The following is a 70,558-nucleotide window of genomic DNA, read 5'->3' on the forward strand; positions in this document are numbered from 1 at the left end:
AGGTGCCAGAAAGAGAGAACTTGAAATCAGGGCAGCCAGTGGGAGCTGAAGTTCTATGGCTAAGGAGCATTCTGAGTCACAGTGGGCTCCTGGGGTATTAGGGGCTGTGGGAGGTGATCCAGGTCACTGGACCCATGTACAATATTCACAGGGGACTGGAAGTCAAGAGAGGCTGTCTGTCTCAGCCACCACCTGCAGATGAGAAACACTCCACCCTCTTGCCTGTGGGAAATGGTCGTACTGTTTGCCATCTTCTAAGAAATGTCAGAACCCCAGGCCTGTGTTCATGCAGATGTGAGGTCTTACTTCACACTGAGGCCAAACAAAGAAATTAACAGGAATAGTGGTCCAGCAGGAGTGTCAGGCCTCAGCAGAGACAAATTTAAAACCACTTTGGAGGGACAACTGCACAAACCAGAGCAAACCCCCGTGGAAAAGGAGCTCAAGAGTCATAAGTTACAAACCACACAAGGAAACAAGCCAGAAAGAGGAAGTAGCATTGGGAACAACAAGTGGGAAAATGTACATGCCATGACCCAGATGGGACAGATTATCCTCAACATTTATTAGTAAAAGATCACAAAAGATCACCTAGTAAAAGGCAAAGCTTTCAGCTGAAGCAAGTTAACTGGATTGTGGACCCATGGACCGTGCATCATGCCGGTGCTGCAAAGGAGCTCAACAAACTGTTATTTTATAGATGCAGAAACAGAGATTTAGAGAGGGGAAGTGACTTATCTAAGGTCACCAGCAGGCTAGTTGGCAGATGAAGAACGGAATCCAAATCTCCAGAATTCTAGCCCTGTGCTACTTTTACTGCCCCATGGTGTCCTAATTTCCCAGTCAGATATGAAAAACCTAGCTTCAAGAGAGGACCAGGAGGAAACAGAGACAGAAAGACATTCTTGAGACTTTCCTAAGACTCTAAGTCCAGAACCAAGGCCCTCGGTCTCGGTAGCCAAGCTCAGATTTGGTTCTGTAACACTAGAAATTTTAAATAAAACCCCTCCTATTTTCTTTTGCATTATGCTGACCTGTTTCTCTTTCCTGCTCTTCCTCTACCTTCCTTAGTCCCTGTCCTGACTGTCAGCATGAAGGAATTGTCATCAGAATTAGGGCAGGTCAGTTCTGGTAGTTTCTTCTTCCTACTCAACTTCTACCCCACCCTCTAGACAGGCCCTGCTTGCCACTGTGCAAGAGGATCACGGAGAGGGAAGAGGGAGGAGGGGAGGGGTGAGATCTGGTACCTTTAAGCCAGCCTCATTAGCTGCAGGTACTGGGCAGGGATGGGAATGAAGGTGAGTATGGAAGTGGATATGGATTCAGTCCTTCAGGGCCAGAGCTTTCAACACTGGTTCAGACATAAATAAGGCAAAAGCTCTTGGCATGTAGGAGTACTGCTTCTGGGCTTTTATAAGTCATTTGTTACTTAAAACACTAGGCTTACACAATCCCTGATTCACCCAGGATACAATTATAGATCAGAAAATTAAATTATTTTATAATAAGAAATAACAAAGACACAGTGTCAGAGTAAGTGCTCAGAAATATTGGTGTATATTGGAAGGGGAGGTGAACCATGAGAGACTATGGACTCTGAAAAACAATCTGAGGGTTTTGAAGGGGCGGGGGGTGGGAGGTTGGGGGAACCAGGTGGTGGGTATTGGAGAGGGCACGGATTGCATGGAGCACTGGGTGTGGTGCAAAAACAATGAATGCTGTTACGTTGAAAAATAAAAAAAATAAAAAAAATTTTTAAAAAAGCTCACCTCATACGTTTAACTATTTAAAAAAAAAGAAAAAGAAATATTGGTGTAGAGTAAGTCTCAGAGTAAGTGCTCAGAAATATTGGTGTAGATTGAAATAAAAATCCTATAATGTTGCTTCGAATTGAATATTCATTTCCAACCATTCATGGCCTGACTTTCCAGAGATGTGTTTGAGAATCGTTGTCAGCTTTGTCTGCTCTATTAATTTATTTACTTGTTCAATAGTAACAAATGATGCTAGGTACCAGATACTGCACTAGACCCTGTAATACAAAAATGAAGTGAAAGGACACGGTCTCTTCCCATAAGGAGCTCACAATTTACTGGAAGAGAAGACAATGACAATGAAGAGAAGACAAATGACTACATTTGTCAAACAAGAAGGTCATTAAAATATACTGTGACAAATGCAAGAGATGTTATAGAGCACGTAAGAGGGACATTATAATATTAACTAATGTTCCACATTAATTAATGTTTCATTGGGAAATACAACCCCAGGACAGCAAAGGTAAAGGCATAAGGGAGCTAAGGCAGGGACAAAGACAAAGCAAACTAAGTGGGTATATTACTGAGCTGATCACAGCTTAAGGAAAGATACAGTTGTGTAGTATCTTTGCACAAATCACATGAAGCAACCAGTCCTCCAAATGGTCCATTGGAAGGAAGACCAAATTATTTGCCAGATCCCACCTATCTCTTGTCTCTAATTCAATAATGTTTACTGGCACATGGAATTAGGTTCTCTGTACTTCAAGACTGCATTATCCAGTTCCTCTGGCCAACTACCAGAGAAGCCATATCCCATATGGCCCAGTGCTATAGCTGAGTTCAATATGAGGAAGGAGCCAAAGTCTCTTTGGGTCCAGTAGTGTTTATGGTCTCCAGATACAACATAAGATGTCAAAAGACCACTATTCAGTTTGGGTTTGCCTCCATAACACCCACTAATAAATACGTGGTCAAAATCTACTTACATGTTCACATTCTTCATTTCTCCCTGCTCTAATCCCTGGTAAATGCCATTCTACTTTCAGTCTCTATGAATTTGCTTATTCTAGGAACCCCATATAAGTGGAATCAGTCCTTTTTTTGGTCTGTCTAGTCCCAATTTTGACAAATGTCGGAATGCTGGCATAAATGTGGATTCTTGTCTTCAACCTCAAACATAAATTGGATTCTCCTCCTAAATGGAATGTCTTGCCCTGTTTGTGCCATAACCTCGGGCCCTGGAGGTCTCTGCCGTTGACTTTTCTGGTATCTCATTAATAGAATTCTAAGATTGCAAGGTTCTTACTACATTTGTCCTTTTAGTCAGCTATTTTTTCCAACAAATATTTATTGACTACCTACTACGTGTCAGATGCTTTTTTACAGAAGACTTATATTCATGTGGATAGGCTGTGAAAATATTGAAATATATTCTTCTTTTAGGTTAACAGGTACTTTTCCCAGCCTACCAAGTACCCTATCTGCTCTGATCTCTGCCTTAGAAACCCTGAAATTCTTCATGACCCACCAATAAAGGAATAATTGGGTCAACAAGAGGCCTCTAGGACCCTCAGACTATGGTCCTCACCCATTCTGATTAGTCATTAAATAAGATAGACTTAATCATACTCCCCCAGGACTTCCAGGATGGTGGGCATGTAAGCCAACCACCTTCTCTTGCTTGGATGTGATATAGAACATCGTTGTCAAGGTGGCCATAGCCCCAAAGTCTGATCTCAGCCCCCAGAAAGTTCAAAATGACAATTTGAGTTCAGTTGAAGAAAATGCTTTCTAAGAATCAGAATTATCTGCAGACAATAGGTAGATGTCCTGGAGGTATCCAAGCCGAGGTTGGATTATATTGAATTGTTGACACTGTATTGGAGGTGGCTCAAGCCTTGGCTGGGAGAGCACATCTGCTCCAATTATGGGATTCTATAATTTTATGATTCTAAATTGGTCATCAGTGAATTACAGACCACAGCCAAAATCCAGCCCCACCCCACCCCATTTTGGTAAATAAAGATTTATTGGAACACAGCATACCCATTCATTTATGTATCATCTACTTTTAAATTACAAGGGCAGAATTGAGTAGTTACCACAGAGATCATCTGGTTGCAAAGCCTGAATTTTTTTACTCACCAGCCATCTACAGCAAAAACTTGTCAGCCCCATTCTAAAAGACTCCTAGGATGAATTCTTTGATAAAGCAACCAATTACTTCTAATTTACCTCTGTCATTAACCAGATGGCATGGCTACTAGATTGTTTTCCTTAAAGAGATGCCTGTCTTTGTTTAGGACATTAGTAAAAAAAATATTCAGATGATCCCTCAGAGTCAATACGGCTTCTCATGCTGTCAAATGGACAACCAGAGGAAAGTCGAGCTCTAGGGTGCTATAACATGACTTTTCTCCCATTTCCATTGTGAGGGGACTGAAGTACAGGGTCAACCTGAACACACCAGCAAGCTCAGCAAAGCTGAAGGCAGATACACACTGAATTCCTACCCGGGTCATATGGAGCTTTTTACATGGATGATTTACAACTTCACCTGTTACATAGAGGTAGATGCTACTACTTCTGTTTCCCAGTTGAGGTGACAGAGGTTTAGGGAGGTTCCAGAACTTGCCCAAAGTCCCATATGGAGCCCGGATGTTGCCTACATTTCAATTCTGAAAACTCTATTTCACATTCATGTTTATTAGTCCAGACTTGAGATATTTTTGAGTAACTATACTAAGCAGAACAAAATCTAGAGACTGAATAGACCGACAACCCAGCCCATGCTCTTTTTTTTTTTTTTTAGATTTTATTTATTTATTTGACAGACAGAGATCACAAGTAGGCAGAGAGGCAGGCAGAGAGAGAGAGAGGAAGCAGGCTCCCTGCTGAGCAGAGAGCCCTATGCGGGGCTCCATCCCAGGACCCTGGGATAATGACCTGAGCCGAAGGCAGAGGCTTTAACCCACTGAACCACCCAGGCTCCCCAACCAGCCCATGCTCTTAATGTCACATTTAGATCACCAAAATAATAGAGACAATAGGAATATCTCTTTTTTTAAAAGATTTATTTATTTGAGAGAGAGAAAGAACGAGTGAGCAAGAGAGTGCACAAATTTGGAGAGGGGCAGAAGGAGAGGGAGAGGGAGAATCTCAAGTAGACTTCCCACTGTGCAAGGAGCCCGATGCTGGTCTCAATCCAACAAACCTGAGATCATGACCCCAGCCAAAAGCAAAAGCTGAAAGCTCAACCCCCTGAACCACCCGGACACTCCTAAGACAATAGGAATATTTCAGTGGAGGACCCAAAGCTCCCAACTCCACATAATTTTGGAAGAACCACCTTACCTAATTTGCTTGTTTTACCTTAACCTATTCGTGATCACTTCCAGTAGAAAGAAAACTCCCATCTGGAGATCCTGTGGTTAAAGAGGAAAAGATTGAATGTTAGACTATTTTTTTTTTACCCAATAATGAAACAAATAGAGAAATATGAAATCTGCCAGCAGTTGACCCAGGGAGGTCAAAGGCTACTCAGTTATTTCTTTTGTTCAGCTATTTCTCAAAGAGGAAGTTACATGACAGAAAAGATGTGGGGACTGGGAATCAAGGGCATAGAGGAATCCCACTGTATTTCCAGTCCTGTTGTGTATAAATCTCTTCATGTGAAGCTGCTTTTAGCTAAAGGATGATACAAGAATATTAGACTTCATATTAGACGGATTCCATTAGGAATCCTGAAGGCAGATGGGGAGGGGGAGTGGGTTGGCCCTAATTGCTCTGTCTCCGAAAAGCTTAGATTGGAGAGGAGATGGAAAGGGAAGGGAGCTCTGAGGGCTCACTCAGTCACCCAGACTCTTAAAAGAACATTAAATTTGGTATTGGCTACTCCAAATATGGCACCTACAATGGGTGCCCAACAAATAATAGATGCTCAGTAAGTATTTATTTAGGGAGGTTGGGGGGATGGGGTAACTGGGTGATGGGCATTCAGGAGGGCACGTGACATGATGAGCACTGAGCAATATACACAACTGATGAATTACTGAACTCTACTTCTGAAATTAATGATGTGCTGTATGTTGGCTAAGTGAATTTAAATTTAAAAAGTAAGTATTTATTTAATAAGTAGATGAGACAGGCTTCCATTAGAATGTCCTAGAGAACTGTGCTGAGAAGGGTATGGAGGCAGCCTCAGAGCTCAATGGGAATGAATGGTATGACTGATGGGTGATGTCTGCCGTGACATGGAATAAGGAAGCACAGCCTGAAGATGGAGTAGGTGTTTATTTCTTCTTTAGTGCAGTGGAAATGTCATCCTACATCACAGACTTGTGTCCCTCAAACCTACATATGGAAATGGCAAAGAGAAACAAAGAGCAGAAAAGGAATAGTTGATGAGGAGAAAAAGCATTAGCAAAATTGGGAGGAAGAAGGGAGGGAAAAGTATTAACCAAGAAAAGAAGAAAAATGGCGTAGCCTGCCAAATCCTGACCTAGCTTTCAGCGGGAATTTCAGAGGCATTTCACCTGGGCATTCTGTTTTTCAAGATTAAAGGGACTCAAGGAACCACAGTGTTCTTATTTTGGGGGTCAGAATGCACAGTTGGGGCTCCTGGGTGGCTCACTCGTTAACCATCTGCCTTCAGTTCAGGTCATCTCTGCTCAGTGGGAAGCCTGGTTCTCCCTCTCCCACTCCCCCTGCTTGTGTTCCCTCTCTCACTGTCTCTCTTTCTCTGTGTTAAACAAACAAACAAACAAAGAAATCTTGAAAAAAAAAAAAAAAAAAAGAATGCAAACAGACCTGATGGGAAAAGCAGTCTCAGAGGGAAGGGCTTAACAAAGCAGCTCTCAAAACAACGGGTTAGCAATCGACTCTTCAGAGAAGAAAATGTTGTCATTTTGTTAACTGATATGTCCTGCATTTTCAAGAACCAAGTTTATTCCAGAGTCTTTAAAAGACTTTTTTCCTCAACCCATTTTGTGACCATTTGACTGGTTTCCTGGATCCCTGCTAAAAATAAGAACAGGATTCGTTCCCCGCAAACACAGCCAGGGTTTCCTACCCATGTCAGATCACAGGTGAAAGGCAGAAGTTGGAAACAGCTGGACCTGCTCCAAGCCCACACAGAACCGAACCTCAGGCATGAATCGTGGTTTGGCTCAGAAGGTTGCACGTGCTCAAACTGAGAAAGAAAGCAGACGCGGGACTTCCCTCTGGCCTCTTTCTGGAGGAAGTGAAATCACACTTCAGCACTGAGGCAAACGTTTGCAGAAAAGTGGCCTTTTTCTTTCAGAGACCCAAGTTCAGTTTTCAGGCCCTTTAGAGTAGCCATCTGGAGAGTTTCTGCGATTGCATATGCCTTTCAGCACAAGAAAAAGCAGAGGAAGTTGCCGCTGAGCAGAGTAAAGCAAGAAAGAAATGAGTGACCCCACTTCCTCACCCCGACCACCATGAGCCGTGATTTCTGCTGGTGGCACGCAAATTGAAGTTTGGAATTCCCATCTGTTTACACTTCTCTTTTCATTGTTTCTCCATGAATAGAAAATAGAACTTCCTTGAACACGGCGATCACAGGCTTTAGATCATTTCAGGTACATGGAAATTCCAAAAATAATTTTTTTCTTTTGTGTTTAAAATTTTCATGCCTTATTTTCCTGAGTACAAAAGTGATGACTATTCCATACCCATCCCTGTGTTTGCTACTTAGTAGAGTCTCACTAAAAATGTGTCAGATGAGTAAAGATATGCTCCTTGTTGAACCCTCAAAAAATATAGGAAAGTAAGAGGGAAAAATGTACGTCATCTATAAAACCTACCGGCGTATATCATTGCTGTCAGTGAGTCAGTGTATGTCTCTCCAGTAGCTTATATGCACGTAGCAGGGGTCACACTGGATGCCTATCATGCTTTTATCACTTAACCTTATGGCACAAGAATGTCTTATGTCACTAACATTTTTTGAAAATATAGTTAGGATGGCTATAAAATATTTCGTCAATAGATGCAATATAATTTCACTCCTGTTGGATCTGTTAGCTATTTTCCACTTTTTGCTGTGGTAGAAATGAAGAAGCCTGTCCAAAAAACAGGACAACTGCATGCGTTCAGAGATAGAGCAGCACCGGCATAGAGAATTATTTATATCCGCCTTGCTTGGACTCTCATTGCGGAAGAGCAAGAATGCACCAGGATCTATTAACAGGTAAACGAAAAGTAATAAATTGTCAGCAAGTCTCCAAAACGGGGTAAGTGTGCCAGTTTTCTCACGATGACGAACTCACCTTGTGGCGGTCTGACAAGGGGTATGGGGGCATTTTAATAGACTTACTGGACGTTCTCGAGGGCATTCACCTCTAATGTTTCTAGTGTTGGAATCACTCTACTGAGCTACAAATTTATAAGTAACTCATTTGTTAATTACCCAGGACATCCCCTGCACAGGCTTGCTTCTCTGACCAAATATGAACAGCAGACACTGGCTCATATATTAATCCCCCCCTCCCCAGATATAAGGAAATTCCTCCAAGCATGATAACCTAGGCATGAATAGGCCCAGAACATCACCAAGGTTTGAATAATAACTAGTGGAGTTCAACCTGTGAACCTGGACAACTGCATCAGGGGCAACATGCCACCATTCAAGTCCCTGAGACCTTTGCCCCAGGTTGCACACAGGTGATAGTGTTGCGGTACCTGTAAACTGAAACACGACGTTCTCAGCCTCAGCTCTGCCTCTGGTTTGTGGTAAGATCTGGGGGGCCATGCGGGTACCACTGGGAGCTTCATTAACTCTTTTGGATTCTTTGTTTACCACTGAATGGACTAAGACGCACCTTAATGGTCTGAAAGAAGTGATGGAGCTGGGCTTGGGTTAATCCTGGCACTAGGTCAGTGGGTCTGGAAACACGTTTCCAAACTACGGGGTCTAATAGACACGTTACATACATGTATATACATATATACATCATAATACACACAGCATAGGCACATGGAAGGAAATTCATGAAATTATGTTCTCCTAATGATAGAACAAATGAGTTGTTGCTTCAAAACCAGTGAGTAATAAAAAGGCACTTTTTTTTTTATGCACCTAGACTGAGTACATAAACTTAGCAGCAGAACAAAAAATAAAGCTGTAACAACAGGTACCAACTTAGCAAATGTACACACACACACACACACACACACACACACCAGAGGATGTGTGTGTACATTCTTACACAAATATTCCTTGGCTACTGTCTGCTTTTTTTTTTTTTTAGGATTTTATTTATTTATTTGACAGACAGAGATCACAAGCAGGCAGAGAGGCAGGCAGAGAGAGAGGGGGAAGCAGTCTCCCTGCTGAGCAGAGAGCCTGATGCGGGGCTCGATCCCAGGACCCTGGAATCATGACCTGAGCCACCTGAGCTGAAGACAGAGGCTTTAACACACTGAGCCATCCAGGCCCTCCTGCTTTTGATCAAAATCTAAATCAGAGTGTGGATTTTTCTCTTTGCTTAAACATTTCTGCCTGAAAGGAAACAACACAATGTGGGGCCAATGCTTTCAGTCTGAGCACTGAGGACAGTACACACCGAAGTTTCCAGAGTGCAGCAGAACCGAGTCTACTTCAGCCCCCGCAGCTCTGCCTCACATAACAGCACCTCCAAAGCCTGCACTGTGAGGCTCATAACAGGGAAAGTCCACAGGACTTGTGTCCAAGATTGTCATTCCTTTCTTGTGTGTTAACTGCCTTCACCCTCAGCTGAATGGGAGCCCCAGGACTTGGCTTTGACCTACAGCGAGCCCAGGGAAGGTGGAGGCCCGGAGTCTCAGCAATGGCGATGTCGACGTTCACTATTTACAGTAAAAGGAAACCAGTGCTGGAGTCCTAGGAGAGAGCCGTCAAGGAAAATTTGAAACATCAGAGCAAAAAATGAAACCAAAACTTTCTTTCAAAGCCGGAAATCTGCTGTGAAGTCAGCCATGAGACGTGTGGTGGCACTTTTTCTGAGAGCCCACTGCTGGGGCAGAGTCACCAGCCTGCGGCTGGGGGGCAGAGAGGGGCCGTTAGGGCAGTTAACTGTTAAGGATACAGGGCTGCCTTTGCATACCTAGCACAACATGATTTTTTTAAAGTCCTGATGGGCCTTTGTATTCCAACCAACTCTCGTTTCCCTATTTTGTAATTAGACTAGCCTGAAGAGGAACTGGTGGCTTTGGGAGAACTGTTGTATGTGTTCATTTCCGCAGCTGCCTTCTTTCCCATCTGCTCAGTTTGTACCAAGCTCGCTGGCTGCTGCCTAGGGCTGGTGTGTGGTGGGACTGTCTGAGCCATGAACGGCCTCACGGGTGCTGTCCTCTTCTGGGCAGTGGTAGCCTGGGCTGAAACGAACGAGCCTTTAGGAGAGACGAATGAGGCTGGATTTCAAAAATGCAAGAACGCCTTGAAACTACCTGTTCTAGAAGCCTTACCCGGAGGGGGCTGGGATAACCTGCGGAATGTGGACATGGGACGGGTAATGGACCTGACTTACAGGAGTTGCAGGACCACGGAAGATGGACAGTACATCATCCCCGATGAAATCATCAGCATCGCCCAGAAACAAAGCAACCTAGAGATGAACTCTGAAATCCTGGAGTCCTGGGTGAATTACCAGAGCAGCACCTCCTTCTCCATCAACTCAGAGCTCTCCCTCTATTCCAAGGTCAATGGCAAATTCTCCTCTGGTTTCCAGAAGATGAAGACCCTTCAAGTAAAAGACCAAGCTGTGACTACCCGGGTTCAGGTGAGAAACCTGATCTACACAGTCAAGATCAACTCAGCTTCAGAGCTAAGCTGGAGGTTTAAGAAGGAGCTGATGGACATCTCTGAGCGCCTGGAGAACAACCAGACGCGGATGGCAACCTACCTCGCAGAACTGCTGGTCCTCAACTATGGCACGCATGTCATCACCAGCGTGGATGCCGGTGCTGCTCTCATCCAGGAGGACCACATCCGAGCCTCATTCCTACAGGACAGCGAGAGCAGCCACACCGCCGTGACTGCCTCTGCTGGGATTGCCTTCATGAACGTCGTGAACTATAAATTTGAGGAGAATTACACCTCGCAGAGCACCCTCACCAAGAGCTACCTCTCGAACCGCACCAACTCCAGGGTGCAAAGCATTGGAGGGGTTCCCTTTTACCCGGGCATCACCCTCCAGGCCTGGCAACAGGGCATCTCCAACCACCTGGTGGCCATAGACCGCGCTGGCCTGCCTCTGCATTTCTTCATCAACCCCGACATGCTGCCCGAGTTGCCGGGGCCCTTGGTCAAGAAGCTGTCCAGGACAGTGGAGGCCGCCATGAGGCGCTATTACACGTTCAACACCTACCCTGGATGCACCAATGCCAATTCGCCCAACTTCAACTTCCAGGCCAACACGGATGACGGCTCCTGTGATGGGAAAATGACCAATTTCTCCTTCGGAGGAGTTTATCAGGAATGCACCCAGCTCTCCGGGAAGGAGGTTGTCCAACTCTGCCAAAACCTGGAGCAGAAGAATCCCCTCACTGGTGATTTCTCCTGCCCCTCTGGCTACTCCCCAGTCCAGCTGCTCTCCCAGATCCACGAGGACGGCTACAACCACCTAGAATGTCGGCGGAAATGCACCCTCCTCGTCTTCTGCAAGACGGTGTGCGAAGACGTGTTCCGGGTGGCAAGGGCTGAATTCAGGGCTTTTTGGTGCGTGGCGAGCGGCCAAATACCAGAAAACTCAGGACTGCTTTTTGGGGGCCTCTTCAGTGGTAAGAGCATAAACCCTTTGACAAACGCACAGTCCTGCCCGGCTGGCTATCTTCCACTGCGGCTCTTTGAAAGCCTCAAGGTATGTGCCTCCCTGGACTATGAGATGGGATACAGGTTTTCAGTCCCCTTTGGTGGCTTCTTTAGCTGTGCAGTCGGGAACCCTTTGGTAAATTCTGCCGCATTCGAAGATTTGGGGACACCTTCGCTAAAAAAGTGTCCCGGGGGCTTCAGCCAACACCTGGCCATCATCAGTGATGGATGCCAAGTGTCCTACTGCATCAAGTCTGGGCTCTTCACAGGAGGGGCTCTTCCCCCTGCCAGGCTCCCCCCTTACACCCAGCCACCCCTCATGAGTCAAGCTGCCACCAACACCGTCCTAGTGACTAATAGTGAGACGGCCAGCTCCTGGATTAAAGACTCCCAGACCCACCAGTGGAGGCTGGGGGAGCCGTTAGAGCTACGCAGGGCCATGAAGGTCATCCGTGGGGATGGCAGTGGTCTGTCGGGAGGGGCAGCAGCTGGGGTCACAGTGGGGGTCACCACTGTCCTGGCAGCCGCCATCGCCCTGGCTGTCTATGGCACCCGGAAGTACAAGAAGAGGGGCTACCAGCTGTTGGAGGATGAGAGGCAAAGTTTGGCTGCGGGCACTGCAGACACTGGAGGTGCCCCTGACCAAGAACAGGAGCGGAGTCCCGCCTGAATCTCTCCCCCGGAAACGTCTCTCCCGTCTCTGCATGCTTGCCTTTCATCTGTCTCCACTTCTGCCTTCCTGAGGACTGGCGTGGCAGGTGCAGGAAAAAGTAGGTATAACTTTGTGACTTCCTTAGGGCTCCTGGCCACAAAATGAACAGAGCTGCGTGGACAGGGTTGGGGAGGGTAGGACAGCCAACGTGCCTTTTAAGCCAAGGTCATCCTGGGGGCTAAAACGTGAAGGGGGTGTCTTTTCTCTGTGTGCATCACTGTTTATCTTCACCTGACTACAACCCTGAGAAAAGAGAGCGGGGAGCATGCAGACCTTTGGGTTTGGGGACCCTGCATTTAATCTGAGATCGGTTTCCAATTCACGAGCTGTAAGAATTTCTGTTTTGTTTTTTAAATATCTCTCTGGATTTCATGGTCCTGGGGGCTGAAATGTCCCCCATAAGATATGGGAAGTCCCGCACGGGCACTGATTTTCAGCCTTGAGGGTTCTGTACCGATGCATGGGGTCCTCCGAAGCTTATCTGAACAGCAAGATGTTGCCTCTACTAAGTCTATGTCTTCTAGCTTTCCAACCATGATTCAGACTCACTCAGATTGGGCCACTCTTGGACTTGAGACTAGTGCCATAAGGTCCTCAAAAATATTTTAACTTAACAATCTTCTATTAGGAGGTTAAGGGAGAAGGGACGGTTTCGAGACAAGGCATGAGGAAAGAAAGGATGAGAACTGGACAAGATCCTGGCACTCAGGGGTAACTGAAATCCTTACCCTTAACCACCTGCCTGGCTTATGGAGCGGCAGATTGGGATAGAACAAGCATTACAATTTCCTGGTCTCTGTTTCCAGAGTACTACCCCTTCTTCGTCCATGAAGGACCCCTCCCCTTCCCGTCCTCACATCACTGTACACACCCCCAAACACACGTGTGCACCCCCAAACATACACGTACACCCCAAACACATGTGTGCGCACACACACTCCTTCCCCCCACCCAGCACATTCCAGCAAGAAGTTTGCATTTTTCTAGGGGCGGGAGACAAGGGAAAATGCAAGAAGTCAAAGTAAGCCCACACCAAAGTATTATTTCCTCCCTAAAACCAAAACAGAATAGAAACTACCAATTATATATCTTACCTTTGTTTTCTTCCCCCCCCCCAGCAGAAAAGGGGTTGTCATGATCAAATCCATGTTTTTAAATTAAATGAAACAAAAAAGGCATCTAACACCATTCGTGACACATTTATTTCAGTTCCGGCAGACCTCCTTCAGGCATCCAGCAGGATGTATGACTGTTTCCTGGCATTTGGGGCTTTGTCCAATTTTATTTTTTTTTTTTTTCTATTTTTGGAGGGAGGGAAGATTTGCCTGATTTTAATACCAGGCTCATCGAATTGTAACGATTAGGGTGAGTTTATTAATATTTGTCCATGACATTAAAAAAAAATTTTTTTTTTTTTAGGGACGCCTGGGTGGCTCAGTTGGTTAAGCAGCTGCCTTCGGCTTGGGTCATGATCCCAGTGTCCTGGGATCGAGTCCCGCATCGGGCTCCTTGCTCAGCAGGGAGCCTGCTTCTCCCTCTGCCTCTGCCTGCCATTCTGTCTGCCTGTGCTTGCTCTCTCTCCCTCTCTCTCTCTGACAAATAAATAAATTTTAAAAAAAATTTTTTTTTATCGACTAATCTCTACTCCCAATATGGGGCTTGAACTCACAAACCCTGAGATCAAGTGCCACATGCTCTATGGTCTGAGCTAGCCAGGCACCCCTTCTCTACAACATTTTTAATTAGTTAAATATCCCTTCACTGAATCAGATGCCACAAATGAGTTAATTTTTGTGAAGGATAATCTGCCCTCGCCTTGTTAACATTCACAATCACGAGTTTCGGCTTACATAAATCCTTCTGAGGAGCCTGTAGCATCCCAGCCTGTGGGAAGATGGGAAGGAGACTACTCATTTGTCTCCCTGGGAGTGTGAGCCCTCCTCTCCCGGCTGCCCAGCCACCAACACTGATTTCGGCAACCTCTGCTCTGAATCCTGCCACTTAAACATTAAAATATTCTCCTAAACCTCTGGGTGTTTTGTGGGTGAGTTTCAGCTGAACTAACCACTTTTCTGCAAATTCCCCAAGAATTCCTTGAAGACGACTGAGTCGGAGAGACAAAGTGCAGCTAACGGCTCTCAGACTTTTAATGCACTAACTGCCCTTTGAAATAGAAGTTCTTCCCAAACTTGTATTTCTAACAAAATTACGCATAAATATGCATTAAAATGTGTACTGAAGGATCACGCTGTCCAATTGCTCACCTACAGGAAATGAGAACATGGGGGTTTGCAGTTTTCAGCCATCACATCATTTTGCAAAGTCAGAACCCAGGGCGGGAAGTTCCCGGGCTCTGCTGTCCTGACCGGGGAGTTCAGGCTGGGCTATGTGGAAAGATGAACCCCACCTTCCGCGAAAACACTCTCTAGATTCTCAGAAATCGACACATTTGGGTGAAAAGGGCAGGTTTGTATTTGCATTTCGTGTTGGTGTTAGTATGGTGATGATTAATACTAAACATTTACTTGAGAAACAAGAGCTTGCAAACTATTGAAACATCCGCTACATTGTAGTCAGGTGGAGAGAACTGTAAGAAGCAAACATCCTCGTGTTTTAAGGCGGTCTTTTCCGCATAGACTCATTTAAATTTCCCCTGCCGTGCGGTCTAGTTCTTGAGAGGAACTAGAAGTCAAACCAGGTCCCCTGGTCAAATGTGTGGTTGCAAAAGATTTGGGAGAAAAAAAAGAGAAGGACTCCCCCCCCCATTCTGGTCTTGTGGTTGCTTACAGATTAGGGAAGGTGCCCCACATGCCCCATATTTAGGTGCCCTGATCTGCACAAAGCAGAAGGTTAACAGCCATTTGTGGTTTGTTCACTTGCATTTATTGTTCTGCACATACACCTCATGAGCACCAGGTGGCGATGTCCTCTCACAGAGCAACACCAAGGACTTCAAAACACCAGTTACGAAGATTTAGGTTAGGACATTCACCTTCCCTCTCCCAGAAAACCCCCCACTCAATTGCCAGTGACCACAGACAAGAAAAGGGGACAAGGCCCTTTCTTGTACCACACGGGGCCTGTCCCCTACCCTCTCATGCACACAACAGTGCAATACCAGGACGAGTACTTTTGACCAAGTGTAAAACCACAGAGAAGTCCAAGTTTTACAAAAAAGGTGGGGGAAAGGGTATGAAACACAAAGGCACACACAACCACATATACACAAGTAACCTTTAAGGGATGGGCATCTGACAGAGTTTGTCTGCAATCCCATTTGTCATCCCTGCAGACTCAGGAGGGGACAAAGTAGGCTGCTGGTGCATGAAAGGAAAGGCATGGGATTCCCCTCATGGGCCAGGAGACACAGCAGGAACAGCCATGATGGGAAAACATCCTGTGTCGGAGGGGTGGGTGCTCAGGACCCCTGCTGGCAGGGTTCTCACTGAGCCCGAGACTGTGCCTTTCCGGGCCGGCACAGAGAAAGGGCAAAGGGACACCCCGTCCACGCCTTGCCTGGCACAGTGTTAGAAAGGAGAGTCAAGACCCCTTCTGCCTAGAAAGCCCCCAAGAGGAGCAGCATGAGGGTGAGATCATGCCCACAGAGCACCCCAGGGAGGAAGAGAACCAGGGCGCAGACATCGTCAGCATCCTAAGGGGCAAGTCTTGAAGGTACAAAGACTTATCTTGAAAGAGGAATTGCCCCTGGCACCCTACCTGCCTGGTCCATTCTCAGAGTCCTCTCCCTTCTTCATTCAGCTGTCCCCTTCCCACCTGTCCCTTCTTCTGCCTACTGCAGGGAAACCAGCCTCTCCCGGCTGCCCTTTGCCAGTGGTCAGGGTGTATTTTCTTCCTCTCCCCACCTACTCCACAGCTGTGTATTTCTACCCACTGACCCTCAACCCCTTTCCTCAGCCCCGTGGGTGAGAAGCTCGGCAGACCCCTGACCCGGGTCTCCCGCTGAAGGCGGGGATGGGACTAGGTCTCCAGTGAGGCTCTTCCACCATCTCTGGTACACCGTAGCCTGGCAAAGGTCAGGGGGTGGGTGTGATATTAAACACCGCAGCAAGGTCCCTTCCACTGAGTTCAGATGTTTCCTCCCGACTGTGGTAGGAAACTGTGCCCTGTGGAGCCATGAACTCAGGCCCTATGTCCTGGTCCACTGGTAAGATAAGATGGCAGGTGGCCGACAGGAGAAATCGGACCGAGGGTGTCGGAAACAGTTCCTCCTGTCAGAGCTCCCTCTGCTGGAGCCAGTTAGCATCCTGATAGCCATCTGGAGAATGAAGAAAGGCTCAGCGCCAGCATGTCCCAAGGAACTGGGTGACTCTCAGGTGAATCCACTGGTCCCATCAATGTGAAAACGGCTGCGGGCGAACAGCAAGCAGCTACGGAGCCAGTTCGCAGGAAAGCCTGGCTTCGGGTTCTAACTTAAGTACCATTTCTGAAGGTTCTTTTGTTTCATTTTTCTAGCATCAAAAACCTTCCAAATATTATGAAATATATATGGATATATATACGTCAAACCCCCAAAACATGAGGTATATAAATTCAAATTAGTATCCAGAGGAACTTCCCCCAAACACATAGTTCAAAGAACCCACTTTCTAAGGGAGATTTGGGTTTCCCTTCTTGATCCCCCTTCTCTCCTCCCTGACCCCCAATTCATTCCTTAAGAGAAGTGGAAAGCAAGAGGAATGCTGGAGAGGGTATAGACAAGAGTCTTGGGACACAACCCAAACGCAGGTTGGACTGGACCACGATGTGGTCCCAGCCCTGTTAGGAATGAGCTGAAAAGTCTCCCTCCATGCTCCAGCTCAATCTGTGATAGATGAGGGGTTCCAGCACCACCTCGGGGCTCTGATTAGCAAATGTGCATGGAGACAAATCAAAGCCCTCATAGAAACAAGACTGGGTGAATTGGTTAGATCCGATCTTGAAAGAGATATTAAAAGGGGTCAATCCAGCCCTCACCTTACACGTCTCCCCAAGCACAGTTCCCTGGGGCATCTGGTAAGATGCATGATCGTTACCATCTGGGTCTAAGTTTACTATGGGATGGGTTGCAAAGGGTGAGGAAGGTTAAGGAACCACAGCCTGATTGTTTGACCCCATCAGAACTGGAGTTTGACAGTTTGCAAAAAGGATGGGAGAACAGGATGGTACTGTCCACCAACCTGGCCCAGTGGTGCACACACGCACACACACAGATATGCACATACACAGATGGCACAGAGCCTAACATGGGCTCTACTCACAGTGACTTGATGAAACTCATGGAATCTTTGAGCTGGTCTGGGATGAGTTGGGAAGAAGGCTATGGGCTCCTCTCCCTGAGGACAGTTCAGATGCTAAGTGGGATGCAGACTCTGGTCTGATCAGAGAGGGGCTGGAAACATCAAGGGATGCCACCCCAGAGAGGAATCCCAGAGTCCATCCATCCACACAAGAAAACCAGATGCCTCTTTGGACAGGTCAAAAACGTGAGGAGGGAGGGCTCAGAGAAGCCAGGGACTATGATGAGAGCTGAATGTGCTCCCAGAAACCTTTGCTTCCCTGACCCTCATGGCGGGAAGTGCTTCCTTGCTGTACAACGAGGCATTGATTTCTGATGTCACAGCAGTTTAGCGGTTCACCCCTTTCCCCCCAATCTTGCACAGTGAGAGCTCCTCGCCTCCAGAGGAGGAGAGAAAAGCAGAAACTCCGCTCTCAAAGGAGAGTGGAAGCAGCAAGAAGCCAGCTAAGGTACTGAACCTCAGGCTTCACAAGGCCAGGGTATGGAGTGCCCTTGCACTGTCCATACCCTAAGTGTGCTGACCATGCCCCCTGCTTAGGGGGGTGGGGGGTTCTTGCCTACCCAGCACCGAAAACTCCATGGGGACAGACCAAGGACAGCCCTCATCCCATGTTTCCTTTGTGGTGGATGAGGGTTATGAATGACGTCACCTTACTCAATCTCCCTCCCCCACTGTGGCCAGGAGGGATGGGGGATGGGGACAGGACAGAAGGGGAGATGAAGGAGTCGGGAGGGCATGGCATCAACTTCCACCTTGACTCTCCCACTTCCTGCCCTGTGGTCCCCATTGCCCCTCCTAGCCCATAGACCCCCCAACCCAACCCCAGCTCAGTCCTTCTCCTGAGCAGTGCTGTCCTCAGAAATGCCCTGGGCAGCCAGTTCGGCCAACACGTTATCCAGGTAATTGGCATCCGGGTAGCCGTGACCTGTGAGATTAGAGCCAAACTCTGTCTTGTGGTGGACCTCATTCCAGATCACGGTGTCTGACTCGCCCGTGGTGCTGGAGGTACCAATGGCAAAGATGAGGCGGCGATCCCAGGCCACAAGCAGCAGCTTCAGCACCTAAGCCAGTCAAGGCAAGAGACCAAAGGCAGACATTTAATGTTGGTCAAAGACTATGCCTTGGACAGTAGAGCCTTCCCAAGGGTCCACCTCTATTGGCATCATGATGCCCCAAGCAGCACAGTGAAAAGAAAGAGTTTGGGTGTAGAGTTAGGGAGGTGCGAGTTAAGTGTTGGTTCTGTCCCTGTCACTGTCACTGGTGAACTGTGTGAACTTGGTGACAATCACCTTTCTGAGCCTTAATTTCCTCACTTACGAAATGGTGATGCTATGATCTGCTAAATGTTACCAGCACTTTCACAGCAGAGACTGACTCACGCTACTCCACAAACATTAGCTGCCAGCAACACGGTTAAAAGATAGGACCTAGGACTTCAAGGAACTTATGACCCTAGAGCTTCTGAAGCTGTGCCCTCTCCTCCCACCCCCCAAATGTAGTATTAGAGCACACGCAGCTAAAGACGTGCCATGGCTCTCCAGGGATGGGGTTGGAAATGCTGTGACATCAGGCTTTTTTTTTTTTTAAAGATTTTATTTTTTTGACAGACAGCGCGCACACAAGCAGGGGGATTGGCAGACAGAGGGAAGGGGAAAAGCAGGCTCCTCGCTGAGCAGGGAGCCCGATGCGGGGTTCGGTCCCAGGACCCCGGGATCACGACCTGAGCTGATGGCAGACGCTTAACGACGAAGCCACCCAGGCATGCCTCTACCAGGCTATTTTGTATTTGTTTGCTAACCTGGTCCTCACAAGTCCACCTGCAGGCAGATCTGGCAGGGGTTATTATCGTCTCTATTTAATAGGTGAGGCCCGGTGAGGTGTTAGGGCTTGCAGAATGTTCTAATTCAGCTAAATTTTTAAAAATTGTCATTGAGTGGGCGCCTGGGTGGCTCAGTGGGTTAAAGCCTCTGACTTTGGCTCAGGTCATGATCCCAGGGTCCTGGGATGGAGCCCCACAATGGGCTCTCTGCTCAGCAGGGAGCCTGCTTCCTCCTCTCTCTCTCTGCCTGCCTCTCTGCCTACTTGTGATCTCTGTCTGTCAAATAAATAAATAAAATCTTAAAAAAAAATTTTGTTGAGTAAGACCCTGTCCAGCATGAAGAAAGCACCTGATGAAAATGCCCGGGATTCCAAAAAGGACTACCACGGGGCACTTGGGTGACTCCGTCGGTTGAGCATGTGACTCTTGATTTCAGCTCAGGTCATGATCTCAGGGTCCTGGGATGGAGCCCTGCATAGGGTTCTGCTCTCATCTGGGGCATCTGCTTGAGGATTCTTTCCCTCCGCTCCTCCTCCTACTCTCTCTCTTTCTCTCTCTCTTTCTCACTCCGCCCCCTGCTCTCTCAAATAAATCTTTTCTTAACAAAGTTATATTTGGATATCAACTTCAGGAGGATGGGGGCCAGCACCCCGACCCCTGAGTTATTAAAGAGTCACCTGTGTATCAGTAGAAAAGGACATGAAGACACAACAAATAAATATGAGCCAAAGCACATGTGATTACAACAACAGCTGTCAACACCCTGGGCATTTTAGAAATGCTACTTTCATTTAATTTTTACAACATCCTGTCCATGCAGATAGAAATTGTCACCACTGTTTTATAGATCCGGAAACTAAGACTTCAGAATGTTAATCTTTTATGCCAGTCCCCACATCTGGTAAATGCAGAACTAGGACTCTGTCCGAGGCCAGTCCGGCTCCCAAACCCATGGTCTTATTACCTTGCTGTGCAAGAGTCCAAGGTTAGGGCCCCCGACCAGCAGACAAATGAAGGATAGAGGTGAGGAATTAGTGTGAGGGGAAGGCTTAGACCCACACTGTAGTAGGTCTGTGTGCCAAGCTAAGAAGACAGCACATTATAAAGAAGGAAGGGAAGGATATCAGAACAATTTTTTGGTTTTTTTTTTTTTCCAGTTTATTTCTTATCAACAAACAGCTTGATGCTAGAAATTGTGCTTTTGGTTACCTAACCTGGGAGGCTACAAGGTGACTCGGTCTGTTAAGCCTCCGACTCTTGGTCTCAGCTCAGGTCTTGATCTCAGGGCTGTGAGTTCTAGCCCCACACTGGGCTCTATGCTGGGCATGGAGCCTACTTTCAAAAAAGGATACTTAACCCGGTGACAGGTGAAAGACTGAAGTATTTACTAGGTTGGCAGCGGCAGGATTAGAAAAGGACTCAAGTGGGGTGCCTGGGTGGCTCAGTGGGTTAAAGCCTCTGCCTTTGGCTCAGGTCAGGGTCTCAGGGTCTTGGGATCGAGACCCACATCGGGCTCTCTGCTCAGCGGGGAGCCTACTTCCTCCTCTCTCTCTGCCTGCCTCTCTGCCTACTTGTGATCTCTGCCAAATAAATAAATAAAATCTTAAAAAACAAAAAAAAAAAGAAAGAAAGAAAGAAAGAAAGAAAAAGAAAGAAAGAAAGAAAGAAAGAAAGAAAGAAAGAAAGAAAGAAAGAAAGAAAGAAAAGAAAAGAAAAGGAGTCAAGTGGTTTAGTGGGCAGTTCATGGGTAAATGCTCTGAACAGGGTGGTCATTCAGAACAAGAAATCACTAACTTGTCCAGTCTGGGTCCCAGGGATCCTGGGTATATCATTAACATGGGAACAATGCTTGGAAGAGGAACAGCTCTTGGCAAGAAGGTTTAAGTTTTAGCAGTAGGAGTTTACAATGGACATGTTTAGCCAGCAGCTGGGACGGTCCATCTGGGGCTCAGGTACCGACATGTGTCTGTTCAGAGCAAACAGGTATCAGGCCTAACCCTGACTCCTAATCTAAGGATCCCGCACTGGGCACATCTTCACATTATGGTTGATTTTCTCACTGTTCCAAAAGATCTGCTTTCTCCTCTGTAAGAGGAAAACACAGCCATACCCTTTGCCATGGGACCCAAGGGGCCACTTCTGGAAAGTTCATGACCTCATTGCCTGTGTAGTGCCCATGACTTGTTGGGCTCGGTGACACATGACTAGAAGCAAGAAGCTTTCAGGCACAATTCTAGGGAATTGTAGGGTTGTACAGTGTCACTTGGATTCTCTCTTGGTCCTCGGCCCCGTTCTGTGGGATGGGCATAGATCACAGAAAGGCTGCTTCTTCACCCCGGATTCCAGGACATGGAGCCACATGGGCAGACTGAGCAGACTCACAGCAGCAAACAAGCCACAGCCACTGGCATGTTAAGTGCATGAGAGATAAACATTTGTTGAAGTCACCTCTGAGACTGAGGTTGTTTGTTACACAGCGTGACCTGGAGAAAGCTAGCTGAAATCCACCCCTTGGGGGGCGCCTGGGTGGCTCAGTCAGTTAAGTGTCTGCCTTCGGCTCAGGTCATGATCTCAGGGTCCTAGGATCAAGCCCCACATTGGGCTCCCAGCTCAGCAGGGAGCCTGCTTCTCCCTCTCCCTCTGACCCTCTCCTACTCCCTCCACTCCCCCTCCCCCTGCTCATGCTCTCTCTCACAAACAAATAAAATAAAATCTTATAAAATAAAATCCACTTCTTGTCCAACACTGCCCCCCAGCACCCCACATAAAGGGGCACAACACCCCCCTAGATCAACGGTTCTTATCCTTTTTGAGATTAGGCAAGTTTTAGAAAATTCAATGACTTTCTGGCCTTTGCCACAGAAAAATGAACATAAAAACTTTATTCTAACTTTATAATTTATAGAACCACTGAAGCCGGACCACGAATCACTGGGAACCCAGAAACCCAGTGATTTTTCCCTCTGCCTTTTTGGGGCCATCATAGAATACAAAAGCACATTATAAAAAAAGTAATCTCCCCCAAATTAAGATCCCTGCCCCAGAGCAGTGCCTTTGAAGCTTTAATGTGCTGTCAGATCACCTGGGATCTTGTTAAAATGAAGCAGGTTCCAAGGTTCTGCATTTCTCCCTGGCTTCTAGGTGTGGCCCTGGTGCTGATCCCAGGACCAGCAGCTAATAAGCAGCAAAGCGTGAGAGAAAGGGATCCTAAAATAGATGAATTATTGCTGGTATTATCCAGGAGAGAAAAAAACCCTGCCCCCACACCCCTGCAAGAGAAAAAATTCTAATCATACCCACCCTTACCTATGGCTGACTCAAATATGGCCTTAGCTACCATGTGCATTTAGAGTAAAAAGAGACCCCGCGCTTTTTAGCCTGTGCATGGCAGGAAGCAAAACCTGGGGTCCTAACATAGAAGGAAATCCTCCCCCACCCCACCCAGATGCCCGCTCTTACTTTTCTCCCTTTCTCGCTGTCTGGAAGGTAGCAGTGTCGTGGGAAGCCACGGGCGCTGAAACTCTTCCCGGGATTTGGGTGTTCTGGCCCCTGAAAGCAGAAAGAAATACAGCCAAGAGCAGTTTTCAGACGAGATCGGGCCCCTTCGGCAGGGGGGTGGGGGGAGGGGGGGTATGGCCGTAGACAAGTTTTCAAAAAACTTTTTAAAAATATTTTATTTATTTGACAGAGGGAGAACAGAGAGAGAAGGAACACAAGCAGGGAGAGTGGGAGAGGGAGAAGCAGACTCCCCGCTGAGCAGGGAGCCAGATGTGGGGCTCGATCCCATGACCCCGGGATCATGACCTGAGCCAAAGGCAGACACTTAACGACTGAGCCACCCAGATGCCCAAGTTTTCAAAATACTTTTAATGAAGGGACACAGACTGTGACAAATGCAAATAATGATGACAATAATAAGGGTCGTAGTGTCTAGGCAGAAACAGATCGCAAAGCTGTGACAGGAGCAGTGTGATGCATGCACAGTGAAGTCTTTAGACCCGGGTCTGGACCCAGAGCTGCCACCTCCCAGAGGTGCTGGCTGGAGCCCTCTCTTGGGGTGTTGGTCCCCTGTCTGCTAAATAGGGAGAATACGAATGTTAAGTGTGCTTGGCCCCCGGGCATAGTAAGACTCGGTAAATGTTCATCATCATCACCCATCAGCTATGCTGGCTGTTTGCTTTTACAAAAGAAGAAAACCTGCAGCCTAGAGAGGTTACAAGGCTCCTCCAACAGCTTTGCCCAAACTTAAGTCCAGGTTTCCTAGGGCACACTGAACTGTTTACCTCCAGACTACTCAGAATCACGAAAGTGCCTCCAAGCCAGGGGCCGTGCTATCCTCTTCTTTATCTGTTCATCCACTGATGGACCCTTATCTTAGGTTTCTTCTCTGCCTTGGCTATTGTGAATAACGCTGCAGTGACCGTGGGGGTTCACCAATACCCCAATTAGGCAAGCAGTCTCCTGGGGCTGAGTGGGAAAGGAACTGATGCAGAATTCACCCAGAACCCAGGCTTCCTAATCAGGGTCCAGAATGCGTCCACAGGCCCCCTGAGCAACTCACGAAAACAGCGGGATTTTCTGCCAGGACCACGGCACATACTTCCCCCAACCCATCCCCGTCCACACACAAATGTCTGCTTATAATTTCTGAGCATCTCTGACCCCCTGAGGGTCTGTGGGAGCCCTTGAAAAATCCCTTTTAGACGAAGCCAATATAATAATGATAATTCCACACAGCTCCTGGCACAAGGTATCCTACAAATGGTAAATGAGTTCTGGCTGAAAAAAATGAATGAACGATGGGGTGCCTGGGTGGCTCAGTGGGTTAAAGCCTCTGCCTTCGGCTCAGGTCATGGTCTCAAGGTCCTGGGATGGAGCCCTGCATTGGGCTCTCTGCTCAGCGGGGAGCCTGCTTCCTCCTCTCTCCCTGACTGCCTCTCTGACTACTTGTAATCTCAGTCTATCAAATAAATAAATAAAATCTTAAAAAAAAAAAAGTAAGTGAATGAGTGAATGAATGCGTGAATGACAAAACTGAAAGAAAATATAGACTTAAGGTTTTGTTGTTTTTTTTTTTTAAATAATGGATGTGATTCCAAATTGATGTTAAAATCCTTTGATTTAAAAAAGAATTTTAAGGAGCCCCTGGGTGGCTCAGTCCATAAGCATCTGCCTTCGGCTTAGGTCATGATCCCAGGCCCGTATCGGGCTTCCTGCTCAGCGAGAAGCTGTTTCTCCCTCTCCCACTTCCCCTGCTTGTGTTCCCGCTCTCGCTGTCTCTCTCTCTCTCTCTCTCTGTCAAATAAATAAATAAAATCTTTTCTAAAATTAAATAAATAAATAAATAAAATTTTAATGGGGTAGAACAAGATCATCTATAGTTTCACAAACTGAATAAGTACACTATCAGAGAAGGGAAAGGTCCCTGTGGGCATCTGAGAGAGACAACACCATCTTCTTTTATTTTAAAGATTTTATTTATTTTACAGAGAGAGAGGGAACACAAGCAGGGGGAGTGGGAGAGGGAGAAATGGGCTCCCCACTGAGCAGGGAGCCCGTGCGGGGCTCCATCCCAGGACCCCAGGATCATGACCTGAGCAGAAGGCAGAGGCTTATGGACTGAGCCACCCAGGCGCCCCGCAACACTGTCTTCTTGGAGATGCAGGACCTGACAGCCCTGAGTTTCATGTTCATGTGACATCATTCCACATTTACAACACGCTCACGGCCACCGCTGTTTGTTGGCCAGGCTGCCAAACGGAAGGGCCAATTTCCACCACAGCTCTGCCCGAGCCTCGCCGGCCTGGGATGTTCCTGGGGTGCGACCAACACAGACACCTGCCTGGCTCGGACCCAGCAAGGCTGCGTGCTCCCGGCCTGTCGCTAAGCAGAACAGTCACGACTCTGCCTCCCACCCCCCCATCACAGTCTCTCCCCCAGGGAATCGTTCTCTGAAGGCAGAGCTTCAAGTTCTCCACTCTTCTTGGAAGCTCAAGCCTGTGGGGTCTCTGGGAGTCTCAGGGGATGGGGGCAGACGTGGCCCTGGGCGTCCTGCTGCAGACTCTCAGGGGTGTGTCTACGGAGCAGCTGCCCTGACCCCAGAGAGGTGCATTTCCCTTGACACAGGTTTGGAGCTCCTCTACCCCTTGGTGCCACCTATCCGTTCTTTAATTCCGGAGGCCGGGAAAAGAGCCTCCTGTGAGATAGTTGCACCCCCCCCGCCCCCCTTCAGCACGTTGTTCTACTTGCCACCACGGCCGGCCGGGCCCCAGCACCTCCCATGTTTGGGCCCCAGGACCGGAGCAGCCACTAACTTCTCCTGCTGGGCTGGCCTTCCTGAACTGCATTCCCAACTGCACAACTTCCCATCATGCTAGTCGTGCCCAGCAGCCTCCCAGGGCTCCCCACAGCCTGGCAAGTACACAGGCTGGCGTCCTTCCTCAGCCTGGCCGCGGTCCCCCTTCAGGGTGTCGTCTTCTCCATCCTTCATGCGCCCCCCTCCCATCCCACCTATGCAAGTCATAAGCCCCAAATTAAGCTCTTCCTCGTGGGCCTCCAACACTTCTCCGCTACAACCCCGCTGTGTCCTCCCACTACCAATGCTTTCCATTTCTTCATGGCTCTTAAGGCCCTACTACCATGTCCCCTGCACTGGAAATTCTCTTCCCAGCCCTCCCAGACAGACAGACAGACATAAGCCCTCTTCCTTATGACAAGCAGCATCTTCAGCTAACACCGGTGACTAGGCACTCAGCACAGGAGCCCTGTGCCCAAAACCACAACGTGCACAGGGGGTTCCTAGCTGTACAGCTGAGCTCAGAAAGGTCAAGTGGTCGTCCAAAGTCCCAGCCAATAAGGAGCCAGCCATTGGTCAGAACCCAGGTCTGCCAGACTTTGGAGACCCTGTGTGGCCTCCCATAGCATTTATCAGTGCACACCGTGTTTGGCTCTACGGTTTCTTGATGTGTATCTATTTTCCCAGACTGGCTGGTAAGGTTTTTATTCAATTCTTTTACAGACTGTCATCACCCCACCCCCCGTTTTATTTCTTCCACGTGACTTATCATCAGTTGGAAGAAACTTGAATGTGCATCTGTGTTGTCTTCCTCATCCCCCTAGAGTTGGGACATCAGGGGAGCAAGGACTGTCCATTTTGTTCACCATTGTTTCTCTAGCACCTAGAAAGCTCCTGGCCCATCATCCATCTTCCAGTATTTGTTAAATAAGAGACAGGGGCACCTGGGTGGCTCAATTGGTTAAGCGTCTGCCTTCAGCTCACGTCCTGATCTCGGGGTCCCAGAATCAAGCCCCGCACCGGGACTCCCTGCTCAGCGGGAAGTCTGCTTTTCCCTCTCCTTCTGCCCTTCCCCCTGCTCATGCTCTCTCTCTTTCTCTCACTCAAATAAATAAATAAAATCTTAAAAAAAGAGAGAGAGAGAGACAAAATGGAAGAAGGCAAGGAGGGGGGAGAAAGGAAGAGCGAACTAATAAATATTTGCCCAATAAATGAATCCAATAAGTCCCCTAGATCATTTAGGAAAACCTTTAATGTGTGAAGGAAGGAACGCATTTGTATTTACTGGCAAGAATATTGTTCAATTTGCTCCTTAGGACTATCTTTCAAAGAATCGAAAGAGGAGAGAAGTGTCCCCAAAAATCAAAGGCAGGGAACATCTATCAAATATTAAATGCAAATACGATTTGACAAAAAAAATTCTGCTTCTGGAAAATTATTGTACAGACATACTCACAGGCATACAAGGTTATTCCCTACGGCATTATTTGTTGTAGTGAAAGATTGGAAACAATCCATATGCCCATCAAATGGAGACTGTTGAATAGAAATTATGGTACATTTATATGATGGATTATCACCCAGAGCGAAGAAGGAACGAGGAAGATATACTGACAAGGGAAGATCTACAAACTATATTTTAATTGAAAAATGCAGAGTGCAGAACAGGGTGTCTCATATGTCATCTTTTGTGTACGGATGGATGGGATGGAACCGATCTTTTCTGTGCAGGTAGAGAGAAAGCCGGGAGACACATAAGAAAGTAAGCACAACGGTGGAAGGTTGGGGGCAGGGGGTGAGACCGTGTCGATGGGAGAAAGGAAACTTTTCATAGTATAAAATTACCTTAGACCTCTCGGGCTGCCCTAACCAAATACCACAGACAGCGTGGCTTAAACAACAGAAGTGTATTTCTCACAGTTTTGGAGGCTGGGAAGTCCAAGGACCAACAGACCCAATATCTACTGAGTGCCCCCTTCCTGGTTCACAGGTGTCTGTCTTCTCCCTGTGGCCTCCATGTGGCAAGGGGTTGGGGAGGGGTCCCTGGGCCTTTTTTCACAAGGACACCAATCCAGGTCCTGGGGGCACCACGACATAACCTGTTCGGTTTCACGGGTTCCCAGCTGGAGAGGAACTTGTACGTGGGGTCTCTCCCACCTCTGGTCTACATGGTCTGGAGGCCAGACCTTGGATTTAGACTTTCAAGTTGATGATGGAGTGAGTCTTAACTCACTGAACTAGAACACCTTTTGCACGCAAGGACGGGCGGGGTGGAGTGCTATAGACTGAAAGACTGTGTCCCCCCGAAATTAATGGGTTGAAATCTAACCCCGAAGGTGATGGTATTTTTTGGAGGAAGGACCTTGGTGGGGGGTAGGATAAGATGAATCCTCCCGAATGGCATCAGCGCCCTTCTAAAGAGACCCCAGAGAGCCCCCTGACCCTCCCATAAGGACACAGCAAAAAGACATCTATGAACTAGGAGACAGGCCCTTACCAGACAGTGAATCATTATTTTTTTTTAATATTATATTTATTTGAGAGAACAGGAGAGCGGAGAGGGTCAGAGGGAGAAGCAGACTCTCTTGCTGAGCTGGGACCCTGATGTGGGACTCATTCTCGGGACTCTGGGATCATGACCTAAGCCCAAGGCAGTCCCCTAACCAACTGAGCCACCCAGGCGTCCCCAGACAGTGAATCTGCCGGCACCTTGACCTTGGACTTCCCAGCCTCCAGAACTTTGAGAAATGACTTCCTGTTGTTTCAAAGCCACCCAGTCTGTGGTGTTTTGTTACAGTGGCCTGAACAGATTAAGACACACATATTATCTGCCAACATGCAAACCTAAACAAAATAAAACCAAACCAAACCTGCCAGCAGCCGAGAGTGAGCGCACCTGAATGCCGGGAGGAATGCTGTAGATGATCCGGATGGTCTTGCAGTCGGGGTGGCCGGGCAGGGAGTGAGGGATGAGGTGGTACTCCATCTTCCCCGGGGGCTGAGTGCCTGTCTTCACTCCATAGATGGTCTTACAGGTTGGGCACTGCAGACTCCCATCCTGAGGGGACAAGGCAGGAACAGCCAGATTGGGAATCAGTTTGGGTAACAACCTCCCCACCTAATGCTGGAAGGAAACAAAGATAAAGGGCCAGGGGAACAAAATGCACCCGAATAAGTAAATTCTACAGCTCGGCTCCCTGCTAAGGGATGTGTAAGAGAGACCCCACCCTTGCAAGGGAGACCAGCTCCGGAGGGCAGGTTAAGTCATTATTTAACCGCTAAGTACCAAGCAAGTGGAACAGACAACGAAGCACTAGGGGGCAGCCACTGCCAAACAGCCAAGCATCACCACCCTCTGAAGAGCTTGCTAGAAATAAAGATGTCTGGACCCCACCCCAGGACACCGAGTTGGATTGGTCAGGGGTGGGGGATTGGCCCCAGAACACAGTGGTTAAGAGTAAAAAAATAAAATAAATAAATAAAATAAATAAAGAAGAAGAAGAAGAAGAAGAAGAAGAAGAAGAAGAAGAAGAAGAAGAAGAAGAAGAAGAAGAAGAGGAGGAGTAAGAACTCTGAAGTCAAACTGCCGGAATTTGATTCTCAGCTCAGCCATCCACCTGCTGTGTGACCTTGGGCAAGTTAATTAACCTCTCTGGGTCTTGATTTTTGTTTTTTTGCTTTTTTGTTTTGTTTTGTGTACAAAACAAGAAGATAATAGTATCTATCTCACCGGGTTGTTGGAAGGGTTAAATTAGATAACCCACAGGAAGGGCTATACACCATGAAGAGGTGTATCTAAATGTTATTTGTGCTTTTATGATCTCTGTGCCAAGTCTAATGCTCCTCCAGGAGCACTGCTCTGAGAAGAGGAAGTGGGCGCCATGTGCTGGAGTAGATGAAGCTAACTTTTAAGGAAATGGTCCCTGAAGAACAGCTGTGAATTGGCTTTAAAGGAGGGAGGATAAGGTCTGCCCACACAGTGAAGGAGGGAATGAGTCATTAATTATAGCATTTTATACCTTACGACAGAGTTTATATCTTGTTTCATTTAGCCCTCACCTGAAAGCGGCTGAAAAGGAATATTAGCCTTATTATTATTATTAGCCTTAGGAAATGAGTCCCTTTAACAGAGAGGAAAACTGAGGCACAGCACAGTTGAAGGTGAGGGCCCCAGCCGGGTGTGTGTAAACCCCCCAGCTCTGCATAGCACCTCGGTGGCTGTGGTGGGGGGCAGGGCCAGGCTCTGGATGCAGAGATATACGGGGCCCTGGCTTCACAGGGGGGCCCAGCAAGGCTTGGCCTGCGTGGGGGAGGAGCCTTGTTCCCAGGCTTTCCAGAAGAGAGTGGGTGAGAAGGAAGACGTGAGCAGGGAGCAATGTGTGCAGAAAGGGCTTTTGTGCAGCTGGGAAAGGAGCTCTCCAGGACATCTGCAGCATCTTAGGAGGACTGAGATCCTCTGCGAAGCTATCTGGGGACTTTTCAAAAGAAGCTCTAAGATTTTAAAAGAAAAACTTGTATTGAGGATGATGGAGAAGTTTCCTTCATCCGATGGATGGATGGGAACCCGAGGCTTGGGGTCAAGAGCCCAGGGTCCCACTCTCTGCTCTGGCAGAATCGCTTCATTTCTCTCTGGGTCTTTTGGTTCCATCTTCTGTGCAAAGAAAATTTTAAATGCATGCTTCAAAGTGTTAGTGCTAAAAGAATGAAGGATAGTGTCTTGAGGTGTATTTCTGAAGCACTATGGAAATAGATACAAAAAGGTGCTAGATTATTCTTGAAAACGGACACCAAAAAGGGAATCAATGTGCTAGAAAATCCCTTTCAATCCAGAATAACCCCTTAAAATGCAAAGTCCCAATGAAACTTCCTAACCTAGGGTCAGGAAGTTGAGCACCAGACTGGACAGGCATCACCCATCAATGACTGAGTGTGAGCCCTCTGAGTCAGACAAAGATCCCAAGGTCAGCACTATGGGAACTTAAATCCCAGGCTATATAAAGATGAAGGGGAAAATTACAGCTATCATATCAAGGAGATATCAATTTGAATAATAATGGTGGTAATACCCTGTAAACTAGGTATTGTTTTATCTCCATTTCCAGGTGGAAAATGAAATCTCAGAGAGATTGAAAATCTTGCCCAAGGTCATCCAGTTGCTAAACCAGGTCCAGCTTGGGTCTGCTACCTCTCTTGTCTCTATTTTTTTCCCACAGCAAGAGAAGTCCAGAGCAGCCTCCCAAAGCCAGAGTTTTTTCGGGGGCGGGGGATGAGTAAGAAGTTGGATATCAGGGAAATCTCAGACTCTGATGCTGTCTGAGCTGGTCTGGAGAAGCAAGTAGGACTTGAATTCATGGAGATGGGGGAGGGATGGTTATTGTGGCACAGCAAAGAACAGGAGAAAAGTCCGTGGCTTCGTGAAAGCTCAGACAGTGTAAGAGAGAGTTATCATCTAAGGAGACTCCCAGATTCCTAGGGACCAGCTTCATAAAGGAATAGCACTCCATCATCAACAATGGACAAGACGAGCATCACAAACGGCCTTCCCATGGGGTACTTGGGTGGCTCAGATGGTCGGGCGTCTGCCTTCAGCTCAGGTCATGATCCCAGGGTCCCGAGATCAAGCTCCAGGTCAGGCTTCTGACTCAGCGGGGAAGTCTGCTTCTCCCTCTGCCCCCCTCCTAGTGCGCGCTCTCTCTTTCTCTCTCTCTCTCTCTCTCTCTCTCTCTCGTGAAGAAATAAAATCTTAAAAATAAACAAACAAATGTCCTTCCCCTTCTCCAACAGGGGGGTTGGAAGGGCCTAGCAGGAATACTTCGGCAACAGTCCCTAATGCCTCTGAAGGGGCAATTGAGGGTGTTTTGAAATTGTCCATAGAAAATGAATTGTAACTGAAAATCACTAGCCCTGGAGAAGGACGGGTAATTTCGGGAAATCCGTCTACACTGGTAGTGTACCATGGACACCTCCCCTCCTCCACCACCCCTCCCATTTCCCTCTCCCCAACCCCAAGAACCTTCAGGGACTGGAAGTCTACACCTCTCAGACCATCACACCCAGTGTAGAGACTGGGGGCAGTTGCCTAAGACAGGTTATTATTTCGTGGAGGCCTGATGCTGCTGAGAACAGCCGAGACACCCCTGCCTCCGCTGACCACCTGGGCGCAACCCCAAAGGGGCCCAGCAGGGGAGGTGGCAGGTGCCCCACGGGCCGGTGCTAACCTTGTTGCCGTTGTTGTACATGGCGACCAGGCAGTAGATGTGGTAAATATGGCCGCATCTGGACAGCTTGCCCACCAGCTCAGGCTTGACCGTTGGCTGTAGGCCCTTGTAGCCTGAGGGGGCTGTGAGGCGCTCCATGCAGATGGTGCAGTCCTGAGGGTGGGAGGGGACAGGGCAGAGAGACCATCAGCTCTCACCGGCCTGGAAGCTGGAGCACCTCACCATGAGGTCCAGCAGCTGTCCCCGCTGCTCTTCTAGGTATAGACGAACGTGCTTTTGGGAATCTAAATACAGCCTTATCTCACTTCACACGACAGAACAATTCTTCCAATAATTGCTGGCGTCGGTCCAGGGCTCACCCCCAAAACTATAGGAGGAAACAGACTCTTGCCCATAGACCCCTTTAAGCTGAATGTTTGCAGAGGAATTGTATTTAAATAAATCCACAAGAGGATTTCTCAACTTTGGTGTTATTGGCATTTGGGGTTGGAGCATTCTTCCTTGAACGGACTGTCCTGGGCACCGCTGGGTGTTCAGTGTCCTTGGTCTGTGCCCACGGGCATTCCCCCTCCCCCCAGACACGAAAAATCCCCTCTGGCTGAGAACCACCGATCTACATCAAACCCACTGAAAAGTCGGCTCCCATAGCTTATCATACCATTTGTCTTATATTCAGGCTATTAATGGAAAGGTAGCTTAGACTCAATCAATCAGCTCTTTACTGAGCGGGGTCGGGGGTGGGGGAGGGCCAGGGGATGACTGCAGCCCCGGACCACCAACCTGGGAGCCCTGGGTCAGCTCTGAGCAGCTCTGTGCCCCTCAGGACACAGCCGGTCACGCAGCCAGTCAGCTGCTCCCACTGCATCCTGAGGAAAACTCCGGCAGGGGAAATGCTGGCCGGTGAGCCCCGCCCTGCTCCCCCTGCACTCACCTCATCGGGGGGATGCCGGACTTTCTGCAAGTACTTCTTCAACACTTCTTCCGGGGTTTTACCTGTGGGGAGACAGGATGGTTGGTGGGCCACCAAGACAGAGATAAGGGATCAAACAGCCCTGTCAAGAGGGGTTTGCCAGACAGGGGCTGTCAGTCAGGAGCCAAGCAGGAGCTCATTCTGCAATAATCTGGTGTAAGACCCTGAAGGGGAATCCGCAGATGGAGGAGAGCGAGACCGGGGATGTCTGAGGTGGTGGGAGGTGTTCCTGCCCGTCCTTACCTCCTGCAGTCTTTTCCCTGACATCCCCAGGGGCCTATTTTCAACGAACCTGGGTTTTGCCTGAGATCGGTTATTTGAGTGGGTTTCTCTTCCGTATAATCAGAGCCTGGGCAGGCCCCCAACGATGCGGTGAGAAGACAGCCGAAGGCACTGTGTAAACTGTTACATGTTAAAAAAAAAAAAAAAAAAAAAAAAAAACCCCATGCAGTAGGCTTATCACTTTCTCCTTTCACAACGTGCTAAGTACTGTCTCAATCTATAATGTGGTGTCAGAGTCACGTTATTTTCATGGGAAAGCAGGAAGTGATGCCCGCAGCTTCGGGATGCTGTTCCCTGGCCGCTGGCGGTGCTACGGCTGCCAGCAGAGAGAGCCCAGCAGTGGGCAAGCATCCTGCCAGCTTCCCGTGATTCTGGAGGTTTCTCTGGGGACGGGACTAGGAGGCAGGACGACACGCCTTCAAAAGGGTCCTTGCCTCCCTGGGCACCTACCTGTAGGAGCCGCTCTGAGCTTCTGTTTTCTCCCTTCTAAAACAGGAAAAAGCAACAGCACCAGCTCAGAGGGTTGCTTTGACAATCCGGTGAGCGAATGGACCCAGAGTCCTTTAGCACCTTTCCAGCAAAGGGTCCAACATGCGCTATTAATAATCACAGGAGGAGGGGCGCCTGCGTGGCTCAGTTGTTAAGTGTCTACATTCGGCTTAGGTCATGATCCCTGGGTCCTGGGATCGGGCCCCGCATCGGGCTCCCTGCTCGGCGGGGAGCCTGCGTCTCCTTCTCCCATCCCCCCTGCTTGTGTTCCCTCTCTAGCTGTGTCTCTCTCTGTCCAATAAATTTAAAAAAAAATCTTTAAAAAAAAAAAATCACAGGAGGACCACGGCACTGTGAACTCCTGTCATTTCCTATCAGACGATGAACAAGGCAATCGAGTCCATTTAAGTAGAGAACTTTTGATGGAGCAGGGAAGTAGGACAAGGGTTTGAGGAAGAGGATCGTGCGACTGTCAAAAGCCGGGATGCAGGCCCTTCCTTCCCACCATCCTGCTTCTATAGAATTAAGCTTCTATTAACCGAGAGCCCATTACCTGCTGGGCCCTGGGCCGAGTTACAATGTAGGTGAAATCCCACTGAAACTTCGAAACAAGGTTGCCAGCTGGGGGCTTGGGGTGATGGTCAAAACTTGTAACAGCCAGTACCGCAGTCAGAAAGACCAGCCACGGAGCTGGGACAGGGTCCTTTGGTGCGAGTGTAAGTACAGGTCCCGCTAGTGGTGGGATTGCACACCGGCAAGAGGGAGGCCCTGAAGGACGGTTTGCACAGATCTAGGGGCTCTAAAGGGACACAGGACGGTGGTTCGTCCCTGGCTGGCATGGATGCAATCTGTCCCACACCTTCCCCCAAACTGGTTCTGAGCACTGTCACCCCATCATAAAGGTATGAAAACAGGCTCTCTGTGGCCACACGACTCAAAGTGGCAAAGTCGGGGTTTGAACCCAGTCTGTTTGGGTGCCAGGGCCAGGGCGATTTTCCTCTGTGTCACATCTTGTGGTTTTATGTTTCTCTCTTTCTGTGCTGCATTTTTATCCTATTAAAGCGTCTCCATCTGATTCGTACACAGCCCACTTTGGGTACAGTCGTTGGGACGGGTACCAGTTGGGCCCACTTAGCAGAGGCAGAAATGAAGGCACAGAGGGTAAAGCCATGGGTGTGACCTTCAGTGACGGTGGCCGAGCCACGGCTGGGGCCCAAACCTTTGGCTCCCACACCCCACACGATAAGGAGGCCAATACCTTTCTTGGCTTGCTTTTTGGTCGTCTTGCGGCTCGTGTTGGAAACCCCTGGGATGGATTTGATTTCACTCTTGCTCACCGGGGGTGGGTGGAGGACCAGCTTCGGGGGCCTCGTGAGACACACAGGCAGCCCCGCAGCGCTCATGAGAATCCCAGTGATTCCTGGAAGGGCAGCGCGTGAGGAAGGACGGCAGAGTTAGCTCCCAGCATCCCCACAAATCTACACTCTGCTTCCCAGCAAAGTTCTCAGAACTCACTTTTTCTCCACCTCCCCTTCCTCGAAGTTTTCCCCGGAAATATATGCATTCACTCACCTTCAACAGCATGCTTTGCTTTTAACAATCGGTTCTCCCCACACTCTTCCTGCCCTGCCGGCCTCACTCCTAAAACCCTTATTCACTTTAATTCTTTCTCTTTTATAAATGCCCTCTACCAACGTTCCTGCTTCCTTTTTCTGCCCTGAGCAAGGGCAGCCCAGGGTCTCTCTTACCTGCCAAGGCAGGGTTCACAGGACTGGTCCCATTTAGGTTTTTCACCGGGACGGTGGGGACCCTGTGGGAGACAAGAGCGGGTACGTTATGGTCTTGACAAGCCGGAAAAAATGGGTCAGTGTTCGAACCCCCCAAATTCACCCACTGAGGGGGGGTTCCCCTTTTATACTGAAACTACGTATCCCTATTCAAGGCAGAGTCCGTTCTTAGCACCACAAACAAAAGGGTTACCTTTATTTATTTATTTGTTAAAGATTTTATTGATTTATTTGTTGGGGGGGAGGGGCAGAGGGAGAGGGAGACAGAGAATCTCAAGCAGACTCCCCGCTAAAGTGTGGAGTCCGACGTGGGACTCGATTCCGGGACCCTGAGATCATGACCTGAGCCGAAATCAAGAATCAGATGCTCATCCGACTGAGCCAGGCATCACCAGAAGTGTTACCTTTTTAAAATCTAAGACCATCTCAGGGCTCCTGGGTGGCTCAGTGGTTTAAAGCCTCTGCCTTCGGCTCCAGTCATGATCCCAGGGTCCTGGGATCGAGCCCCACATCGGGCTCTCTGCTCGGCAGGGAGCCTGCTTCCTCCTCTCTCTCTGCCTGCCTCTCTGCCTACTTGTGATCTCTATCTGTCAAGTAAATAAATGAAATCTTTAAAAAATTTTTTAAAAAAATCTAAGACCATCTCATTTAATACTGTGACTCACTCCTCCCATCCCACCTCAATCCCTCTTACCTTGCTCTATTTTCTTTTTTCGTGGAACTTATGATTTTTTTAAAAAATAAGTTGTTGCCTTACTACCTCCCCTTCCAGAATCAAAGCTCTGTGAGAGCAAATATCTTTGTTTCATTCAGAGCCTAACACTAGCAGGCAATCAGTGAGTATTGGTTGACTGAATGATAAATAAAGCAGCAAGTTTAAACCTGGGCGCACATTAGAGTCACCTAAGAAGCTGTTAAAAAGACAGAGCCCCGGGCCTGAATCAGAACTCCCACCGGCGGAGCCCAGGAACCTGCATTCTCACTAGCTTTGGCTAACAGGATGCAGCCCAACTCTGGGAAACCACTGCTCCAACAGCTGTCACCCCTCCTTTTCCCTGAGAAATCTAAATATCAAGCAAAGCCTCCTCCTCTTTCTGTCCTTCTCCCCAGAAACCAGAGCCAGGCTGAGAGGATTCCACACAGCTGCCTGGGAAAGGCGAGGCCTCCCACAATGCCAAGTAGAGAAATATGGGACACGGGGGGCCGGGTATTGCGCCATCCCACCCCCTCTCCCCACACCGCCCCACCGCCACCCAGGCTTCTACAGCTGGGCTCGGAGAGGAAAGTGGGCTGGGAGACACATGGCCTGGGTCACAGATGAGTCCAGGAGCCAGCAGTTCTGCTGTGGGGGCAGCGTTGTGCTGGGAAAACAGGAAGGGGAAGGCCATGTTCCCTTGTGTCTTTATATTGTTTATTATTTGCTTGTTTGCCCATTCATAGTGAGCCCTACTTCGTGTGGGACGTTCTGCTGGAGCCTGGGGATGCAGCCGTGAGCAAGGCAGCCTGTGGCCCTTCACCCTTGGGTGGTCATGGCGGGCAGGTACAGAGCCCACATGGTACCTGTCACAGTCGTAACGGCTCACTGTGTATAAATCCATCCAAGACTTCCGACAACCTACGCAAGAGGTGCTATGATCATTGGCCTCATTTTATTAGGCAAGGAGGCTGAGGCACAGAGAGGTTAATCAAGCTTGGTGGACGCCACACAGTTGTGTGTTCACACCCAGGAAGTCTGGCTCCAGAGCCCCCTGTTGGAGCCAATCACCCTGCTGTGTCTTGGGTCTGTGCGAACCTTCTATCACCCCACAGTGCAGACAGAGAACATGGGAGCGCAGAGAGCGTAGGGAATAAACCCACGACTAAGACAGAGGAGTTGGCACGGGGCTGAGCAGAGGGTCTGTCTGTCCCCCACAAGCCTGTAGAGATGGGTGCTTCCCCGGCTGAGTCTTCCATGGGCCCCTGTCCCTTCCTGGGACCGTGACATGTGTGCTGGGGCTGTGAGAAGGATGTGAAAGAACAGATGTGGGAGTGTTTGTGTCTCAACAGGCTACTCTTCCCCCAGGATAAAACAAACCCATGTAGGGGGAGGGGAAGGCTGAATTCAACACAAAGGAAAGTCAGCCAGGAAAAGAGGCCCAGCCTTGCTTTTGGACTCCGTGACCTGCCCCACAGAGCCAGGCATGGTAGGGTGGACAGGACGCAGGAAAACCAGGTTTGAGTCCCAACCCTGCCAGTAGCTTCTCATGACCTCCCTCGGTTTTTTCTGAGCCTCGATCACCTTACCCATGACCCTGTGAGCGTCTGGAGTTAGCAGATGCCGGGGGCGGGGTGGGGGTGGGGGGGACTTGAGGATTCCCTGCCTCAGTGCTTAAGAGCAAGGCCGCTGCCTAAGCCCTGGTTCCCCCACCTGGGCAGACTGGCATCCCCTGGGCGGGCCTGGAGACCTGGAGGGAAGGGCCCGCGGAAGGGCCCGCGGCCTGTGCCCATGCCCCAGCTCCCCACCAGGGGGCAGCGCTCCCAGTCCAGCCCCACACCTGCCTTCCCCCTACCAGCTCCAAGGCCCCCCTCTCCAGCTGATAAGTAGCTGTGATCTGGGTGACAAAAGCCACCTTTGTTCCCACAAACTGGACTGGCAGGTTTCCACACCCAATCTGGTTAACCAGGAAGGAGTCCAATCCTCAGAGCACACACCCTGGGCAGCCCAAGGACCCGGGGAGGGGGCCAGGCCTGAAGAGAGGGAGGGTCCACCTGAGGACCCCGGACTCCGGGCAGTACTGTGGGAGAGGCGGTGTCCCTGCCATTCCAGGAAAGGGACGATGTGTCAGCTGGCTCTGGATGGTGGAAGCCAACTGGAGGAGGGGTGTATCTGCTTACGGAATGCAGAAGGGAACCGTGGAGGGGCCCTGAGTCGAGGTTAGGAAACCTGCATTCTCGTCCAGCTTGGCACAGTGGCTTTGGCCCTTGGGAGAGTCACACAGCCTCCTTGCACTTTTCTGACCACGTCCAAGTCACCACACCCAAAAACGGGCACCCTACCTCTCCGTCCATGGGGTCCCTGTGAGGATTTAGGTCAAATACTCTGTAAACAGGCAAACCCTGTGCAAATTGGGTGGTTATTTACATATTGGTTTCCCAACTGCAAGAGGAAGTTGGGCTCCATAAAGCCTTTTCCTGCTGAAATCCTCCAGTCTTCTGAGATTCTGGAGGACATGGAGGGTACAGTGTAAAGTTGAGAGGCTGGCAATGCTTCGAATCCTTGAGTTGACCGCAGCTGATAAGACCTCCCCCACGGTGGTGACTGGTTAAAATGGAAACCATGGAGGTGGTCCATGTCATCCCCACCGGTCACACCCTGCTGGGGCCCCAGCTGTCTATGCCTGAGCCCTCCTTCCAGAAATCAGAGACCCAGCAACAGGCATGCATCTCACACCCTTCAGGCAACTCCGCTCAGCCAGTGCTGTCTGGCCTAACCATCTGAAGACACCCTCCCCCATTCCGCTGGGCTGTTCTCAGTTTCCATTTCTGTCTCTCAAGCACAAAACTAAGAAAAGAGAAGAGCTGGCAAGGTGGCAGAAGGAGGGGGCTGATGGCAGGAGAAAAGCTCTGCAGATACCATGGTGAGAAGTAGTGTTTTGGGGGTGGGGGGGTGTGAGTTGTGAGCCAACCCAGGAATCCTCAGGCCGGACAATGGTCTTGTCTCTCCAGCAACCAAAGTCTCGCCAGAGATAGAGAAGCCTCAATTCTGGAGGAGAGGGCCAGAGGGGCGACTCCTGCCCCCCACGCCGCAGCCCCCCCTCTTCTCTTTAGAAACTCCCTGCTTGTGTCTCTGAATAATTCACAGGGTCTTTTGTTCCCCGCAAACCCTTCTCTTCAGCCACCTCTCCCGCCCTCCCTGGTCTTCCTCTTTTCCGTGGGAAAGTTGCTTGAAGAGCTCACGGACAGGGAGAGGAGGGGAAGGGGCCATTCCACGACAGAAGGTCGACGGCACTGCCGCACAAAGGGAGTAAGCACGCTATTTAAATGGCCAAGAAAGACTGGAGGACAAGATGGTGGTGGGGGGTGAGGGTGGTGGTAAGAGGTGGAAAAAGGAAAGGGCTGGGAGATAGAGGGGTAGGGCGGGGCCTCCCCTCTCAGGAAAACAGAGCGGAGAGAAAAGCTGGTTTCTATAGCCCTTTTGAAAAGGCTCTGCCCGGACCTCCTCCCCATTCTCTCGCTCCAATTCCACTGGCAGGCAAGGGGAATAAAGCAGAGAGATAAAGAGCGGCCAGTTCCCTGGGTGAGATTTAAAGTGAGCTGGGGGTCCTTTGGCTCGGTTACGGCGTGGGGTTACTTGGTATTTGCCATGGGCTCCAGAAATGAGGTGGGACATTTGGCTCCGCTCAGCTCTGACTTCAACAACGACCTTCGATAGATACGTGTGAACAAGGGCAGCGAATCCGGACCAGACGCTTCCTATGGGCCACGCACTGTGCCCCACCTAGACATTGAGTATTTCATTGAAGTCTTGTGACAGCTCTGAGAAGGGAGGTACTATTACTCTCCCATATCGCAGATGAATAAACTGAAGACCGAGGGAGGGTAACTTGCACCAAGTTACAGACCAAGGAACTTGGGTTCCCGCCCCCGGCGGTCAGGCTCTGGGGGAGGCTGTGTTTCTCGTCCACTACAAGAGCCTCCCTCTGCCACTCAAATAGTTACCCCGGAGTTCTGTCGGGGGCCCTCAGGATGCTGCTGGCTGACCTGGGGAAGAAAGTGAGCCATGGTGTGATTTAGGGGCCCTCTCCCAAATACTGTCAGCTCAGAAGTAGCCGTAGGAAAATCCCGTGCGCCTGACCAGCACCTGACCATTCACGAAAGGCCTTCACATACAACGAGGAGCTGAGCTTTGGCCAAAAGGACAGAGGACGAGGGGACTAAAACCCGGGGCTCCAACCCCCACTCTAGGTCACCTGAGCCATATGGCCCTCCTTGGAAAGTTAATTCTGAGCTGGGGCCCCAGGCCTGACTCTTGGCGCTCGGGGCCAGGGTTTGAGATAACACTGGCAAGCACACCTGATAAACTCTCACGGGATGATTTCCCTTCGTGGAGGCTTCCACAGCATCTCCATGAGGCAGGCAAGGCGAGCCCGACCGTCCCCATCCCATACACAAGGAAACTGGAGCTTGCAGAGACTGTGGCTTCATTCAGGGGCCAGAGTGAGGGCTGGGCCTCTCCTTCTGCAGCCCCCCTCCTCCTCTTTCCTCCCGCTGCTGAACCTCTGTGTGCAGACAGCCTCCTCTGCGCAGCCTGAGGTTTACACTCTGGTGTTCAACCTCACTGCAAACCCCCATGCCCGTCTGGGGCTCAGGGGTCACACGCAGGGCACGGTCCTTCTGGAAAAAGAGAAGAGCGGGCCGGTGTGAGAGGCCCATCTCACCAGAAACCAGGGGCTGGCAGGCAAAGGCCGTGAGCACCACATGGACCTGGGTGTCTCCCATTTGAAGATCAGAAGACCAAGAGGATCACAGAAGCCACACAACACCAACCTGCCCCAGGAAGTACTAAGCCTCCCCCAGGAAGTACTAAGGCAACGCACGGAAAGTGCCTGGCACACATAGGAAGTACTTGCCGAAGATGTACTATTATTTCCAATTTGGAGTGAGCCCTCCAGTTTCCGAGGAAAGGGGCTAACCGCATTTGGCGCCTACTGTAGGCTGGGCACTGTGGGGTGTGCTTGACAGAGAAGCAGCAGGCAGAGTCAGAACAGGAGGGCTCCGGGCGCCTGGGTGGCTCAGTGGGTTAAGCCTCTGCCTTTGGCTCAGGGCATAATCCCAGGGTCTTGGGATAGAGCTCCCCATTGGGCTCTCTGCTCAGCAGGGAGTCTGCTTCCTCCTCTCTCTCTCTGCCTGCCTCTCTGCCTACTTATGATCTCTGTCTTTCAAATAAATAAATAAGATCTTTGGGGGGGGGGGGAAAGAACAGGAGGTCTCTGACTGTCAGACTTCCCGAAGCTTAAATCCTGGTCTCAGCTAATGAACGCTCTGTGCGTTTGAGCAAGGGAACCTCTGGTTTCTTCATGGGTGAAATGGATCAAAATGCCTACTTCAAAGATTCACTGTAAGGATTAAATGAGGTGATAAAGCCCCCAGACCAGATTCTGGTGAGAGCTCATTTAGTATTGCCTGTCAGGGCATGGTGTGCCTACCCTTGCGCTCTCAGCAGCCAGCCTAATATGGAGATTAGCACCAGCCTTTGCAGGACTCTGGGATGTTAGGGATCAGTCCTGAATCCCATAGCTGTGCCAAGTCTCAATTAGAAGCCAGATATGATGGCCCCAGAGGACCGCAGAGAGACCCCAGATGGATCCCACCTTCAGCCACCACGCAGCCTCGCCTTCCACCCGCAAACGCAACCAGAGGGTCAGGACAAGATCACAGAGAGCTTAAATCTTGGCAGCCCCTCTCTCACCTCTGGCCTGGGTCAGTCGGTCGATGCCCGTTATGAGTAAATGCTGGGAGACAGCCCGGGAGTACCTACCCAGAGGCGATCAGCACCCGGGACTGGGCAATGGCCAGTCGCTGCAGGTTGGTCCGATTTAAGGTCGCCAGGGCCACCCTTCCGGTCTTGCCGTTGGCTCCGGGGGGACTGGCGGGAGAACCCACGGTCACCCCTGCGGACGTGCTGGAGGCCTGTCGCCGGATCGCCTGCGATGGGACAGTCTTCATCGGGCCTCGGACGGTGCCCGTGCTGTCCAGTGGCTTGGCCCCAGGGCCCCGTGGTGGGGGCAGCTTGACGGCTCCAGATGGGGGCATGTTCTTGCGGGCGGCTGGGGGCTGCAGCGGACCGGTGCTCCCATTGGCCACGGCAGCCTTGACGCTCATCACCAGGATGCACTGCGGGCAGGAGCAGGGCGGGGCCGCGGGCGAGGCGGCCGACGCGGGGCTGGCCGGCCAGGACTGGGCCTTCGGCAAGGTGCCGGTGACCATCGGGTAGATGAGATCCAGGCGCCGACGGACGCGGCGTTGGCGCTGGGTCTGCCGGTTGATCTGGCCCATGGTGCTGAAGTCAATGACGTAGCTAAAGCCGATGGAAGTGAGGTCGATCCAGGGGTGCTGCTTCTCATAGGCGTGCTGGATGGTGATGCCCACTTCCATGTCATAGGGCGTCCAAGAACCGTTGTCATTCTCCCACTCCCACACCACGCCCTTGCCGGGGGCCGAGGACGGATCGTAGTAGTTGCGGCGAACCGGGCGGAGCGTCCCTGCCAGAGTGGGATGGAGGACAGGGTCTGGGTCAGCCAGGACTGAAACCGGATTGTGTTACCTTCAGAGGCAAAGAGGAATCGGTCCTGTTGTGGGGCCAGGCCCTAGGCGGCCAGCTGGCTTAGCAGCTTTGAGTGAGACACCTTCCTGCAGGAGGAGTGTGTACTTGCAGGGGTGGGAGCATCTTGGTGACAACGTGAAGGGTGTGGGGCCCAGGGGGATACCTGAAAGAGCCCTTGCCCATTTGCAGTTCCGAGACATTGGGTCTGCAGCCAGACTGATTCACTTCCGAGCCTATGAGTATATGTAGAACTCCCCAACCTCCTTTCCTCCCCTGAGAAACAATGAGTTCTTTGCAGAATTTTTGTGAAAATTAAATGTGACCCACTTAATTCATTCAACGAATATGTATTTGCCAGGTTCTAGATCTCTCCTGCACCTGCACTGCGGCACCTAAAGCCCTTGACAACATAGTAGGGGCTCATAAATATGGAACCACTTCTCCCCTAGCCTCTAAATGTCTCTGCCTCGAGGGCTATGAAGGGAAAGAACAAAGGGTCACGGAAGCGTACAGGCCAGAGGAAGAAGCCTCTGCCTCCAGGAAGGCTGCCAAGCAGCCCGTGGAGCTAGAGCGTGCTCCCTGTCCCTTTAAGGGTGTAGTAAAAACAAAAATAGAAAATCAGGTTGAGAGAACTCTCTTACACTTAGGAGATTTAACTCGTATACCAAATCAGTAGTGATGATCGTAATAATTTTCTATTTCTCTAACATCTTTCTTTCAAAAAGCCCAAACCCTCCTAAAGATAGGATTATTTTCATTTTCAGTCTCACTGGGGGAGGGGGCAGGGAAGGGGGGCCAGCATTGGTGCAGAGAAGGAGTACAGCAGAAATGAGCCTGCAGGACTGGAGGGAAACTAAGCCTGTAAGTCTTGCCTCCTTCTCCCCCACCCACCCAACACTTGGATTCAGACTTACGCCCAGTCAGGGCGCATTTCATGGGTATCAACATCAAGGCTGAAGATGCCTGGGTCAAGGCAGGGTGAGGCGGCCTGGGAGGACCCCAAGGGTGCTTGAATCTTGCATCTGTCAGCTTAGGCTCTAGCCATCAAAGTGGTGGGAAAAGGCTCCCCTGGTCGGCCTCTGACCCACCCCCTCCTCCATCCCAGAGGGAGACACCAAGACTGGGGACAGAATTCCATTCAAGGGGGGAAGAAAAGGAACAATGGCTATTCAGGCCTTTGCCAGGGTCATAACCCGCCCCCCACCCCAACTCTGAGCCCCTTAATGACCCAAAACATCAACATTCAGAGGCTGGAGGGAGAAGCAAACAATTCCCTATTCAGCACTAGGACTTCTGCTGGGGGAACTGTGGTGGGGGGGGGGGGGCGGGTACGGGATGGGAGGAAGAGAGGAGGAAGAAGGGGGGTGGGCAAGAGTTCCCTGGTCTGCCTCCATTTCCTTCCTAAGTAGCCAGCTCACTGGGGAACAAAGAGCACAAGCTTTGGGTCCAACAGCGGAGGCTCTGTCCCTTCCAGCTGTGTGATTAAGCCTCAGTTTCCTCCTTCGCTTGGGCCAGGGTAGCTACTTCAAAGGGTGGATTTGCAGATTAAAGGAAGGACTGAATATAAGGCACTAAAATAACACCTGCCACAGGGCAAGAGCTCAATAACAGTTGGTTGATTATCATTATAATTTATTTTCTATTATATGTCTATGCAGATGGAGACAGCATAGGGAAAGTTGAGTTCAGAGGATGTGGGGTGTGTGTTTGTGTGTGAAAGAGAGAGGTATAGGTAACTCCTTATACAATCTTTATTATTTAGAAGGCTCCTAATTCATCCCATATGATCTTCATGGCAATCCTAAGAAACGCCTTTTAGAAATGAGGAGATTAAGTTTAGAGAGCTTAAATGACCCTGTTTTATATTCTTTCCAGGGCGGCAGGGGCAACGCACTTGTCCAATGCTCCCCAGTGTACTTAAGAGGCATTTTTAAACAGTGGGACCAACCTCAGAGATGCTGGAGAGCTGCCACAGAACTTCTGGAAGCTAGCTGTGGCTCCCCCAGCTTTAGCTCCCCCATGCCTGACTTTTCCTCTACTCCTCTTATCCTCCTGCGTTCCCTTGCCTACTATTTCCCAGCCCCCCGCCCTTGAGATGCCCTCCTTTGCCATTTTTACCTAATGAAGTTGCCCTCATTTGGGTCCTATGCCATTTGCCAACAGTTTCCTGAAATGTTCTCCCAGTCCAGGCCCCCTGCCCCCCAGGAGGTCTGGGGTACTTATCTGTGGATGCCTGCCCCTGCCCTGTGTGTGCCTGTGCCGGCCTCGGCATTCTTCATAAGGGGGACCTTAAGCGAAGGCAGAGACACCACCATCCAGCCCTAAGCTCTAGCGCCTCGGGTGCTGCCTGGCTCTCAGAGGGACTCAGTAAACGTGCTATGATTGACGGACGACTTCTGGCTACTTGGGCATTTAATCATTTATCCCACGCTGCTACTCAACCCACCGGCTGCTCTGCGGATTTCGGGCACTACTCAAATAGCTTACGATCTAAAACTAGACAAGTGTGCGCATCACTATTTATAAAGCAGAATGTGCCAGAAGAAGGGTGCCCACAAAAGGCATGGGGGCTGAGAGAATTCACCCACATCCCTTTCGTGCTAAAACCCCTTTCCACGACCTCCCCTTAGGTCACAGGACATGACCCTCCCAGCCCCCAGTGTCTGCGGGCCACCTCATGCCCCAAGACCTGTGCCTATGTTGGTGCAACAGTGGCCTCTTCTCCACTCCCCCTACCCCCATGCTTCTCCTCTGGGGCCTTTCCACAAGGCCGGTTCCTTCCCCAAACCCTCTGGCATCCTTTTTGTGCTCATCCTTCAGAGTTTGCTCATTTCCTCAAGGAAACTTCTCCGGGCTGCCCTCACCAGATCAGGTTCCCACTCTGACTTATTTTTTTTTTCTTTACAGCATTTATTCTGATGTGCAGTCACACATTTCTTGGTGGGATTAATTTGGTGAATGTCAGTCTCTCTCCACTGGACCCCCAGTCCTGCAGGGTGAGTATCAGGTGTCTGCTCATGGCTGTCTCCCTGGTGCTTGACATGTCCGAGGAGCTCCATAAATACTGACTGAATAAATGAAAGAATGACGGGTGGGAGAACATTTCAAAGAAATGGATGACAAGGACCGCAAGGCTTGCACGAGAAGGAGAATTTCAACAGGCGAAAATGGCATCTCAGTAGAAGGGGCTTTGTGATGACTTGGGGGAGGGGGTGTCAGAGAACCCTAAGGGAATACATGAAGATAAAAAGACATCTGTTTGTCAGGAGTCAGGGGGGACGAGAAGGCAGAGAAGAAGAGAAACCTGGAAAGATGTGTTACAGCCAAAGCAGAGACGGTCTGGAAGGCCAGGCTGGGATGCTGGGTTTTATCTGTAGGCACTGAGGGGCTAGTGATACCTGTGACACAGAAGTGATGGGACCAGAGCTGCTCTGTTCATGAGTTCCACGTGAGAAGTAATGAGGGTCCTAGCAGTGAACATGAAAAGGAAGTGACAGACTGGAGGGACCCTAGGGAGAAGAAGTGGGTAGGACTTGACCTTGAGTAGCTGAATGCTTTCGGAGACAGATTCCAGGATCACCTGCTTCCGAATCTCCTGGGGAGCCGATTAGCGACACCTTCTAGAGTTCCCACCGGCCACTATGAGGAATCACTGGCCTCTCTGCGGCCTGGGAATCTGCATGGGAACAGCCACCCTGGATTTTTATCACGCACAAGAATTTCAGCAGCTGGGCCACAAGGTCCATGTGCTTCGACACACTGGGCACCTAAACAAGGCTCTGAACAAGAGTTAAAGAATCCTGAGTTCTTGACAATGGGCAGGTGATAAAACGGTGGCACCATCTGCAGGCAGAGGGGTGTCAAGAGTCAAGGGGAAGAGCTGGATTTTGGAGGGAAAGGTGCTGAGTTCATTCAGCCCCAGAGGGTCAGAGACAGAAGGCAGACCTCAGAACCAAAGTTGTGGGACAAAAGAATGTCACTGTGGGGTTTCCATTCTCTATTGTCAGAGACCTCCGTAATCTGGAATGGGCTAGTCCTGGCCTCCTCTAAATGCAGGACCATGAACTAGAAGATCTGAGGAATCCACTTAGTCCTTAGGTGCAGTGACCCAAAGAAAAAGCCTCTAATGGGATAGAAATAATGAATGGTCATAAACTAGGCGGGGAGAAAGAGAAAGAAACTCCGTTTTTCGTGGCAACTCAGACACCTGCATTCCAAAGCACCTGAGTTGTTTTGGCTCCTGGGAATTGGGGGAAACACCTTCCAGGCATGACCCTGTCTCAAGGGCACTTTACATCTGTGCATCCCTGTGCCAGAGAAATTCTGGGCCCCTCCAAAGCGCCCCTCAGCCCCACCGGAATGTCCCACGAGGGCAAAGCTCCAGATGTCCCGCTACTGGGCTATCCCACATGCCTGCATGAAGTAGGTGCTCCAGAACTGTTTACCGATGACAGAGGAGAGCGTGGGACACTTGATTTGGCATCTCAGCTCTGCCTTTGACTAGCTGTACAAGGGGGAATGACATAATCTCTTCCAAGTTGTTTCCCTGCCTGTAAAATGGCGACAGTAGGTCCGTCCTAAGATCGCTGTGAGGACTAAACGACAATGCGTGCAATGGGCCTGCAGCCTCCCCCACACTGTCACAGCCACATGGCCCTCGTGACACTCGCATCCTCCTCTCCGGTGCTCACACAGGGCAGAGGGTCTTGTGGGGACCTAAACATCAGCTTCTGTCAAAACTGTTCATCTCTCTCCATCTGACCTTTCTCACCATATTAAAGACACAGAAGAGGCAAAAGTTGCAGAGAAAACTTGGAGCTGGAAAGGACCCTGCCTCGCACCAGGTCACTTCTAAGCAGCGTCCTGACTGGCGCAGAGGCCAAACGCAGTCCCCTGGCATGATGACAGGACAGGACCCAGAGGATTCTTAAGGCTGCGCTTCATTCCACAGAGAAAAACGTGGCCTGAGCAACTAAGGGACTTGTCCAAGGTCACACAGGAAGCCAATGAGTCTGCCATGAGAGCCTGAGTCCCGTCTCCCCACCCCCAGCCTGGGGCTCCCCACGTCCTGGGGCTGGAGCCCTGGAGGTGGTGACCGTCAGAGGTACTGACAATACAGGGGGCACGGATTCTGAAGGACAGCACTCCGGTCACTGTCCTGTGACAGAAAAGGCGAGTCTAGTCAAGATAAATGACCACAGATGGACAGGACCCAACCAAGGCTCTAGGAGCAGCCAAGATCATCCGCTCCACCATCCATCTCCTCCCTTCCTCCAGATTCCTTAGCCCAAAACACTCGCGGAGACCAGCACCGAGTGCAAATAACCTCAAACCCAGACACGGTGAGGGGAGTAAGGGCCCAGGGCAAACAAAGGCGGCAGAGGGTATCTGTGACCTCCCAGTCATCTCCCTGGAGACAGGGTGGGCACGGCTGGAGCCCGGGGAGCCCAGAGTCTGAGGCCTCCCTCCCAGCACGGCAGGCAACTTCTGAAGAAACAGGGCTCCTGTGTCAGGAAATGTCCCCACATAGAGGAGGCAACAAAAAGAGAGAGGACTCGCCTCTAGGCAGGGGACTTCCAGCTCTCCTTTGTTTGTGGGGATGTTTCTGGTTCCCAGCTTCAAACTGTGGCTTGGGGATGGCGGGTAATTTAATTAAACATTGCTAGGGCTTGGCTGAGGTCGCCTGGGCGCCGGCAGGATAAAGTTCCTACCCTGTCATGGCCTCATCAATGAGCTATATTGAGAGGAGCTCTGCGTCTGCTGGCAGAGAAGGGAGAGGAGGGGGCTCCGAGCCCAGAAACCCAGAGATTCTATTCTGCTTTGACAAGCTCCTTGACAGCTCGGCATTCCTGGGAATTCAGCCCAGCGCCTCCGGCACCCAGCGCAGGGCCTGGCACAAGGAGCAAGGCGCTCAGTACCCGCTCACCCACCGACCACTAGAATGAGCGGATGGAATCCAAAGCAGTCTGAGTTGTGCGCCTCTAAGACGGACTCGAATATAAAACAGGCCCCGCGGCAGTCTTTAAAATGATGCAGGGCTAGCTCTCTGCCTCCAGCCTCCAGTCTGAGGGAACACGAGGCCGTGGTCAGCCTGTCCCCAGGGAAGGGTGGTCAGACCTGGGGGTAAGGCGGGGGGGAATTGCTTCAGTCCCTCAACCCCACGTTCTCTGTGCCTTCACCTCTGTCAAAAGGTCGTCCTTCTTCCCCATCTTAGACACCCCAAAACAATGATTAAACTTCACTCCCTCCCAAATGTGGGACAGGGACTGGGCCTTTTTGTCACCAGGGTGTTTCTCCATATGCTGCAGAGATTCAGCCTGAAACAGAAAAGCTAACACCTTCCTGCCTGTTTATTCCGAGCAGGACCGGAATGCCCCGTCAGGTGTCTTAACTGCTAGTCCTTCCTGGTCCCTCCTCCGGGCTCAGCAAACCATCACCACCCCTCACCCCCAATCCTCTGCCTCCAACCTCACCTCCACAACCTTTACCCCAATTGCCCAATTACAGCCTCCCCCTCCCCCTCCACCACACTTAATCCTCTTTCTGAATCTCCCTACATTCCTCCCCATTCCCTCCTCCCCCCAGGCGCTCTCAGCCCCACCTCCCTCCCTTTCTCACCAGGGTTTAAGCCCCTCCAGATGCTAAGACTTCTGGAATCCTTTCCCCCCAGAAAGCTTTACTCAGCTGGCCAGTATCTGCAAAGTCCCTGGCAAAAAGGCTATTGGTAGTTACGACTAAAGATGGGGACATGAGGGTGGAAAGACGCCCCTTTCCCATGACAATCCTAATTAGCACACAGGATGTGGGGGCTTTCCAAGGCAGCTGGGATGCCCGGCTCAGGCAGCTGTTCTCTGATCCTCTGGGACTCCCCGGGTCATCCTGCTTAGCCCCTCCCCAGCACACCTGCTTCTGCAGGCTCTGGGGTCACACTCTTGGGAAAGCCCAGCCAGAATTCCAGAAACAGTCTCCCACCCTTGTAAAGAGAATCCTAGAAAGGCAGACTTGTCCCAGGTCCTCTGAAGCCTGGACACCCTGAGCTGAGCGAAGACCAGCTGCTCGGTCCTTCCACGGAGCCAGCCCCCTGACCGCCTCCCTGCAGGCTTTCCGCTTTGCTCTGACCTGGAAAGGCTAGTCAGCAAGCAAGTGGGATTGTGGTGGCCACAGTAGCAACTGGATTCACATGAAAAGATAGGGGGTTAGTGCTCTGGGAGACCAGAGTGTCCCTCAGAGGGGGCAGTTTCAGGACGAAGCTTGGGGACCCTTTCTCCTTGGGAATCCACCTCCTCCTCCTCCTCCTACACGGACAAAGGGAGCGGCTTCCCAGCCAGGCATTCCGGAGCCGCGTCCCTCCCCCTCTTCTCCCCATCTGCTCAGGCCTGTTGCTTCAGCACTTGCAGTGCAGAGGCGGCACCGGCCAATGCCACCGCATCCAGGGCCTTCCATGCCCCGGAATCCCCCAGCTCCCGGCGACCCTCCCAGGGCGACCACCCTTCCCATGCTAGGGCACCGCCAACGCCTCCGGGGAACCCCTTCTTCCCTCCCGCGGGTCCCACCCCCGGGACCCAGCTGTGGGAAGGCATCCCACACAGAAGGGGCAGAGGCAGTAAGGTGGGTGACGAGGGGGACGTGTGTCAGTCCCAAGGGTGTCTGAGGCAAAGCAGGGTCAGCCAAGGTGTGAGGATGAGAGCAGGAAGCCTTTCCCAGCGGCTGGGATGGCTTGCGGGCTGGGCCGGCCCTCGAATTTCTACATGGGAGAACTTGGGGCCAGCGAGCGCTTAAAAGGGGGCGCGGAAAGGTGTCACTTAGGGTCTCGCTTGAGGCTCCCTCTGCATAACGAGAACCCTGATAGTACTTGCAGGGACATTTATTGCAGGGGGATTGTAAGAGGATGGTGGGGAGTAAAGCGCCCCCTCCACAACCACCTCCCGGTGACACACTGCGCGGAGTTGAGGACCGGGTGGGTCCCGGGGGGCTCTTGAGGCGGAAGATCCCATGGCAGGGAGGGGAGGTGGGCGCGGGTGGGGCAGGGGCGCCGGCTCACCCGTGTCCTGGCGGAACTGGTTCATGGACTGCAGGTCGATGATGTAGGGCGCGAGACGGCTGTCCACCTGGCCCAGCACCACGCTGCCCCCCGCGCGGGGCCCGGCGCGGACCACCGCCTCGATGTGGTGGCTCACGGCCGGGCTGTAGGGACGCCAGCGGCCGTGCTCGTTCAGCCATTCCCAGACCACCACGGCCGAGGCCAGGAGCATGGCGAGCCCCGGGCTGCGGCGGCGGCGGCGGCGGCGCTGCTCTGCCTGTCTCCCGGGCCCCGCGCGCGGGTCCTCCTCCGCTTCCTCCTGCGCCGCCGCCCGCGGGCCTCGGCCGCGCCCCCAGCGCCGCGCCCCGCCGCCCCGGGCAGCCTCAGCTCCGGCCCATGGGCCGCTCCCCAGCCGCGCATCCACCGGGGCCCGGACACCCGGGCCACCCGGCTCCGACCGCGCGCCGCCGCCGCCGCCGGGGTCCGCCGCTGCCGCCGCTGCTCCGTGAGGTCCAGCGGCTTCATGCAAATGCCCGGCTTTCCGCAGACGGACCCCCGCCTTGCAAAGCCCGGGCGGGCGCGCGGCCGGAGCTGGGCTACCGGGGAGGCGAGCCCCGAGCCCTCGCACCAGTTGCGCCTCGGGCTCTGCAGACGCCGGGGTGGGATCTCGCCGCGCGCTCGCGCTCGGAAAGGCACGCCGGGCTCCCCTCCCCGCCCGCCCCTCCCTGCCCACCCTCTGGCCGCGCGGACGCTGTCGCCGACTCGCAGAGAGCTCCCCCTCCCTGCGGCTCTGCTCAGTCGCCTCCAGAATGAAGCGCCCCTCCCGAGCGGGGCGCTAAGGCAAACCCGCGCCTGCGGGGGTTTCCCCCGTCGCCAGGCGCCCCAAAGCGACAGGCCATGACGCGGCCCCGGGACCGCAGCTGTCGCCCGCCACCGCTTTGTAGCCTCCCTCCCAGAAATGGAATTTTCTTTCTTTCTTTTTTTAATTCATCGTGATCGGTGTCCGCAGCACCAGCTCCGAGACACGGTGTCTCCGGCTAGCGCACGCACTCACACTCACACACTCGCACACACGCGCCTGCACCCCCACGCCCTCCTTGCTGGGCTCCTATTACCTCATCCTCGCCCGCATCCTTAGCTGTCCGTCAAGGATGCGGAGCCACGCCCCTGACTGCCAGGCCGCTGCCCCGGAGCTCACACGCCCCCTGCTGGCCCAAGGCGACGCGTGCGGCCCAAAGGCCACACACTACGGCTGGACTCACCTCTGCTCGCCAGACCCAGTGCAAAGGGATGCAGCAATTTGATGGATGATGGGTTTATGTCGTCCATGTGGAGCGCAAATGTGTATTTTTCTGGCCTGCTTCGATGCTACTATAGTCCAGAAAGTACAGGCTACATCGATTTATTCTGCAGAGTTTCTTTGAAGGAAATAATGAGACACTAGGACAGGCACAAGCCAGGCTTGGCTATTTTCGCTGTCACTAGTTAACATGGAAAATAATCTAGAAGGGCAGATGAGCATCAGGATTTCGTGTTAATTTTGCCAGATAACGCAGACTTCACATGAATTTACATGATGAAGATGATCCAGGATAAGATAGAGAAAAATAAAAACAGTGTATGTGTTCGGGACTGGGATTATGAATCTCTTTGAAATACTCGTTTCCTCTCATAGTATCATAAACTTTTTTGTTGTGGAAGATTTGCTTTCCCACAGCCATCCTTTCTTCTATCATTAGTATTACCCGTATCTTCATCCCTCTGCCCTCGCCTCGCCCCTCACAGGGTTCTAAATACAAAGCAAAAGAAAAATATCAGAAATGTTCTTCTTGCAGCTCCTGGGTGGCTCAGTCGTTGGACCTCTGCCCTTGGCTTGGACCATGATCTCGGGGACCTGGGATGGAGCCCCACATCAGGGTCCCTGCTCAGCGGGAAGCCTGCTTCTCCCTCTCCCACTCTCCCTGCTTGAGTTCCCTCTCTCGCTGTCTGTCAAATAAATAAAGTCTTTAGAAAAAAAAGAAAGAAAGAAAGAAAGAAAGAAAGAAAGAAAGAAAGAAAGAAACAGAAGAAAAGAAAGAAAGAAAGAAACCTCCTTCCAGCCTCCAAAAAGCGCTAGGATCGAGGCTACCTGGGAGCCATGTTCCTAATGGTGCCTTTACCCAAAAGGATCCCTAGCATGACTTCTAGAGATTCCAGTTAGTCTCTCCCAAAGGCCACCCTCCCAATCCGATTAAATCAACACCTTCATTAAAACATCACATTTCAGGGTTTGAAGATCAAAGGGGAAAGGAGTAAAGGAGATTATTTATCCTACCATTATTATTTCTACTGTTATTATTTCTATTTTACTAATTATGAGACTTAGGGAATTAAAGCAATTTGCTCTAGGTTACATATTTAGCCAGAGGGGAAATTGGTATTCAAAACTTATCTGGACTCCCCCCTCCCCCAAAAATGCCTATTCCATCTATGACAAGGAGGTGGTGTGGTAAGAAACAAGGTATGTTACCTTTGCAATGTGAAGGAGCCTCCGTGTGAAAGAAGGGAATGCAGATCATGAGGATGGGGGATTCTGGAAGAACAAATGTCAGAGTAAAGAAAAGGTAATCTGAAGCTTTATTGAGCTATTTTTATTTCCAATCATAAGACCAGGAGTATGAAGACTTGGGAAACTTTCTGGTGGTCTGGGTAAGTATAGATCCAGAACTGTAAGTACTGTTTTAAGGGAATGCTGGAAGTCCCAGGAAGAAAGGACGCCTGACCAGCTCAACCAGAAATTCTCAAGCAGAAAACACCTAAACCAGGTGAGAGGGCTTTGAACACGTTAGACCAGCCATTTGAAAGATGACTAGGAGGTAGGAGGAAGCTGGCTTTTACTTATGTCCAGCGTGGTTCTGTGTCTGGTCTTGTATCTGCCAGTGTATTGCAACAGAACAAAACTGCCTGATGAGACAAGAGAGGGTTTGTATATAGCCTGATTCATTTGTAAGAGGAAGTGAATATAAAGTTGACATTAGCCTTCAATTACAGTTGTAAAATGTGTATTTTTGATAAGGTGTGATGATTTATAATTTATAACAACCCACTTGGCAATCATAATTTATAATTATGTGTCAACAATAAAAGTAACGTATTCATTTGTACATTTCTCAGATCCCCCAACACAGTCTAATTTCAAATAATCTGTACCATAAACCCTCGAAAACCTCAGACATTCTATTTAAGTATCCAAAATATGTCTCCCCAAATCCCTCCTGTTCCCAAGTGGCATACTAATCTTTAACCAAGTGAGGCACCGAGTTTGTAGTTTGGAATATGGCCGCTATAACAAAACCTCACTCACTGAGACGGAACTGGAAAGAAACCAGTCTGAATAGTTCAAAGGTATAATCTGATGATACCGCAAAAAGTACCATCATCCCTTAATACTAAGTTTCAATGAACAAGGCATTCTTTTTTTCTGTGGAATGTTCATTTTTTCCAGTTACCTATTGCTCTTATCAGACATCCTAAAATGAGGGACTGAAAGCAGCAACAAGCATTTATTTTGCACATGAATCTGTAATTTGGTGAGGGCTGAATGAGGACAGCTAGTCTCTGCTCTGCGTGGAGCTCAGGACAGCTGGATGGAGGCTGAGGGCTGGAATCACGTGCAGGCTTGTTCATTCACATCCAGCGCTTGCTTCTGGCTGTCATCTGAGACTTCAGCTACGCCTCTCCACACAACCACCTACACATGGCCTATGTTGCCAGTTGGCTTCTACGCAGCATGGAGCTTAGGTTCCAAATGAGTAGGACCCAACAGAAAGAACCAGGCAGAAGTTGCATTGCCTTTTCTTTAAGTTTTTTTGTTTTTAAATAATTGTAGATTCACATGTCATTGTAGGAATTCAGACCATCCCATGCTTTCCCCCTATATTATCCAACGGTAACATCTTACAAACCTATACTTAGAAAAGTATCCTACACGGGGTGCCTGGCTGACTCAGTCTGTAGAACATTTGACTTGGTCTCGGGGTTTGAAGTTCAAGCCCCATGTTGGGTATAGAGATTACTAAAAAATAATAACATCTCTTAAAAAAGTATTATACCATATCACTACTGATATCGACTCTGTCATGATACAAAATAGTCATAATTCTGCTCCTTTATTGATACAATATCACTGTATCATACAACATATAGAAAATATATACTTTGTATATAAGTGTACACAATACACATTTCTATTAGCACAATGCTCCACTATTTGGCCCTTTTATTGCTACAACCAGTCCTCCCCCATCATGCTGTCCTTAACCTCTAGCAATCACTAATGTATTCCCAAATCTGTAATTTTGTCATTTCAGGAACATTATGTAAATGGAATCACAGACTATGTAACCTTTGGGGACTAGTTTTTCCTATTCAGCATAATTCTCTAAAGATTCATCCAGATCGTTATGTATATCAAGGGTTTGTTCCTTTTTATTGCCAAATAGTTTTCCATAGAATAAATGCACTATATTGCTCACCCACTGCAAGACATAATAGTTTGGGCTATTATGAATAAAGCTACTATGAATGTTCATTTACCAGTTTTTGCATGAACATAAAGTTTCTATTTCTTTGTGATAAATGCTCAGTAGTACAATTGCAAAGTCATAAGTTTAGGGGGTTTTTTGGCATCTATATATCCTTTTTAATGAAATGTTTGTTCATGCCTTTTGCCGTTAATTTTTTTGTTGTTGTTGAAGCCTGAAAGTTCTTTGTATATCTAGTTAATAACCCTCTGGTGGATATGTGGTTTGTAAATATTTTCTCTCGGTCTGAAGCTTGTCTTTTCACCCTTTCTGCAGGGTCTTTCACAAAGCAAACATTTTTAATTTTGATGAAGTCCAACTTATCAAATTTTCCCTCTATGGTTTCTGTTTTCTATGTCAATCCTAGGAATTCTTTGGCTGGTTCTAGGATTTGAGTATATTCTGGAAGTTTTTGTGGTTTTATAATTTATGCTTAAAATCTATGATTCATTTTGAGTTAATATTTGTATGAGAATGATGATTAGCTTGAATTTATATTTCCTTCCTTCCTTTCTTCTTTCTTTCCGCTTTCCTCCTCCCTTCCTCCCTTCCTTCTTTCTCATCCCTTCCTTACTCCCTTCCTTCCTTTCCTCCTTCCTCCCTTTTCTCCCTCCTTCCTTGCTCCCTCCCTCCTTCCTTCCCTCCCCTCCTCCTTCTCTCCCTCCCTCCCTCCCTTCCTTTCTTTTTTTCTTTCTTTTTTCTGCCTATGGATGTTGAACTATTTCAGCACCATTTGTTGAAAAAGCTATCCTCCCTTCTTTCAATTGCTTCCCTATCTTTCTCAACTATCTGTTTGGACATATTTATGGACATATTATGTGGCTCTGTTTCTGGTTTCTCTGTTCTGTTCCACGGATCTGTGTGTCGCTCTTTATACCAGTGCCACAGAGTGCTGGTGAATAAACTGTGTGATGTCTTGTTATAAATTGGGTATATTTTATATACTCAATATATAAAGACTGGTTCCTCCCACTACATTCTTCTCTTCCAGAATTGTTTTACTTATTCTAGTTCTTTTAATTTCTGTATAAAAAAATAATCTTGTCTATATGCAAATATATGTGCTGGGATTTTTCAAGGAATTGCACTGAAGCTGTACATCAATCTGGGGAGAACTGACATCATTTTGCTATGCTGAGTTGTCAAACCCAGGAACGCAATATGCTTCTCTAGTTAGATCTTTGATTTGTTTTATTAGTGTGTTGTAGCTTCTATCACACATGTACAGTACCTGTTTTGTTAAACTTATGCCCAAGTATTTTGTTTTTAGGGGTGTGCATGTAAGTGGCATTATAGTTTTCATTTTGTTGTCCACGTGTATGTTGCTATGTAGAAATACAATGGATTTTTGTACATTTACCTGGTTTCTTGTGACCTTATGAGTCCAGCTGTAGGTCTAGGAGTTCTTTTGTGGATTCCTTGGAATTTTCCACATTTCTGGAAATGGGACTATTTTATTTCCTCCTTTCTTTTTTTTAAATTTTAATTCTTTTAGTACTATATAATGTATTATTTGCCCAACGGGTACAGGTCTGTGAATCATCAGGCTTACACACTTCACAGCACTCACCATAGCACATACCCTCCCCAATGTCAACCCAACCACCCTCTCCATACCCCCTCCCTTTCTTACCATATTATAATTCTAATTTCCAGTGCTGTGTTGAATACAGTGGTGAGAATGGGCACTCTTGTGCCTTGTTTCTGATCATAGCATTTAGTCTTCCATTGTTAAATATGATATCAGCTGTAGTTCTTTTTTTTTTTTCTTTTTTCTTTTCTTTCTTTCTTTTTTTTTTTTTAAGTGGAGGGGGGCAGAGGGAGAGAGAAAGTCTTAAACAGACTCCACTCCCAGTGTCAAGTCTGATGCGGGTCTCGATCTTACAACCATAAGATCACAAACTGAGCCACCCAGACACCCCACTAGATGTTTATTTCAAATATTCCCTATCAAATTGAAGAAATTCTCCTCTATTCCTATTTTTCTAAGCATTTTTTTTTTTTGGTCACGAACATTTATTGAGTTTTATCAGATCTTTTTTTCTGCATTGATTGATATGTTCATGTGATTTTTCTTCCTTGGTCTGTTAATATGGGAGATTGCATTGATTGGTTTTCAAATGTTGACCCAGATTTATATCCTTGAAATGAACTCCACTTAGTCTTGGTGAGTAATGCTTTTAATATATTGCTGGATTCTAACTGTTAATATTTTGAGGCTTTGGAGGTACTATGAAAGATACTCGTTTGTAGTTCTCTCCTTCTCTCTACTGTCTTTGTATGGCTTTGATACCAATGTAATATCAGCTTTATAAAATGAAGCATTCCACCCTCTTCTACTTTCTGGAATATTTTATGTATATTGGTGTTAATTCTTCTTTAAAAGTTTGGTAGAATTCTCTGTTTTATTAGTACACTAATATGCATTATGTTTTAATTTCAAATTTAATTTCAAATTCAAATCATTGCTGATGGGTAAGAAAGCAACTGACTTCCGTATAGTAACTGTGTGTCTTGCAACCTTGTTATCATTGCTTATTAGCTCCAGAAATTTTGTTTTTGTTGATTCTTTGGGATTTTATACTTAGTACATAGATAATCATGTCATCTGTGAATAAAGATAATTTTATTTCTTTCTTTCCAATTAGTATCACTTTTGTATCTTTTTCTTGTCAAAATGCATTAGGTAGGACTTCTGGTATGATGCTGAAGAGGTGAGAGCAGATATCCTTGCCTTGTTTCCGATCTTACCAGTGAAGCATCAAGTTTCTCACCACGAAGTATGTTAGCTGTAGGTTTTTGAAGATGTTCTTTATCAACCTGAGGAGGTTCCCCATTATTACTATTGTAATTCGTCAAATGCTTTTTCTGAATGTATTGATAGGATTATATTTTTCTTCTTTACCCTGATGATGTCATTACATCAATAAGCTACATCAGTTCATTTTTTAAGATTGAGTCAGCCTTGCATGCCTGGAATAAATCTCACTCCTCTGCTGTTTTTTTTTTAATTAATTTTTTATTTTTTTTATTAACATATAATGTATTATTAGCCCCAGGGGTACAGGTCTGTGAATTGCCAGGTTTACACACTTCACAGCACTCCCCCATGTCCATATCCCCACCACCCTCTCCCTACACCCCTCCCCCTGGCAACCCTGTTTGTTTTGTGACATTAAGAGTCTCTTATGGTTTGTGTCCCTCCTGATCCCATCTTGTTTCATTTATTCTTTTCCTACCCCCAACACCCCACGTTGCCTTCAGCTTCCTCATATCAGGGAGATCATATGATAGTTGTCTTTCTCTGATTGACTTATTTTGCTCAGCATAATACCCTCTAGTTCCATCCACGTCATTGCAAATGGCAAGATTTCATTTCTTTTGATGGCTGCATAGTATTCCATTGTATATACATACCACATCTTCTTTATCCATCCATCTGCTGATGGACATCTAGGTTCTTTCCATAGTTTGGCTATTGTGGACATTGCTGCTAAACATTCAGGTGCACGTGCCCCTTCGGATCACTAAATTTGTATCTTTAGGGTAAATACCCAGTAGTGTGATTGCTGGGTTGTAGGGTAGCTCTATTTTCACCTTTTTGAGGAACCTCCATGCTGTTTTCCAGAGTGGTTGCACCAGCTTGCATTCCCGTCAACAGTGTAGGAGGGTTCCCCTTTCTCTGCATCTTCATCAGCATCTGTCATTTCCTGACTTGTTAATTTTAGCCATTCTGACTGGTGTGAGGGGGTATCTCATTGTAGTTTTGATTTGTATTTCCCTGATGCCGAGTGATGTGGAGCACTTTTTCATGTGTCTGTTGGCCATCTGAATGTCTTCTTTGCAGAAATGTCTGTTCATGTCCTCTGCCCATTTCTTGATTGGATTATTTATTCTTTGGGTGTTGAGTTTGATAAGTTCTTCATAGATTTTGGATACTAGCCCGTTATCTGAAATGTTGTTTGCGAGTATCTTCTCCCATTCTGTCAGTTGTCTTTTGGTTTTGTTAACTGTTTCCTTTGCTGTGCAAAAGCTTTTGATCTTGATGAAGTCCCAATAGTTCATTTTTGCCCTTGCTTCCCTTGCCTTTGGTGATGTTCCTAGGAAGAAGTTGGTGCAGCTGAGGTCGAAGAGGTTGCTGCCTGTGTTCTCCTCAAGGATTTTGATGGATTCCTTTCTCACACTGAGATCCTTCATCCGTTTTGAGTCTATTTTTGCGTGTGGTGTAAGGAAATGGTCCACTATCATTTTTCTGCATGTGGCTGTCCAATTTTCCCAACACCATTTGCTGAAGAGGCTGTCTTTTTTCCATTGGACATTCTTTCCTGCTTTGTTGAAGATTAGTTAACCATAGAGTTGAGGGTGTATTTCTGGGCTCTCTATTCTGTTTCATTGATCTACGTGTCTGTTTTTGTGCCAGTACCATACTGTCTTGATGATGACAGCTTTGTAATAGAGCTTGAAGTCTGGAATTGTGATGCCACCAACTTTGGCTTTCTTTTTCAACATTCCTCTGGCTATACGAGGTCTTTTCTGGTTCCATATACATTTTAGGATTATTTCCATTTCTTTGAAAAAAATGGATGGGATTTTGATAGGGATTGCATTAAATGTGTAGATTGCTTTAGGTAGCGTAGACACTTTTACAATATTTGTTCTTCCAATCCAGGAGCATGGAACATTTTTCAATTTCTTTGTGTCTTCCTCAATTTCTTTCATGAGTACTTTATAGTTTTCTGAGTATAGATTCTTTCCCTTTTTTGTTAGGTTTATTCGCAGGTATCTTATGGTTTTGGGTGCAATTGTAAATGGGATTGACTCCTTAATTTCTCTTTCCTCTGTCTTGTTGTTGGTGTATAGAAATGCAACTGATTTCTGTTCATTGATTTTATATCCTGACACTTTGCTGAATTCCTGTACAAGTTCTAGCAGATTGGGAGTGGAGTCTTTTGGGTTTTCCACATATAGTATCATATCATCTGCAAAGAGTGATAGTTTGACTTCTTCTTTGCCGATTTGGATGCCTTTATTTTCTTTTTGTTGTCTGATTGCTAAGGCTAGGACTTTTAGTACTATGCTGCATAGCATTGGTGATAATGGACATCCCTGTCATGTTCCTGACCTTAGCAGAAAAGCTCTCAGTTTTTAATCCATTGAGAATGATATTCGCAGTGGGTTTTTCATCAATGGCTTTGATGATATTGAGGTATGTACCCTCTATCCCTACACTTTGAAGAGTTTTGATTAGGAAAGGATGCTATATTTTGTCAAATGCTTTTTCAGCATCTATTGAGAGTATCATATGGTTCTTTTTCTTTCTTTTTTTAATGTATTGTATCACAATGATTGATTTGTGGATGTTGAACTAAACTTGTAGGCCAGGAATAAATCCCACTTGGTCGTGGTGAGTAATCCTTTTAATGTATTGTTGGATCCTATTGGTGAGTATTTTGGTGAGAATTTTTGCATCTGTGTTCATCAAGGATATTGGTCTATAATTCTTATTTTTGATGGGATCCTTGTCTGGTTTTGGGATCAAGGTAATGCTGGCCTCATAAAATGAGTTTGGAAGTTTTCCTTCCATTTATATTTTTTGAAACAGTTTTAGGAGAATAGGAATTAATTATTCTTTAAATGTTTGGTAGAATTCCCCTGGGAAGCCATCTGGCCCTGGGCTCTTGTTTGTTTGGAGATTTTTGATTACTGCTTCAATCTCCTTACTGGTTATGGGTCTGTTCAGGTTTTCTATTTCATCCTGGTTCAGCTGTGGTAGTTTATATGTCTCTAGGAATGCATATATTTCTTCCAGATTGTCAAATTTGCTGAAATATAGTTGCTCATAATATGTTCTTATATCCTCTGCTGGTTTTAATTGGTATTTTTTACTGTAATAAACCATAACCATGAACATAACAGTTTTCTGACTTCTATGGATCTTTTACAAAATTACTGAACCTAAAGGTGGTCTTGGTGACTTCCCTAACTTGTGCCCTGTGACAGGTTTGGCCAACAGGGAGCTCAGAAGCTAACATGGCCAATTAGAGATGCCCCACATTTGCCCTTTACCATGTAATTTAACATATTTACAGGGTCCAGGTATTGGGATGTAGATCTCTTTGTAGGGATGCTCTTCACATTGCCCATGCAACTGACTTGTGATCTTTTGTCCTGCTCATACATCCTGGGTGTACCACTTTGATCTTACGTTTTTGGCCACACCTGACATTATGACTTGGGAAATCTGAAGGAACTCACAACATAATGGACAGTTCTGGATGCGTGGTCACTTGATGTCTTGAGACATGTTCCACTTTTAACAGGGCCCAGTAGCACACCAGGAGTTGCTCAGCAAAAGGCATACAATTCTCCACTGCAAATGATGTGATCTTGCGGCAAAACCCCAGGAGTCTGTATTGTGAGTCTCCCACTTGGGTTTATCATCAACTCCACATGGTATCTTTGTCCTCACCTGACACTTGTGATGTCGTATGTTAGATGAGTTTGCACCATCCAAGAAACAGCACTGTTTTGGTTTTTTCACCATAGCAAAGGTCCACAGAACCTTTCTCTAACCTGAGCTTCACGTTAAGGCCAGCAGCCTATCTGTCACCCTTGTAAACAGGCTAAAGAGGTATAGGCAGGTATGGAATTTGCTGCCTTCAGAAACCAAAGAGGCAGTGTACCTCCCTCTTCATAGGAAGGTACACAAGATTCAAGAATTTATCTCTTGGGTGCCTGGGTGTACGTTTGTATTTGACTGCCAACCCCTTTGGATCCTTCCTTTGTCAGTGAATGAGAGTCCGAGTCTGGTGGAAGAGACCTCCTGAGGTCCGGAGGTCAATTTCAAGAAGGCTTACCAACAGGTCAACGGCTGCCTTTGTTTAGAAGGTGCGCTACTGGCTGTATCCAGCAGGTGGCGACGTTGTACCAAGAAATGGCCTCTCTCGGCGCTCCACTGGCCTTCCACAGCCCAAACTGGGATTTCCTCTTTCTTCTTTGGAAATTCTGAATTATTTTTACTGGAATCGTCGCGGGGGCGGGGGGGCAGGGAAATGGTTTGCGGACAAGCTACATGTCCAACATGAAGCGGTTCCTTAACGGGAGAATCCCGTGGCACTAGGGGAGTATTGGGCTAAAACACAGCAGGGATCATTGAATCCCCCAAATCAACCAGCCACAGGATCACTTCGGATTTCCTCCCCCACCTCAATCTTGCCTAAAACCCACTACTTGATTCAGACTGCTTTCTTCCCATTCAAGGGCAATGCAAGTCAAGGGACTTTCCGGGTGGTGGGGTCAGGTTATGCAGGGCGGGAAGGGTGGGCAGGGGAGGAGAGAACGCAGTTGTCAGTCTCTTTCCCTTCTTTGTCCTCTCGTTCCAGGGTCCGCACCGAAGCCCCAGAGCTAGTTCCCCTCCGTGTACCACTGGGTGTATGGTGAGCACCGAGGCCCAGGGACCCCTTTCCGCCCCTGCACAAGCTGCCTCCGCTCCATCCCTCAGTCCTTTCCAACACTCCTGTTCTCCTGAAGCTTTTCCTCTTCTGGGACAAGGTAGTTTGGTGATTTGGCCATAAGTTTGGGTCCTCCCTCCTGTATTGACACAAATGTATATGGCCTTTGGTCCCCCTTGGGGACAGGGTGATCTTAGCTTCATCTCTAGTTGTCTTTCTCCAAAAGCAGCTGAGGTTTTGGTAGAGAGGAAGGAGGGTAACAGGGGTGAGGAGGGAGAGGAAAGTCACTACCTGCTTTTATTTTTTGGTTTTGAGCAGCTGCTGGTGGTTTGGGGTCGACCAAGTGAACATTTAATGTTTTAGTTGTCCCAAAGCTAGTTGCAGGGAGCACCGTGGGCAGAGTCCACGGGTGGAATGGAGGCCAGGAAGGAACTGGAGAGAACTGGGGGCTCGGCAAATGCGTGACAAAGTGGGTCCTGCTGAGTGAGACGTGAGGGAGAGGTGAATCCAAAAGATTCTGCACTGGGCTGGGGCCCGGAAGAAAACTGATCTGCTCAGTGGTCTTCTTTCTCCTCCTTCCCTTTGCTCATCACCTCCACTGTCCCATCCCTGGCTTCTCAGATCTGCACATCCTCCTTTTCTTCTTCTCCCCCTCCCCCCACCAAGGCCTTCTTTTTAGGATGTGTTAGAACCCTCCTTTCCCTGGTAAGGACGCCAGTCATTGGATTTAGGGCCCACTCTAAATCCGGGATGGTCTTCCCTAGAGATCAACTTAACTATATCCACACAATCTATTTCCCCAAAACTCACAGGTACTAGTAGTTAGGACTTGGACATATGTTTCTGGGAAGCACAGTTCAAGCCCCTGCAACCTCTAACTTTTTCTGTTATGTTACCTAAACATCAATATATTTTTCCTCCCACAAAAGGGTCCTGGTTAATATTTCCCTAGGTTTCTGGTCTCCTCTCTCACTTTCAGAAGTTCAGAGCCCAAAAGTGCTCTGAATTAAAGATAATTCCGTGGTTTTATTCTCCCGACAGACTCCAGACTCATACTGTACGTCTGTACACGTCCAAGACAGCCCAAATTTCATGAATAAATCCCATAATCCCCTTAAGAATACCAGGCATTTCCATACTATGAGTAGGCCTCCAATCCATAAAAGAACCTGACACCACAAAATGCTAGTGAGGACAGGAAGCAGCGGGAACTCTCGCTCACCACTGCTGCTGGGAAGGCAAAACAGCACGGCCTCGCCCGTCGGAACACGGTTTGGCAGATCCTCCCAGAGTTAAACACAATCTTGCCAGAGAGTCCAGGAATCACGCTGAAGTATTCATTTACCCAATTGAGTTGAGAACTTGGGTTCACACAAACATTTGTATGCAAATGCTGAGAGCTGCTTTATTCATAATCGCCAAACACGGAAGCAACTAAGATATCTTCCAACAGGTGAAAGAGTACACAAACGGTGGTATATCCGCACAAGAGAACAGTAGTCAGTGGCAGAAATAGATGAGCTCTCAGGCCACAAAAAGATGCAGCGCGACCTTCGTTGAATATTGCTCAGCGAGAGAAGTCGAGATCAAGAGGCTGCCTACTGTAGGGTTCTCCTCTGGGGACCTTCTGGAGAAAGGCAAAACTATAAAGACAGTAAATGCATCCGTGGTCCCCAAGGGGTGCAGGGGAGAGGAAGGGAGAAGCGGGTGAAACCCGGGGGACTTTTAGGCTGTGAAAGAATTCTGCACAACATTGTAATGGTGGACACATGACATTATACACTTGTTAAGACCACAGAATTCACAGCATGGACAGTGAACCTTGATCTACGCAAATTAAAAAAGATTTATTCATTTATTCATTTTTAGAGAGAGACAGCATGAGCAGGGGGAGGGGCAGAGGGAGAAGGAGAGAGTCCTCCAGCAGACTCAGCTCTGAGCGCGAAGCCCCACTTGGGACCCGATCCCGAAACCCCTGAGACCAGGACCTGTGCCAAAACCAAGAGTCGGTCGCCCAAGATACGCAAATTTTAAACGTCACTTAGGCTGGGAGATGAGAGGAAAGAGTGGAGACATGACAAGAGACTCCAACTGCACTGCAAATCTGCAAAACACCTCGCTGCAGGGTGTGGAAGGACAGGTGCTGACCCCAGTCACTTTGGGAGTGAGTCTCTAAGAACTAGAGGCAAAGAGATGGCACATACACGCTGCCCTGTAATTGACCACGCAACCCCTCCTCCCACTAGTACAGGTGAACAATTTTGATGCCGCTTTGCATGAAAACCGAATTGAACAATTAAGTGGGTCGGGGATGGTTGGAGCCAGGTTTCTCCCTGTTGGACTGGGAGTTCACAGATGAGCAAGGGAGGAGGCGAAAATGACCCATGTGGGACTGGACTGCAGTGGGAGACATCAGTAAGAATGTTCAGCTTATGATACATCCAGACAGTCAGACGTAGGAATGTTTGCAGATACGTGGTACCTGCGGCAGCCCTCCCCCTTATCTGTGGAGTACACTTTCCAAGACCCCTAGGGGATGCCTGAAACCTGCATATGCTCTGTTTTTTCCTCTATACACACACACCTATGATGAAGTTTAATGTATAAATGAGGCACGGTGAGAGACTAGCAATCCCTAATAAGAAGATAGACCAATTTTAACAATACACTGGAATAAAAGTGATGTGAATGCCGTCTCTCTCCCTCTCTCAAAATACCTTATTGCACTGCACTCCTCCTCCTTGTTATGATGACGTGAAGTGGTAAAATGCCCACCTGATGGGAGGAAATGAGCTGGCTGACCTAGGTGCTGTCACCCAGCGTTAGGCTATCATTGACCTTCTCGGGATAAGTCAGAAGGAAGATCATCTGACCACAGGAAACCGGAGCCCCAGAAAGCAAGATTAAGAATAAGCTGGGAAGGATGACTGTACAGAAGCTAATAGATACACACATATTTCTTTTCTCCATCTGCTGAGCGAGCATAAAAGAAAGAGCACCCAATAGCAACAAGCATACTTAGTACCCAGATCTTGGTTTCTTTTTTTTTTTTTTTAAAGATTTTATTTATTTATTTGACAGACAGAAATCACAAGTAGGCAGAGAGGCAGGCAGAGAGAGAGAGGAGGAAGCAGGCTCCCTGCCGAGCAGAGAGCCCGATGCGGGGCTCGATCCCAGGACTCTGGGATCATGACCTGAGCCGAAGGCAGAGGCTTTAACCCACTGAGCCACCCAGGCGCCCCCAGATCTTGGTTTCTAATACTGTTCTCCAGGGCTCCTTGGAGAAATGGCTGATTCTAGGGCTGGGGCAGGAAATTTACAAGCAGAGACTGGACCACAGCATAAGAAAATGCTCAAAACAAGCAAGCAAACAAACAAACAAACAGGAAACAAACAACACACTGATGAGAATATGTCAAAGGGATATGCAAACCCTTGATGTCATATGGTGAAAAGGCACTTTGCCCCTCTGGTCTTACTCTGTAAACCCCACAACCCCAGGCTAATCATCAGACAAATTCCAACAGAAGGGCACCCCACAAAACACCTGAGCAGTACTCTTTCTAACTGTCAAGGTCACTAGTCAAAGTCTGAGAAATTGCAACAGGCAAGAGGAGCCTAAAGAGACATTAACAGCTAAATGTAATGTGCTATGTGATCTTGAACAGAAAAGGTAAAAACCAAGGACTTAAGATCACAGTGATAGGATCTTTACGATATTCTCTTTGCCGGAATAGACTAATCAATACAAGAATAATGTTTTACCCTCTGAATTTCAGAACACATGCATCCTGAGTTTTAGTAATATGAAGATTTGCGAAATCCTAAAGATTCTGTGTGAGATTATTTCTAACCAAGCATTTAGTTCCTCACGTAAGATGAACAGCAGCCCTAAAATTGTGCTATAGATTGACCCACACATTTTCTAAGCATTTACTTTCCATCTTCCAGGCACTGGGGATAAAGAGATGAACATGTGTTAGATACTGCCTTCAAGCAACTGAATTTAGGGGAAGGCACAGAAGACACGGAAAACCCGCACGCACATGCACATGCGCGTTAGTGTCACAATCCCATCGTTCTTCCCATTGGTTGACTTTAAAAGGGGGTTAACAGCCCACGTGTTAGGATTATAGTCTTCATGTCTTTAGAGAAGTGGTGCGTAAGAAGTGCTCTACAACGGCAATTTTTTAAACAAAAGTAACCATTTTGGAATTTAGGGAATGATCACCATTGCCTGTGGAATAACAACTCCATGGGTAATCCCCTGGAAGCGAGTAAATAGACTGAATTCTCACCATCTTCAATCCTCGTCACTCACCATTTCCACATCTTGCGGATGGACACATTGTTCTGTATTTGGCTGATTTATACATTCTTCTGTACACCACTGTTCATGGTTTCGCTTCATATCAAGGAGGATGGATTCCATAGTACAGCCGAACTCAATGATATGAGATAACCCAATTTGGTGATTATAAGTGAAGCCAGCAGTATGCATGGCTACTAATGAACCTTTTGCATCAAACACTGGGGAGCCAGAAGCCCCAAAGTAAAAAGAAGTGTCATAGGTAATCACATCAGGATCGTAAGCTATTTTCTGGAAGCTTCTTTGAGTGTACATATGAATATATTGCATGTCATCATTGCTACCCTCTCCCCCTCTAGGCTGAGGATGTTCCTGAAATTTCTTGCTTCGCTGCTCCAGAGGGATCACAGTGCAAGCATCGATAGACTTTGCCTCTCCATACGGGTGGCCGATGATATAGATGAGCCCACTAGGTGGCGCAGGAGCAACTCTAGAATAGAGTCCCAAAGGTACCCGCTGTCCATTGGCCTTCAGGTGCAGAACGGCGTAATCGAGAGTGGCATCAGATACCCTAAACCAAGGCTCAACGAAAAAGCAGTTCTCTTCTTTCTCAGGGGGCCCTTCGTAACTAAACGTCACTCTTACGCACTGACCAATTATGTCTGCCCACCTACTTGGGTCTATTCCCTTTCCCACAATGTCACTTACCACGTGTCGACAAGTTAAAATGAACAACTCATTAAAAACAAAGCAGGTGGCAGAACCCCTATTTCCATTGTTGTCCCACGACAGGTACCCAACTGAGTCACTGAGATGAGAAAGAAGTTTGTGGATTTTAACTGGAGTAGAGTTTTTTGTCAGTTTCCCAAAGGTTACTTTATGCAGTTTAAATAATGAAGTTTTGTTCTTTTTCTTTTCCAATTTTTTCTTGAAGTTATCTCTGATCTTTTCACTTTCTCTCTGTAAACTGGGGTACTGAGCCACAATTTCTTCTCTCAACACAGAGGTGTTTCGTTCCTCTGACTCCAAATTTTGAGAAGCTCCTGCTCCAGAGCGCGTTCTTTTTTCAACTTCAATTTCAAAGAGCTCGCCTTCTAGGTTGTCAACAGTCTGCGTGCTTTCTAGAATGGAGTCATGGTTTTTGATGAGTCTCCAGTCCTCTTTCTCCAGAAAGGAGAGAAACCTGCCGTCCTTGCACACTGCGTCCTTGATGGTTTCTCCTTTGAAAGCATAGACACAGAGTTTGCACCCTTCTTTGTGAAGATGCCAGCGCTTGACTATCCTCTTCTTTCTCTTCCCAATCACATGAATATAAAATTTGACACAGTCAGGGGATACCTTGTCATGCCGGCCAAATACCGGGCTCCCTTCTTTCTGTCTACTTCTACTCTGGGCAAATGTGATTAGCACGTGGCAGCTTTCAGGAAAGCAAGTGAGGGGCATCCCAAGATTGATGTATCCTTCGATGCCTTCCATGCCACGCACCAGCATCTCTTTGCCTTGCTGAGTTTTTATTTCCTTCTTGACAGCCTTTAATGTGTTGAGTGCTGCATATAAGCTATCCCCGTCACTGTGTGTGAGCACGTGTTTTCTGGAGTTCACAGCCAAGGTGATGTAAATTGTCTTCTTTGGGGGCCCAGTCTGGTCTTTGGGTCCTTGAGCCTGGGTGTTAGTTATATCTTTTGGAGATTTTCTAGCACCCATCTTCATTTGAGGAATATCGGAATTATTCTGGTTTTTATTGACCTAAAAATAAATGTTACATGATTTAAAACTCTGAATACAACCTTACACAAGGAGGATTCATCATATACCAAAAATTCCCTGAAAAATTAAGAGCATTTGATTTCTATGTCTGAATGAGACATTGTCCCCCAAGTCATATTCATCATGGCATTGGTGTGGACAGAACTTGCTGGTCATGGAAATAACAGGGCAGGATGGTTGTAAAGATTCAGTGTAACGTCCTAGGTGACAATACCCAGCACGATGACTAGCACATTAAGAGATTAATTTTTATTTCCCTTCTTTGTAATGGTGCTAATATTCTGGATCCAAAAAAAAAAAAAAAAAAAAGGAGCATAAGGTAATATAAGTTTACTCTGGGCACAACAAAACAAACTCTCAGAGAACATCTCCTCAGCCCAGCATTGTCAGAAATATCCTTGTTGGGACACTATAATGGATTTCCAACTCTTCAGAAGATTCTAGGGCAGATACGGACATTTTCAAGTAAGGGAACTGGGTAGTACATGGCTATTGGCTGGCTCTGTCATGAAGTAGGACAAAGAGAAGCATAACTAGGCTTGTCTCAGCTTTCCTAGATACTTGGATATTTCAATTAAACCAGATGAAAGAAAACAAAGGAAAGCTTTTACATTGCATACTCAAATTCTCAAAATTCTCCTAGCCTGCTTCTTGATAAATGCAAGGAGGATTTCAGACTCAGGAAAGAAACTGAGGGTTTGATATGATAACAGAGCTCCATTATTAGAAAAAGCCCTAATGTCAGTAAAAGTAAATGCAAATCTTCCCTTCACTTCTGTCTCAAGCAAGAAGGCATTTCTCTCTCCGCATAAATAAACTGAGGATAATAAAAATCTTTCCTCCCTGCCTAACAAGGTTATGATAAGGATGATTATTTTAAAATTTGTTTCATACACTAGAAAGCACAGTACAAATGTAGGTTATTACTGTGATCAAAGAGATTAGCTTATATATTTTCATGCTTTGAAATAGTATTAATTTTTTTATTTCACAGTTGACTGTAATACATTATAGTAGATTCATTGTTGTTGTTGTTCAGGAAGTGTTACAATAGCTTTTTACTGAAGGCTGTTTTGATGTGGCCAAGATCTGTATTAACACTAAAAGACTAAAATGGATGAGAAAGATTTTACTTTAATATCGTCAACCTACAAGGAGGCAATTTCTTGGCAGAAAGAACTATGACATCCAGTGTCAAGAAGAGCTATGTCTCATATTGGCACGTTCCATAAACAGTAAATAACCATATTTACAAACATACCTGAGGGAAATAGTGCTCAATTTTCATATTTCTCTTCTCATCGAATGAGATCTGTGACCTGAGCTTCTTAGGGCTCATGATGGTTTGAAGATGAATAGACAGTTCACTCTAAACACTAATTTCAAAAAAGGTTCAAGTTAGAGTGGTATTTTCATAGCTATGTTAATTGTAGAGGATAACGTTGATGGGACCCCACATCCCACCCCTCCCCTTGGCCTCTAGCATCCCTCTCTTGCTAAGAGATGTTAACTTAGCAAGTAAATAATTTACCCAACAACTACGATCACTCGATGATAAAAGCTCCCTTTTATAGACCACTGCTTGGTAGGTACCATACTAAATACTTTACAGAAATTGTCTCCGATTGCCAGTTCCCACAGAAACCATGCAAAGCTGGTGTATTTGTTTTTTGCAGATGAAGAAACTGTAACTCAGAGGAGACAGG

General features: G+C 48.3%; 3 protein-coding genes across 5 annotated transcripts in view; 1 reads left to right on the plus strand and 2 right to left on the minus strand.

The window, feature by feature from the left end:
• Positions 1 to 9,218: 9,218 nt before the first annotated feature.
• Positions 9,219 to 13,732, plus strand: LOC111150153 (macrophage expressed 1). 2 transcript variants are annotated; one of them, XR_002640792.1, is made up of 2 exons: positions 9,219 to 12,341; positions 13,703 to 13,732. XR_002640792.1 is itself a non-coding variant. In XM_022507546.1 (1 exon), exon 1 carries the CDS (start codon positions 10,088 to 10,090, stop codon positions 12,239 to 12,241), a length of 2,154 nt encoding a protein of 717 aa, XP_022363254.1. In that variant the 5' UTR covers positions 9,219 to 10,087; the 3' UTR covers positions 12,242 to 13,398. The 2 variants fall into 2 exon arrangements, 1 of the variants encoding a protein (XP_022363254.1); XM_022507546.1 differs by lacking the exon at positions 13,703 to 13,732 and having other exon boundaries at positions 9,219 to 13,398.
• Positions 13,733 to 13,986: 254 nt separating this feature from the next.
• Positions 13,987 to 51,009, minus strand: LOC111149598 (deltex E3 ubiquitin ligase 4). Its single transcript, XM_022506738.1, has 9 exons — positions 50,785 to 51,009; positions 41,958 to 42,681; positions 35,402 to 35,463; positions 34,912 to 35,073; positions 32,844 to 32,905; positions 31,913 to 32,065; positions 28,591 to 28,752; positions 22,859 to 22,948; positions 13,987 to 18,641 (listed from the first exon to the last, which is right to left on the minus strand). Exons 1-9 carry the CDS (start codon positions 50,993 to 50,995, stop codon positions 18,408 to 18,410), a joined length of 1,860 nt encoding a protein of 619 aa, XP_022362446.1. The 5' UTR covers positions 50,996 to 51,009; the 3' UTR covers positions 13,987 to 18,407.
• A 15,029-nt stretch (positions 51,010 to 66,038) lies between these two features.
• Positions 66,039 to 70,558, minus strand: part of LOC111150044 (family with sequence similarity 111 member A) — a 9,289-nt gene continuing 4,769 nt past the window's right edge. For both annotated transcript variants that reach the window (XM_022507365.1, XM_022507364.1), the window contains exons 4-5: positions 70,114 to 70,228; positions 66,039 to 68,831 (exon numbers count right to left, since the gene is read on the minus strand). In XM_022507365.1, coding sequence (XP_022363073.1) covers positions 67,080 to 68,831; positions 70,114 to 70,191 — 1,830 coding nt within the window. In that variant the 5' untranslated portion in view covers positions 70,192 to 70,228 and the 3' untranslated portion in view covers positions 66,039 to 67,079. The remainder of the gene's footprint in view (positions 68,832 to 70,113; positions 70,229 to 70,558) is intronic.

The sequence above is a fragment of the Enhydra lutris genome, unplaced genomic scaffold (assembly GCF_002288905.1).
Source record: "Enhydra lutris kenyoni isolate GAN:26980312 unplaced genomic scaffold, ASM228890v2 scaffoldscaffold22, whole genome shotgun sequence".
Lineage (NCBI taxonomy): Eukaryota > Metazoa > Chordata > Mammalia > Carnivora > Mustelidae > Enhydra > Enhydra lutris.

Bases quoted from the DNA above. Each gene is read 5' to 3' on its own strand.
- LOC111150153 (XM_022507546.1), top strand. From the start codon at position 10,088: ATGAACGGCCTCACGGGTGCTGTCCTCTTCTGGGCAGTGGTAGCCTGG.
- LOC111149598 (XM_022506738.1), bottom strand. From the start codon at position 50,995: ATGCTCCTGGCCTCGGCCGTGGTGGTCTGGGAATGGCTGAACGAGCAC. The intron at 35,464-41,957 runs GTAGGTACTCCC...TGTCTCCCACAG, and splicing joins CGGGTGCTGATCGCCTCTGG to GGTCCCCACCGTCCCGGTGA. The intron at 22,949-28,590 runs GTGCGCTCACTC...TTCTGCTTTCAG, and splicing joins GCATTCCTCCCGGCATTCAG to GGGCCAGAACACCCAAATCC.